Raw genomic sequence first — 72,089 nt, forward strand, 5'->3', positions numbered from 1 at the left:
GGTCTTTATTTCAGAGAAGAAACACCTTTTTTTACCTACATTATTATTATTATTATTAATACATTAGTATTATTATTTTTATTTCCTTTGCTACCTTGAAATGTTTGAACTGATCGTTGTTTAATGATTTAAATGTAGTTATGTGTATAATGTGTTCGATTTAGAAGGTGTAAGCTTGTGTTATGTTACATTTGCATAAATTTGCGTAATTGTAGCAGTGCCACTGTTCCACGTTAGGATTTATTTACCCTAAATTCTCGCTGAATAAATTAACTAAGGATTAGGACAATTGTTGGCGACAATGTACGATATGATCCGTATAAATATTTAATATCGTATAAAATAATTTAATAAGAGCGAGAAAAGGCTGCTCCACTCCTGACCTGGATCGAGGACAGATCGCAGGAAACCGGATGAATGAGATTGTAGAAATTCACGAATTCGCTAACAACAGATTTACCTTCTTGCCTCGCTTTCCTTTCTGCTCTCTTTCCATTATTTTACCTCGGACTCTAAATCCCTGACTCCACACTTATTGCTGCTTTATCAGTCAGTAATACATGTCAGTTATGAAGGAATGAGTTTTCCCGATGAATGTGAGCGGAATCCCTGAAGAGTGTGAAGACAGGAGGAGGCTGGTGTGAGGCGGGGCCGGAGGAGTGTGTACACACACAGCCTGTGTTCTCACTGAGGTAGTCTTCCTTCAGTGTGACTGTAGATGTGCTCGGAGCACCGGATTATCCAACACAACGCAGAACGCGCTCCCGACGCGTCACATCCTCACCAAAGCGCATGAAAGAAACCGATCAAAGAGTGAAGAAAACAGCGACATTCACCCGTTCCTGAGTCTTCCAGGTCGACAGGTGAGTGAGAGTTGTCCAGGCGGTGTGTGTGTGGGTCTGTGTGTCAACGTGCGTGATCCATAGTAGTAGCTGTTAATATGTCATTCATAGATTCATACTTGCATTAACATTTATTAATGTGCTCAGTCTGATGTATATTTGAAATATGTCGTTGCATCTATCTATCTATCTATCTATCTATCTATCTATCTATCTATCTATCTATCTATCTATCTATCTATCTATCTATTATCTTTCTTTATTTCTTGATTAATCACGCAATCATAACAAAACTGGTCCCACTTTATATTAAGTGTCTTTAACTACAATGAAATAACATGCAAGTTAATAATTTGCTACAATACACTTGTTGTGGACATACATGTATTTAAAATTGTACTTATTTTTACATCTGTAATTAATTTCTGTAATTGCATCTATTATGACGCTGTTAACCCCATAAACAAGTACACCTGTGCTAATATTACCTGTATCCTCCTCAATAACAGCACATGTGATATACAGTACAACATCAACACAATATGTATATTTAACTTAATTATTTTAAGTAGTTAAAGACACCTAATATAGTTTTAAAAAAAACAGCAACTAAATGTTTAACTAAATGAGAGTTTAAGTCATCATTAATTGTGCTCACGTACATTGAACTGTTATCAAATGTGCATTTTACTCAAGATATCTGCCTTCTCAACACTTACTCAAGATAGGCAGCCTTTGCAATTAATAGTGATAATAGTAAGAAGAAACAGAAATGTCAGGTTATCCAGTAGGATCTGGGGTCATTCAGTGTTGGTATTTAAATCCTGCTTTATTTATTTCTGACTAGGAGTGCTTGACTAATGTGTGATTTTAAGAGAAGTGTGAGAGAGCCTTCATGCAAATAATCCATTATGTTCATTCTGCTGGAGTTCAAAAGGCTCCAGAGTGGCAAAACATTCAGTACAAGTGCTCCATTCATTGTGTGTGTGTGTGTGTGGGTCTGTGTGTGTGTGTGTGTGTGTGTGTGTGTGTGTGTGTGTGTGTGTGTGTGTGTGTGTGTGTGTGTGCGCGTGCATGTGTGTGTGTGTGGATACATTATGTTTGCAAATGTGATTATGCAGTACCTCCAGTGATTAATGTTATTTTTATTCAAACCGATAAGCTACACAGACAGAATAAAACTATTTTTGAAAGTACCTTTATTTTAGTTTCATGTCTGCCGGTTGGGTCATACTTTGATTTGGCAACACAACGGTTTATGAAGTGGTGTGTGTCTGATTTCCTCCGCCACTCGTGTCACATCAGTGCTGGGGGTCAAAGGTTAGCGTGAAGGCAGGTGTGATGGCTTAAATGAGAGTGTGGGGGGGGGTGTTGGTGTGTCGAGTCAAAATCAATGTAAAGTGCATCCCAGGGAAATAGAGCATGCTGTAAACTGCAGCTGTAAAGATGCGTCAGGTACATCTGTTTTCAGCGGTATGGTATTGCGTATATTGGAGATTGAGTAACTGGGGAAGCTTTGTGTTTCTGGATAAGATCAGCATCTCACACGATTCCCGTTACTGAGCGCTTGTTGTCTCAAAGAGGAAGAAATGAGACTAATTAAAGTGAAAAGCAGGATGCCGAAAAATAGTGTATAAATGGTGTGAGAGAGAAATTTAAAACAGCTTAAGGGGTGTTAGAAGTGAAAAGATGAAGCAAAGAAAGGCTGAGCGACAAATAAATGTTTTTCGGCGTGAGTAATCCTCCTGGGAAAACGCCGGCGCTGCCAAAGTGCCATCCAACTCCTTTCTCCGTGCGCTCTTCATCACCCCTTTCTTCCCTCCTCCTCCCCATGTCCGCCTGTGTGGACTTCAAACACATGTGGTCATGAGAACGACTGAAGATGCTCTTTTAGTGGCGCTGGAGTGCAGGATCATTCCCACAGCGGATGAATGAGGCTCATACAGTACTTCACTTCTTTACTATCCTTCTCAATCCAATGTCTTTGATATTCACTGCACTCTTCCCAAGGGTCTTTTCCCAGCGATGCCTTAAGAACCGTGTCTGGTTCCCCATAAAACCTTTCAGTTTTCTTAGTGTGAAGAACATTTAAACTACCTAAAGAACCCATTTCTACTACTAAGAAGCTTTTGATTCCATGGGTTCACTGAACCATAAAGAACATTTATTTTTAAGAGTGTGTTTTCTGTAGTGATTTAGTGGTTTTTATTTTATTGTGCCCAAACCGCTTGTTCTGTGTAGGGTCGCAGGATGATCAAATATGGATTAATTATTAAACATGTCCCGTCCTGGATCATATGCATGTGACCATTATTTTGGCGTAAACAGTAATTTAAGATTTCCTTCATTGAGTTGGATACAGCTTTGAATAATTTGAATACTTTTTGAATAGTTTTTAAATTTGTGCTTCACATCATATGATAATTGTTATTGTGAATTGTTAGTGATCCAGCTATGAATCCCAGGCAGGCGTGATCGATGGGATTATTGTGTGGTTTATCAGTCTCTCGGAGGAATTGAAAATCCTTATGGAACTCACTCTCATGATCATCTCTCAGGTTTGGAGAATAAGGCAGTGTTGTGTTGTGTAAAGTCTGCCACACGTTCCCCAACACACACACACACACACACATGCCCAGAACAGTGTGAATCAGTGCGTGTGAGATTCTCTTTGTTCATTGTGCAGCGATTATCAAAAGAACATTAGCATTAGGATCCATAAATCACACATATTCCCTCTTCCGAGTGTGTTTGTTTCCCCATCCCAGCCTCAGATGCACGAACCCTCGGCCTCCACTCAAGGCTCTGGCTTTGTGAGTATCTTTGTGTGCACTGTCGGAGATCGCGGGCCATTAATTTCACTCTTGAGAATGTAAATAAGTAAATGTGTGGGAGCGCAGAGCCGTTACTCACTTGATCCGAGAGAGCTTTATCACCCTCTGCTTCTCTGCAGGGACACGCATGAGAATCCCAGCGCCGCACACAATGCCAGCTCCACAATGGCACCCTATGCCCATCTCCATCAGCTTCCGTCTCTGTCCTCCCGAGCTCCGGGAACACAGGCCGCTGTGTGTTTACCTCCGGCTGGGGCCAACAGAGCACAAAACAATCCCCTTCAGTGCCTGTTTGTCAGCCCTGGGGCTTTGAAAGCCGGCGAAAAAAAGAGAGATGGGAAAACAATTAAAAGCCCCTCCTGAACGCTGCACTAACATTTTCCCAGCTCGGGGAGCCTGTGAACAGGGACAGAGCCTCTAAACGCTCATTATTCCTGCGCTCTTGGCTGACGCGAGAGAAGCTTGTGTCTGAATGAAACTCTCACACAGAAAGAGCTTTTGTGGAGGAACTTGGCAGAACACTAGCACTGGTTAATTAAGAGCTATCTCTCTATCTATCATCCATCTCTCTATCCATTTATCATCTATCTATCATATATCTATCATCTATCTCTCTATCTATCCATCTATCTATCTATCTGCTAACATCTATCTTTCTATCATCTATCTCTCTATCTATCTATCCGTTTATCATCTATCTTTCTATCTATCCGTTTATCATCTATCTATCTATCTATCTATCTATCTATCTATCTATCTATCTATCTATCTATCTATCTGTTTATCATCTATCTATCCATCTGTTTATCATCTATCTATCCATCTGTTTATCATCTATCATCTATCCATCTTTTTATCATCTATCTATCTATCTATCTATCTATCTATCTATCTATCTATCTATCTATCTATCTATCTATCTATCTATCCATCTGTTTATCATCTATCTATCTTCTATCTCTATCCATCTATCTCTATCTATCTGTCTGTCTGTCTGTCGATCTGTCTATCCGTCCATCTATCTGTATCTATCTATCTCTATCATCTCTCCATCTATCCATCGCACTATCCATCTATCTATCTGTCAATCTGTCTATCTCTCCATCTATCCTGATATTTAGTTGCAGACGTAGATCAGCTGATGGCTGTATTCCACCTTTATGAGTGTAATAGTGTTAATCATAATGTTGCAAAGTCAATGTATAAATCTATAGGAAACAAACAAAGAAGGCTCTTTTGACTAGCATTGCGTTTCTGCGATTTAGACATCTTTTTTTGTCTCTAAGTTTGCATGTTGATAATCACAGTAAGTTTTTAAAGATACTGATCGTCTCTTCGTCTCATCTTAGTCTTATCTTTTTCGTCATAGTTTTCCTTAACAAAATGAACACTATAATCGAAAGCACAAGGACTGTCTTCATAAATAAAGAGAGACGTGATCAAGACTGCAATGTTTAGTCTGTAATCTTGTAACTCTTCATACTTTGTGCAAAAAGTTTGATAATTCCACATAAACGTTCACCTAAATAGTACAAAAATGTTTTTTAGTACAAAGTACAAAAATAGGAGCCATGTCCATGTAGAGAAGTGTAAACGTTACCATTTAATTACTTACTAATTATATTTTGGCATGGGAAGTTTAACTATTTCTCTAAGCTGAACATGTGGGAAGTCATTCTCCAAAGGTCTTTTTCTCAAAACAATCTTAACAATTAGTTTCTTGTTCACACCAAAAATTTTATTTCTTATTAATTTAAGCGAATTGCATGTGTTTTGGCAAAACAGTAAATATAATTGTCTATAATTTGCACAATAACTAAATTTGCATTGTTTGATGATGAATTGTTTCTCAGTGAAATTGTCAAACTCTTCTCAGTTTCTTTCATCGATTGAGTATCACATGCAAAATGATCCAGTCAGTTATCAACATCTGCAAGACATGCATGTATATTCCATAAATATCTGTTTTCATCTAACATGTACTGTATACATGCAGATTTCTTTTTCTATGTACTTTAGAGATTTAAGCTAAACAAACTGTCTAACCATGATTATAGTGCTTATGGACTACATCAGCCTGACACCGTCTCTGCACTTAAAGTGAATGGCACAAACAGTCCAACTAGATTATAAATTTCGATCAGTTCTTTCTCACTTCCTGCCTTCCAACAGACACAATGAGATCTCACTGTAGATACGGTGAGAGGGTTTTCAGTGCTTCATTTTGCAAACTAGCAAAAGTTAGGATAAAAATTTTCTATTGTACCAGTAAATATTAATAAGAATAAGTCAGTATCAGCTAATGGAGCATCATTTAATGAGGTGTGCTTTGAAACTTTTACAAATCTTTTGCTTCAAATCAGTGTTAAGAGTGTTTGTACAACTGGCCACATCATGTCATTTCAGCTAACCAGGCTTCAGTATGTAATACAGTTTCCAACCCTGGTTTATGAATCAAATGTTTCGGCCTATACAGCCAAAGACTGATCACTTCTTCATCTGGAAGCGTCTGACTGACATGTAAAGGGATCCGTCACAGTCACCGTTGCTTTCGTTACACATCATGTTTAGGGATCCAAGATCCAAGTCACAAAATCTAACAAATGTATGCGGTGAGGACCAACCTGCCGCATCACAGATGTCATGGAGGGAAACCCCCGATAATAAAGCCTTAGAGGCAGCCATACTCCTGGTTTAATGGGCCCGGACAGCCAAAGGTGAAGGCTAACCAGCCGCTTCATAAGCAAGTGAGATAGCCTCGACTACCCACTTGCTCATCCTCTGGTTGGAAGCAAGGTAACCTTTCCTAGATGACCCGAAACAGAGAAATAGTTGATCCGATATACGCCACAGGGCAGCACTGTGTACAGTACGTAAGCATCCAAAGCCCAAAGAGGGCAAAGTAGATTAAGTTTTTCCTGATCTGGTGTGATAAAAGGTGGCGGACAAAAGGCCTGCAGCATGATTGGGCCTGAAAAATTATTAGGGACCTTATGAATATAACCCGGCCTAGGGTGAAGAAAAGCCTTCACCATGCCAGGTGCAAATTCCAGGCACGAGGGAGCAACCGACAATTCTCTTGATAGAAGAAATAGCAATGAAAAATAAAGTTTTTAGAGTAAGGAACTTTTCTGAAACCTCTTCAATGGGCTCGAAGGGAGCCAAAGCCAGGCCTTCCAATAGAATGGCCAAATCCCAAGCCGGTGCTCTAGTGCGCAGTGCAGGCCTCAGCCTCAGTGTGCCATGAAGAAAACGAATAATGAGAGGATCTCTTCCTAATGATGCACCACCTAGAGGGGTGTGGTAAGCAGATATAGCCACCACATATACCAAGGTGGAAGGAGATAATCCAGCAGAGAAACCACCTCGGGGTGAAGTCTCCATTCCCCGGGTCTCAGCCCCTGCCTCGACAGGATATTCGCTCCCTGATTTAGATGCCCTGGAATATATACTGCCCTGAGGGACAGTAGTTTCCCATGGGCCCATAGGAGGATCTGATGAGTCAGTTTTCAAAGATGACGTGACTTCAGACCCCCCTGATGGTTGATTTAAGAGACCATCCATGTGTTGTCCGTGCGGACAAGCACAAGGTGACCTCTCAGGCCTGGCAGGAAGAGCTTGAGTGCTCGAAACAGTGCCATCATTTCTAGCCAATTTATGTGCCAAGAAAGTAGATGGTCCTGCCAAAGACCCTTCATCGAGCGACCACTCATGAACATCTCGATGCCGAACTGCCATCTGCTCGGACTGAGCTAAAATCAACCAATCGTCAATGTAATTCACCACGCAGATACCTTGGAGTCTCCAGGGAGCCAGAGCTGCATCCACGCATTTCGTGAAAGTGCGGGGTGATAACCTAGGCTGAACAAAAACCCGAAATTGGAATGCTTCGCCCCCGAAAGCAAACCTCAGGAACTTCCTGTGCTGAGGATGGATAGATAAATGAAAGTAAGAGTCCTTCAAGTCTATCGTGACAAACCAGTCCTCGGACTGAATCTGTGACACAATATTTTTGAGTGTAAGCATCTTGAACTTGAGTTTCTGAACCCTGTGGTTTAGTTGGCGCAGATCTAGAATAGGACGCAACCCCCCATCCTTCTTTGGAACGATGAAGTACCGGCTGTAAAACCCTGTCTCCTTGCAGGAGGAACCCTTTCTATAGTCCCCTTTCGTAGAAGAGTCTGTATTTCCTGCTCCATAACCAGAGCCTGCTAAGGGTCCACCACCGTAGGGAGGACCCCCAGAAATTTGGGCGGATGAGAACCGAACTGAATTCTGTAACCCTTTTCAGGACCCAATGAGATATATTTGGCAGTAGTTTCCACGCTGCCAGAAATTCTACTAAGAGAACCAGTAACTCGAGACTGGCCTCTGGATTTTGTCAAACAGCCACTTCGGTGCCCTGTAAAGGCGAACCGGCAGGGAACAACCGAACTGACTTTTTTATGACCCTCCTCGGAGGATCGTTGAGATGTGCAGACACCTGAGCGCAGACACCCTGAAGCAGCGAACCGGCAGGGAACAACCAAACTGACTGCTTTACGACCCTCCTCGGAGGATCGTTTGGGGATGCTGACGCCTCGGTGCCCTGAAACGGCGAACTGGCAGGGAACAACCGAACTGGTAGCGCTGCGATCCTCCTCAGAGAGTCGCCCCTCAGAGGGCGCCGAGGAAAAACGGTTTCTCGAAACCGTCCCTCCCCGGAGGGGACCACCCTGAGAAGCCTGATAGCCTTGCCGTCAGGACTTCTTATTCGCCGAAGCCTTTTTAGAGATGATGACAGCCCTCAGATCTTGCCTGCCTCTAACCGGCTTCGACTGCGACCGCAACCCAGGTGCCCCTGATTGTGGAGGAGCCCGAATGGGGACGGTTGGTTTCTGCTGCACTCTGTGCTGCGAGGAGATTCTAGATGACAGAGACTGCTCCCGCCCAGCAGTCTCAGGGACATTAGATCAGCGAGGAAGAAACTGCTGGAACACCGCTGATTGTTTTTTCGTCTCCTGAAATCTATCGACGACAGTGTTTATAGCGTCGCCGAATAAACTTGAGGGCGAAAGCTGAGCATCCAGAAGAACAGATCTGTCTCTATCTTTAATATCAGAAAGGTTCAGCCATAGATGTCGCTCCCATGGCCACCAGGGCTGATTTGGCTTTTTCCTTGGTGGCCCGGAGAGACAGATCTGTTCCGCGACGCAATTCTCGAATTGCGTCAGCGCTGACTTCCTCACAATCATCCATGTCCCTAAGCAGATCAGCCTGGTATGCTTGCAAGATGAACATAGTTTGCAGGCATGACGCATCCTGACCTTCTGCCGAATACGCTTTACCCACCAGTGCTGAAGTAGCTTTTAACAGCTTGGTGGGTAACGCCGGGGCTTTTAATGATGATGCTGACTCGGGAGAGAGATAGCTTGCACGCGTCCTTTCAGCCCAAGGCATTGTCATATAACCAAAATCCTTAATCCCCATGACGTTACATAGTTCAAAGTCTGGGGATTAAAAACTCGAAATGAAACCGGTTTATTCCACGATTTTGATACCTCAGTATGGAGATCAGGAAAAAATGGCAAAACCCGGCAAGGAGGCTGTGATCTAGATGGTAAATATCTCTCATTTAGTAAACTCTTTTTTGTATCACACTGTTCTTCGGCTGGCCAACCTACATAAGCTCCTCATCAACAAGGATATGAGACGGCGAACTCTCATAATCCTCTGCATCAATGCTGACAACATCCAATTCCTCGGAACTGGATAATAGCAGCATTGGTGTCTCATCCGCAGCGCGTGCTTCTCACTGAGAAAAGGCACTGGATCTGGCAGGTGAAGGCTGAAATAGGGCTGGGCCCATCTCAAACCCCGCTGTCAGATCCATTTGCGAAAGATGTGAGCCGCCGCTGAGCCACAGCAGCAGCGGGACCCGTACCCTGGGGAGCGCGCACCAAACCGTCCTCCTCAAAGAACGCCCGGCGGGAGCGGAGCGTCCTCGTGGACAGCTTTTCGCAAAGCTCACAGTCAGCTCCCTCGAGAACTGACTGGGCATGCTCCACTCCCAAACAAGCAACACAAAGCTGATGCGTGTCCCCAGCCGTGATAAAATGAGGGCAGGGAACAACCCAGCGCTTAAACTCCTGCTTGTTCGTCATTTTATATATATATATATATATATATATATATATATATATATATATATACAGGGGTTAAATTGGGATTTATTATGTGGGGGTGCTCTCCTCTCCCTAGGGGGCTCCGGGGGCATGAAAATATACCATTAAATAGCACTTTCTGGAGAGTTTTGTGCAAAGAAATGGAGAAATTGAGTATTACATGATATCTGAAAAACTGCAAGGTATATACTTTGCATTGTTGTAGTATCAACAAGTATTAGACATTTAGCATTTACATTACTGTTAATCAGTCATCACTTGATTACACATTTTATTACCTTGTTATGATATAGTGACCCATACAATGTGCCAAACATAATGTGCCACATGAAGAGACAGTGCAGCATATGACAGTAGCAACAGCTGAGAAGATTTGGGTCTGTGGTGACCAGGTCCACCTCACACACACTTCCTTCTCCCATTCTTTCTCTTTACTACTACTACACACACACACACACACACACACACACACACACACACACACATCCTACTCTGCATCATTTCTCATCAAGATATGCACACGTCACAAAAATAAAATCAATCTATCCTTGTGTAAAGGTTGCTTGGTAGCTAAATGTAGGTCTAGCAAGTCTTATATTTCTGTAATTCACACAGATCGAAAACAGCCACGGCGCCGTAGGAGTGACGGCGCAGCTACGCCGTGGAGTTGCCTTTATGTGCCGGGGCTGAGCCCCGGAGAGCCCCGGCCCAATTTAACCACTGTATATATATATATATATATATATATATATATATATTGTGAGATATTGTGCTTGTAATATGACAAACAACAATAAATAGACAGGGACAGTATACAGAGAGCGCTTGCTGAAGGCGCAGAAGCTAGCGCGGTCTGTTTTCAGGTGTGCTTTATAGTTTCCTGGTCGGTGACGTCACCCGCCTATGACGTCTCGTCTTTCCATTGGACTGATTATAAACGTGCTTCAAGACGCAATCACGCAGGGGCGTTCCCACCACGTCTCGACGCAGCTTGAGTTCCCTTGAAAGGGAACCCTGCAGACGTCAGCCAATCAGACTGACCAGTGTTGCCAGACGTACGATAACTATCATATTTGTACGATAATTTTCACCTCTGTATGATGCGTACATTTTTTTTTTTTAAACCCATAATGTACGATAATTTCAGAATTGTGTGACACTTCAAATGATGGTCGTTGTAATCATATGGCTTCTATACTCATTATCTAGCTGTGGATTCTACGTCTACCGTGAGAAGAACGTGAACGTGGTGTTACGCATGTCTTCAATTTCACGTTACGTCTTCTTGGCCAATCATTGTGGAGAATGACTCTCTGATTAGCACAAGTTAATGTTCTTTTTGTATATTTTATACAACGTTGTATATCATTAACATGTCATCTCTGTATCTTTTCCAAGAAGTAAAAAAAAAAAAAAAAGTTTATGTTCCTTCCGTGGCGCTTAGGTCAGTTTTTTTCCAAGCTGAGGTCGATATTTTGGCAATAAAGTCTTTTTCATGTCGTGTCAAAAAGTTGCTGTACGATAATTTTCTTCCCAATACGATAACTTTGAGCTTCTGGTATGATACTTGGACATTTCAAATCTGGCAACACTGCTTCTGACTTCAGGTTATGCATCAGACGTTTAGCACATGTAGTGTGGACGGGACTGAAACATGCTTCAGTTTACAAAAGCTCAATTTTGCACAAATTTGCAATGTAACAACACAATAATTACTGGATGTTAAAGGATAATATAATATAAATATAAAGGACATTTTTTTATATATTATCTTTATCTGGCAGTCGAGATGCAAGTAGAGAAATAAGAGAAGAAATTTCACCAGAAGAGCTGTATGAACTGTAACATTAATTTGTTAGTGAATGTCTGTGGGCGATATTTCACATAGTCTGACAGAATTTTTCAGATTCATAAAAGTGCTTATATCTTTTGAAATTCTAGGTAGTGGGTTGGTTGGTTTGTGTTGGCAGACTGATGGCACTATAATAATAAAAATAAATAGTTAACCAATTAGGTAAATGTGAAAATATCACCATAATTACCTATGATTGGAGTTCATTAACATACACGTGATTAACTATAAAATATATGAGCTTGTTTGTGAATCTGCCGTGAGTTTTAGGAAAGGTGCATGGAAGATTCATGAATGACACCCACTGTATGTTTTTTACCATTAGTCTATTTGTTTTAGGCATTTGTTCAGTAATTTTTACAACTTGTTTCCCGTTTTTTACCTTGTTGAATTAAAATGCTTTAAATGAAATGAGCTGAAGGTGTGAGAAGAAACGGATGTCCATGTGTTCTGGTGGAAAAAGCTAAAGCTAAAGCTGACGGCTGTCTCTCTTTCTCAGTTGCTCAGAGGTGTTCTCACATCACCGCTCAAATGATTACGACACTACAACTGAAAGGAAAGTCTACATGGCATGCAACAAAAATATTATTATAGCATATTATTTTCTCTACAATAACAGTGGCATTTTACCCGCATCATGTATGTTGTTGGCGATGTGGCCTTGAGGTCAAATAATAGTAACTACAGAAAGTATTCAGATTATGCTACTTTCATGTTGTGGAATTTGGATTTGGTTACTAATGATGTTTTTAGTCACAATAATATACTGAAATAGATTTACTCTTGGTGCATTAAACAGTCTTTTGTCATTCTTTGTCTTTCCTGAGAGACATTACAGAAACTGATCCTATGCTTATAACACAGTTGTAACAATAAATCCACTGAAGGCGAGCTTGAGAACCCAAAAGTAATCAACACAATGAACCAATGGAAAACCCCACTAAATACCACATGACAAGACCATAAACCAATGAGAACCAGACACATGAGCCAACGGAACCAACCAGAACATGAAGCAATTGAAGCACATGAAAAAAACTGGAAACATGGCTGACAAATTACAAAATAAAAGACAAGGAAACATGAACTGAGAGAGTATTAAATCATTATTGAAGTTATTATCAAATTATTTATGCAATCGTCTTGTTTTGTTGTGAATTTGCTGCTTTTTGTAATTTAATTGAAACTGTAAATCGCGAATTGAATTGAAGAAAATGAATATGAAGGGTTTTGGTGGTTTTAGTGCGTCTTGAGATTAACTGTTGTTGGAGAATGTGAAGTGCTTGGTAAAAGTATACTGAATATACTTTTTATATAAGTATATAAAATATAGTATATAGAAATTTGAGAAATCCTTGCAGGCAAAAAAAAAAAATAGGTAATCACACGATTAAATCAGAATCCTACAACAGAGTGTTTGAGTTTTAGGTTTATTTTAGGGTTGTTTTCTTAACACGACCACCATTCAACCCGAAAAGAGTCATATAACCATTCCAATAACTCCAAAGCTGTTCAGTTAAGCTAAAAGAACTGCATAGTGTCGCTTTAATGTTAGAAAATTATCCTATAGTGTTTATACTTAGGTATATAATAAAATGAAACACATACAACTGCACCCTCCAAAAAAGTATTTCTCATATTTCCTTGTAGGAATGTGACTCTGTACTTTAATTTTTCCACACAGAGGATGCTACTATGAATGCATGAATTATGGCAGTACAAACTTGCATGAGAAGATAATTTTCCTGTTACAGCTGTACTCATTATATAGCTGAGACTGACTCTGCAATTACAATGAATTGGAGAAACTGTAACATTTACATTTATGCATTTGGCAGACGCTTTTATCCAAAGCGACTTGCATTGCATTTCAAGGTACACATTTACATTCTTATCAGTTCTTGCTTTCCCTGGGAATCGAACCCATGACCTTGGCGTTGCAAGCGCAAATGCTCTACTGTTTGAGCTACAGGAAGGATAACACCTCACATGGGGAAGTAAGTACTGCCTGACAAACATGAAATATATATATTTGAGATGTTGGCATTCCCAATTCAATTAGATAGGAAGTGTAGTTGCATGACTGAAAGTAACTGCCCGAGTGTGTTCCCAAGTTGGCCAGCTAATCAACGGATTGCCTTGAAGGAAGGTGTTTTGATTGGGCTGGGAGAAATTAGGACTATCTATTTTATGTCCGGTTGTTTCATTCACAGTCTGTTTGTTTTGCTGAGCGTTTGATTCTCCTGGTTGTGGTTGTGGTTGTGATGGTCTGTTGTGTGTGTGGGTTCAGGAGTGAAGCGTCTCTCTGTCGGTGTGGAGGTGTGGCGTACGAGACGGGGGTTGGGCGCTGGATTTAATGAGCTCCTCTGGGGTTCGGACTGAGATGATCAAATGCTGCTCTTCACTACAGTCAGATAACAGAGCCTCTGTGTTTAATGATGGCTGAGTTCAACAGAGCTGCTCTTAGTCACTGGATACCTTTACATCTGCGCCAATAATGCTAATATTGCTAATGATCAATATTAAGACTTAAAGTCGGCATGAAAGGGGAGTTACGCTGGTCTTTTATGCTCCATTGTGCTGTATATCCGAGTGAAACGCTTCAGGAACAAATGGCTTGATTGTGTCTGTAGGGAATTGATTGGTTGGTTGAATGGTTGTGGTTTGCTATTGGTGGATCTCATGTGAGTGATTCAAGATTATTAAAACAATAATGATGTGCACTGATAAATCATTTATTTTGGAATAATTGATTCTGATTGGTCAACCAATGCATTCCACAATTTGCTAATATTGCCCGTTGTCTATGGAAACACTGTATACCAGACTGATAATCCAGGTAACTGAAACCGTCTCTCATATAAAGTCAAATCACATCACGTCGGGTTTATTTGTATTGCTCTTTTCAAAGCAGCTTAAGAGACTGAAATACTTTACATGCATCTTTATCATATCTCTGAATAGAGTTACTCTCTTTTGTTTCATATACACGTAATTGCCGCCATCCTGCAATCTCAGTTGTTTGTTGTTGTGAAAATTACCTACAAGGACTTAATTTTTAATATTATTGTAATATTATTGCTGTTCATCTTGTTCCTTGAATTCTTATGTACTTTGCAATGGAGTATGTTTTTTCTAAGTGGAAGCTTACAGTATAGCTAATATTGAAAAATAATTGAACCTTAAATCAAGATTTCATGGCCACATATTTACGTATTTGGTGCGAAGCTGTTCAATAAGTGGTGTAATGTGCACAATAAACTCATTCTGGGTGATACGAGACCCGATTACCCTGTCTTTACGTTACTGATCGGCTGATGGTACATCATCTTTACTAATGTTTGAAATGTTTTTGAACCATCATCCACATGTAGCACTAGTACACACACACTTTGATCAGAGTGGAAGAAATGTGAAACGTTAAAATCGCCGTACTCCACATATTTGACTCTGATTATGTTTTCTCTGATTATGAACATTATTTTATTAAAGTCCCCCTGAAGTCAATATTTTTATCCCTGAATACTCATCTTTGATCACCAAAATGACATATTTCAACGTTTTTTCCTTTAATTTTTTTTAAAGGAGTAGTTCACTTTGAAATTAAAATTAACCCATGATTTACTCACACTCAAGCCATCCTAGGTGTAGGCTATATGATATTCTTATTTCAGACGAATATAATCGGAGTTATATTCCTATGAATATGCAAATGAGCCCCGCCTCCACTCACTCACTCAGCTCATAGATCCACTCGTTGACGATCACACGTTGATCTGATTGGTTACAAGGTAGTTTGTGACGTCAGAAACACCAGCGATTTCAAACAGTGTTTTTGAGACTGTCTTTGGTTCACTGCAGTTTTAAGGAGAAAATACTCAGCAATGCTGTCGACTTATGAATTTACACATGGTTTGTCTTAAAGCATATTAAAAACATTAAAAGCTGGATTTTCACCACAGGGGGACTTTAACATAATCAGAAGGTTTACGTGAGCTACATTACTGCCATAAACACATTATAATCACATTATGAGGGTACATCTGTGACCATTGATTTGCCGTTTTATGAGAGGATGACATCACAGACGGATTATAGGAAACATCTTTACAGTGAACAGCCATACACCCAGCAGTGTGTGTTTGGGAAATGTCCCGCCCCTTACCATAACCACCAGTTTCAACACACTACTAACTCACTCAACCAGGCCCTGCCCCTTTATTCTGCATATTAATTATTTAAATGAGGAATATTGTGGTGTGTTCGTTCCCGGGAGAAAATCAAGACTAAAATGGAGGCGTTTCAGGAGTTCAGAAACACTGACACTGATATATAGAAGAACTCCCGCTGGAGGGACTTTGGAGCTTTGCAGAGCTTTTTCATGCGCAAACAGCAACATTACACACTAAAGAAAGATGAACATGATGAAAAGCAAAATACAGTAGGTCCACTTTAAAACACTTTGCATTCTTCAGTTAAAAATGTTGATTGATTGATTGATTGATCTGTGTAGTTGTGGGATGCACTTGTGGTTTTGTGTAATTCCTGTGGCTACATGTAAACAGTGTTTTATGGATAGCCGTGTCACATCTCTTTATGGTTTCTTTACACAGATAATGTGCCAAGCAAAAGTAGCCATGTTTACTTTTAAGCCGATTATGGCATGAGATCAGACATAACTGTACACAGAATTCTACCAAAGTAGTTTCATGTTAACATGTCTTACTGTTATACTGTAGTTGAAACATTCATAGTGCATGCTAGACTTCCATTAAAATATATTCAAGTCAAGTCACCAGTTTATATAGCGCTTTTAACAATATAGACTGTTTCAAAGCAGCTTTACAGTAATAGGAAATTAAAGTAACAGAGATTGTTTTGGTTTTACAGCAGCTCTAGAATAAAGTTATTGTCCAGCTAAAGTTAGTTTTGATTGATTCACTTCGTCGCAACGATCATTAGTTATTAACTTAGGGGCCGCTAACACGACACCGGTCTAACAGAAAACCTTTAATGCGCTCCGGCCGCTCATTTGCATGAAACAGTGCCTGGTGGCTCTGAGAATTTTTATCGCTTCCGCGTAGCCACGTGAATCGTTATTATCCTGACAACGTTTTATCAGTACAGAGGTAAAGTGAAGGAGGCCTTCACAGTGGAGAGACTAGTGACACTTCAGCGATGCTTTGTCGTCGTGTCCAGGCGCAGGTCCTTCATCAGATCTGGATACAGCCTGGATCCGGTGGATTGCGGTAAACCCCGGGATAAACAGAGAGGCAAATATTAGCATACACACCATCCTTCTTATGATGTACAAAGTACACCAGGATTTATGGGAAGTGTTCCCGGTTCCGGCTGATCTAAACTATAGCCAAAGAGATGTGTTTTTAGTCTAGATTTGAACTGACAGACTGTGTCTGCTTCCCGGACAATGTTAGGAAGTTTAATAGGTTTAATAGGGAGCCAGTGCAGTGTTGACAATGCAGTGTAAACTGACTATTCAGTTTATAAATATAAAGAAATGAGGGAATTATTTTCGGTCGCACTCCACAGTATGGCATAAACGATCTCTAGAAACATTGTCACACAAACCAGTCCACAGTAGTTACGTGAGAAGGAATCTAGACAAATAAAGTATAGAATGAAAGAAAATAAGTGAGAAAGAGAAAGACGAAGCATGTGAAAGAGAGAGATTGTGGTGGCCCTCGGCCCCTGAAGGGGCCCTCTGTGTGCTCACTATAGATGAATGAAGGCCTGCGAACCCTTCAACCAGAATGATTCTGAGCACATCATTACAGCTCGCGTCTGAAACCTGTGTGCATCCCAGAATCCCTAATCACTCGCTCATTACAGCCGGAACCAGTTTCTGCAAACAATACGAGTGCGCCCATGCACACTGATGGAGTGCACATATGGGTCAATCATGTGCATATACCTTTCCTCACAGCATCACGGAGGGGCAGGCCTCAATAACACCAGAACATGGTCTGTTGAGTTCTCTTGTGTACAGTATATGGAGGAAAGTATGCACTGGTAGTTGTGAAAATTGCTACTTTTCATAAGTTGACACTATACGTTATACTATATTTGACTACTTTTTACAATTAATATGCATGCAGTAATAATTATAATTTAAACACTTTTAAATATAAATTATTTGTGTATTATTGTGATTTTCTTTACATTAAATTTGCTCTAAAAATTCTATATTTTAATCAAATTGATAAATTTATACACAAGGCAAGTTTATCTATATAGCACATTTCATACACAATGAAACATACACTGTAAACTATAGGTTTGTTCATACACAAACCTATAGGGAGGACATCAAAGAAATGGACCAGTGAAGCTGTAGAGGATCTTCAGGCTTGTTTGGACTGCACTGACTGGGATGTTTTCAGGACTGCTACCAACAATCTGGAGGAGTTTACAGAGGCTATGACGTCCTACATCAGCTTCTGTGAAGACAGCTGTATACCAACACGCACCAGAGTGAGTTATAACAATGACAAACCCTGGTTTACAGCTAAACTCAGACAGCAAAGGTTGGAAAAGGAGGAGGCATTCAGGAGTGGTGACAGGGCCGGGTGCAGGGCGTTAAAGTACAGGTTTAGCAAGGAGGTGCGAGAAGCTAAACGGCTGTACTCAGAGAGACTAAAGAAATAGTTCTCAGCAAACGACGCCACTTCTGTCTGGAGGGGGTTCAGACAGATCACAAACTATAAACTCAAAGTCCCCCATTCCATAAATGACTCTCGCCTGGCAAATGAACTGAACCAGTTCTACTGTCGCTTTGAGAGTCAATCGCACACCATCCCCCTTGACTCCTCCGCTCAGCTTCAGCCTCAGTCCACCACTCCCCCCAAGAGTTGGCCAGCTCCACCCCCTCCCCCCCTCTCTCCATCTCAGAGGGGGAAGTCAACAGGCTCTTCAGGAGGCAGAACCCCCGCAAAGCAGCTGGGCCGGACTGTGTATCTCCATCCACCCTGAAGCACTGTGCTGATCAGCTGTCTCCGGTGTTCACAGACATTTTTAACACCTCACTGGAGACATGCCATGTGCCAGCCTGCTTGAAAGCCTCCACCATCATCCCTGTCCCGAAAAAACCAAGGTCCACAGGACTAAACGACTACAGACCCGTCGCCCTGACCTCTGTGGTTATGAAGTCCTTTGAACGTCTTGTGTTGTCCCACCTAAAATCCATCACAGACCAACTCCTGGACCCCCTGCAGTTCGCCTACAGAGCCAACAGGTCTGTAGACGATGAAGTAAACATGGCCCTTCACTACACCCTCCAGCACCTGGACTCCCCTGGAACCTATGCTAGGATCCTGTTTGTGGATTTCAGCTCTGCTTTCAACACCATCATCCCGGCCCTGCTGCAGGACAAGCTCTCTCAGCTGACCGTGCCTGATTCCACCTGTAGGTGGATCACTGACTTCCTGACGGACAGGAAGCAGAACGTGAAGCTTGGGAAACACGTCTCTGATTCCAGGACCATCAGCACCGGATCCCCTCAAGGCTGCGTTCTTTCCCCACTTCTCTTCTCCCTGTACACCAACAGCTGCACCTCCAGTCATCAGTCCGTCAAGCTCCTGAAGTTTGCGGACGACACCAACCTCATTGGGCTCATCTCTGGTGGAGATGAGTCCGCCTACAGATGGGAGATCGACCATCTGGTTACCTGGTGCAGCCAGAACAGTCTGGAGCTCAACGCTCTGAAGACAGTGGAGATGGTCGTGGATTTTAGAAAGAGCTCAGCCCCACCCTCCCCCATTATCCTGTGTGACTCCCAAGTCACTGCTGTGGACTCCTTCCGCTTCCTGGGCAGCATCATCTCCCGGGACCTCAAGTGGGAGCTGAACATAACCTCCATCACCAAAAAGGCCCAGCAGAGGATGTACTTCCTGCGGCAACTGAAGAAGTTCAGTCTGCCAAAGACAATGATGGTGCACTTCTACAATGCCATCATTGAGTCCATCCTCACCTCCTCCATCACCATCTGGTACGCTGTTGGGTACGCTGGTACCGCCAGGGACAAGGGTAGGCTGCAGCGTATCATTCGCTCTGCAGAGAAGGTGATTGGCTGCAATCTTCCATCACTTCAGGACCTGTATGCCTCCAGGACTCTGAGGCAAGCAGGAAAGATTGCAGCTGACCCCTCCCACCCCGGACACATAGTGTTTCAGTCTCTCCCCTCTGGCAGGAGGCTGCGGTCCATCAGGACCAAAACCTCTCGCCACAAAAACAGTTTCTTCCCATCGGCAGCTAGCCTCCTTAACAAGACCCGGGTCCCCCACTGACAATCCCCCCTTGCAAATTACTCAAATGTCTCTGCACATGTAAAAACTTTCTTCTCATTTCATGCACAACCTGGCACATTGCACAAACTTGTAGTTAATCTTTATTGTTGTATATTTTATTTTGTCAATTTATATTTCATTTCATATTTATATATATATTCCTACATTTATTTATGTCAACTGTATGTTTGTCTACATGTAGCACCTTACGACCAAAGCAAATTCCTTGTATGTGTAAAACTTTACTTGGCAATAAAGCACCTTCTGATTCTGATTCTGATTCAATGATAATTCAAAGTGTTTTACATTGAAGAAAATAAAATAATCAAAAGAAATAAGAATAATTAAAACAGTTTAGAATAAAAAAAATAAAGTAAAATACAGTACAAACAGTTGGACGAACAGTGGCACAGTGCTCATTCAGTAAATGCACACAGTGATGAAGAGTAACTGAGATAAACAATGCTACTGACTTCAGTACATTTTTCTGTAGCTCAGCTGCATTATTTAGTAGATGCGACATTGCAGACGTGTGAGACAACAATCCAGAAGATTCCTGTAGAGCAGGGCTGGTAACTCTGGCCCTCGAGGGTCCAACCCTGATCACACACACCTGAACACACTGATCCAGGTCTTCAGGGTCTCTAGAAACAGACAGGCTGGTGAGTGTGTTCAGGGTCACTAGAAACACACAGGTTGGTGAGTGTGTTCAGGGTCACTAGAAACACACAGGCTGGTGAGTGTGTTCAGGGTCACTAGAAACACACAGGCTGGTGAGTGTGTTCAGGGTCTCTAGAAACACACAGGCTGGTGAGTGTGTTCAGCGTCTCTAGAAACACACAGGCTGGTGAGTGGGTTCAGGGTCACTAGAAACACACAGGTTGGTGAGTGTGTTCAGGGTCACTAGAAACACACAGGCTGGTGAGTGTGTTCAGCGCTCTAGAAACACACAGGCTGGTGAGTGTGTTCAGGGTCACTAGAAACACACAGGCTGGTGAGTGTGTTCAGGGTCACTAGAAACACACAGGCTGGTGAGTGTGTTCAGGGTCACTAGAAACACACAGGCTGGTGAGTGTGTTCAGCGTCTCTAGAAACACACAGGCTGGTGAGTGTGTTCAGGGTCACTAGAAACACACAGGCTGGTGAGTGTGTTCAGGGTCACTAGAAACACACAGGCTGGTGAGTGTGTTCAGGGTCTCTTGAAACACACAGGCTGGTGAGTGTGTTCAGGGTCTCTAGAAACACACAGGCTGGTGAGTGTGTTCAGGGTCACTAGAAACACACAGGCTGGTGAGTGTGTTCAGGGTCACTAGAAACACACAGGCTGGTGAGTGTGTTCAGGGTCTCTAGAAACACACAGGCTGGTGAGTGTGTTCAGGGTCTCTAGAAACACACAGGCTGGAGAGTGTGTCCAGCGTCTCTAGAAACACACAGGCTGGTGAGTGTGTTCAGCGTCTCTAGAAACACACAGGCTGGTGAGTGTGTTCAGGGTCACTAGAAACACACAGGCTGGTGAGTGTGTTCAGCGTCTCTAGAAACACACAGGCTGGTGAGTGTGTTCAGGGTCTCTAGAAACACACAGGCTGGTGAGTGTGTTCAGCGTCTCTAGAAACACACAGGCTGGTGAGTGTGTTCAGCGTCTCTAGAAACACACAGGCTGGTGAGTGTGTTCAGCGTCTCTAGAAACACACAGGCTGGTGAGTGTGTTCAGGGTCACTAGAAACAGACAGGCTGGTGAGTGTGTTCAGCGTCTCTAGAAACACACAGGCTGGTGAGTGTGTTCAGGGTCACTAGAAACACACAGGCTGGTGAGTGTGTTCAGGGTCACTAGAAACACACAGGCTGGTGAGTGTGTTCAGGGTCACTAGAAACACACAGGCTGGTGAGTGTGTTCAGCGTCTCTAGAAACACACAGGCTGGTGAGTGTGTTCAGGGTCTCTAGAAACACACAGGCTGGTGAGTGTGTTCAGGGTCACTAGAAACACACAGGCTGGTGAGTGGGTTCAGGGTCACTAGAAACACACAGGCTGGTGAGTGTGTTCAGGGTCTCTAGAAACACACAGGCTGGTGTGTGTTTAGGGTCACTAGAAACACACAGGCTGGTGAGTGTGTTCAGGGTCTCTAGAAACACACAGGCTGGTGAGTGTGTTCAGGGTCTCTAGAAACACACAGGTTGGTGAGTGTGTTCAGGGTCTCTAGAAACGCACAGGCTGGTTAGTGTGTTCAGGGTCTCTAGAAACACACAGGCTGGAGAGTGTGTTCAGGGTCTCTAGAAACTCTGCAGGACAGTGGAACGAAATCAGATAGTTTGGTGTTACATTGCATTGTGCGAGTTGGTGTGATTCAGTTATTAAAACTCGAATGCTTTTTCCCCCTGCTCTTTGTTTTGACCTAATTGGATGCAAGTGTGTGTCCTTGTGTGTGTGTCCTCCAGCACAGATCTGACCTCTGTCCGGACACTCACTGTTGCCCTGAGTCTTGACCCCAGACTGTGTGTGTGTGCGTGTGTGTGTGTGTGTGTGTGCGTGCGTGCGTGCGTGCGTGCGTGCGTGCGTGCGTGCGTGCGTGTGTGTGTGTGTGTGTGTGATCGCAGTCGTGACTCTGACCCATACTGCCTGGATATGATTAAGATTCATGTGGTATTTTCTGTTGTATATCTCAACCACAGTTGCTATGAAAAGAAAACCTTGATTGTAATTGTGTATAATGATTTTATTCGCAAAATTTGTGATGTTTTGAATAAATGAAATGTTTAAATGTCAGATACATTTGATGAGTTACATTTCTCTTCATAATATTTTCAGCCTAATTGTTTAATAAAACGGTGTTGTAGGTCGGCTTATGTAAATTTTAAGCCATAAGACCTTTTGGTAATTGTGCATAAGCAATTACTTCTCAAAATATCTTGAATGTGTAAGTAACTTTCTTCATGAAATAACACATGCAAGAGAGATTTATCCTTCACAGCTAAATTCACATCATCACACAGATTCTGGAAGTGTCTATAATTCTGGAATATCATGTGAATGTCCCTGTAAATGTAGTGTGTGTCAGTCTCACTTGAGAAAACAAGACATTTCGGGCTAAAAATATTCACTGCACCTTTAAAAATAAGGGTTTTTCACAGGGATGCCGTTGATGAAAAATGTTTGGTTCACCAAAGAAGCTTTCAGTGATCAGTTCTTAAAATAACCATTTTTTCTTGTGAAGAAAAAAATAAAATTTAAAGAATCTTTTGTGCAAACGAAAGGTTCCAGGGATGGTAATGGTTCTTCATGGAACCATCAATGCCAGTAAATAACTTTTATTTTTAAGAGTGTTAGCAACAAGAACTACCAAGAGTCTGAAAGCAAAATGAGTGTGATACTTTATCAGCACTGATATTATCGATCGGTTCTGCATTGACAGGAGAGATTATAGTCTAATTGACTTGTGTATTGAACATGTCATTTGTTTACTGGTGTGATTGCAGTGATGTTTATTTTATCAACATCTTTATTTCAGATGTTTAGGTGCTTTTCATCTATCTTTTACTCCAGTTGTATCTGGAGTAGCTGTGTGTGTGTGTGTGTGTGTGTGTGTGTGTGTGTGTGTGTGTGTGTGTTAATTCAAGAAGGGCCAAAAGGTTGTAATAGCTGTCAGAGAGAGACACAGAAAGAAAGAGAGTCAGAGAGAGAATCTCTTCACTCTGGACAGTAGCATAAAATTGGGATAATCGCCATCAATTGTGCCTCACAGTGGGCTGCCATTCCTGAAAGAGTGATTCATCCCAATAGAAAGCGGTTTGAGCGAGAGGAGAATGGGTCCTGCCCCCCTCCGAGTCCATCCGCTGCTCTCCCACGGTGGGCATATGCATGACATCAGCGGGCTGAATGGGGCTGGCATCCTCCCGCATCCCTCACCATGCCAGATTAAACCCAAAGGGAGGAAGAAGGGGGCACTGACACTTTGGGGAAGGACAAAAGCCCTCAGATGGGTTGCCGGGAAACTTCACATGGTCCTGGCCAAGTTAGAGAGAAAAAAAGAGTGAATTCTCTGTTACCTTTCACTGGCCTCCTTTGGCATGGCATTGGGACACATCAAACACACATACCCACACACATGTTGTGTTTACATGTTTTATGGGAACTTTCTATAGACAAAATTATTTTTATACTGTACAAACTATATATTCTATCCCCCTATACTAACCCTACTGCTAAACCTACCCATCACAGAAACTTAGTTTGACTTATAAGCTGTTTTCTTCATGGGGACCAAAACATGTCCCCACACAAACAAGGATTTGTCCCCTAACCCCATAACTTAGGGTCTACCTGAGCCACACACACACACACACACACACTGACGGCTGGCCTCTTATTCTAGAGTGCTGTTCTGCTGAGGCCTCTACTCGTCTGAGCTCCAGCTAGGCAGTATATCAAGTGTGTCAACTCTTTTTGGAGTCGCTGTGATGAGCTGTCTTTAGGTTTGAGCTTTGTTGGCCTTCTCTCAGGCCTCTGCTCTCTGGAGCCCATCTTGACAATGACATCAAGACCGCTGTGACAAGATGTCTTTAAAGTGAGTGTATTTCAATCTCTTCTCATCATGATAGTTGTATTTTAGTCCTTCACTCTCCTGAGCTCCAGCTAGACGGTGATATCAAGTGTGTCGTCTCTCTGTGGGCTGATGTGTTAAGCTGTCTTTTATGTTAAACGCAGCCTGGCCTCACCTGAGCTGCAGCTAGACAGTAACAGCAAGTGTTTCGGCCCCCTGTGAGCCCCCCTGGTAAACTGTCTTTGAGGTTGAGTATGGTTGGCCTCCTCTTGCTTAAGGGAGTGGTTTTGCTGAGGCCTCCACTCTCCGGAGAACCTGTCTCAGGCCGTATTAGTAACATTTGACCCAGAGATGCTGACTTTGAGTCAGGGTTGAGCATTTCTTTAACATCTTCCCTGTGGTTTTTTAGGGGTTGAACCAGATCCTCCTAGTATAGTGACACTCGAAGGAACTTATGTTTCTTTTTGGCAGTATTACCTTAAAAGTAATACCTGTCAGGAAGGCAGGCATTACCAGACCTTTGAGCTGTGCACTGGATGCCCGACCCGGTAAGGAGGAATTAACGGCAGGTTCTTCCTTGCAAAGGGCTTGGAGCTTAGGTTGTGGCCTTAGGAAATAGAGTCACTGACAGTTCCATGTTTGACCGGAGTCAGGGATTGGTCTCTGGCATCTCTGTCCGTTGAGCCTTTCTTTGTGCTTGTCATAGTCATTTAGGCAGTTATTCCCTCAGCATGGCAGACTGGGTACTCGTTCCCCAAAGTGTCTTTGGACCCAGTGCGAGTTCCCATTTAAAAGCACACGCCACACCTCTCCTCATAAAACTGCACTGGTTGCTAGAAGCCGCAAGCATCAAATTCAAGGCACTGATGTTTGCCTACAGAACAACCACTGGCTCTGAACTCATCACTTCAGACCTACGTGCCATCCAGAAGCTTGCGATCTGCAAATGAACGGCACCCTGCTGGTGCCATCCCAGAGAGGCACAAAATCATTTTCACTGACGTTTACCCTGACTGTTCCCTGCTGGAGGAATGACCTGCCTAACTCAACCAAAGCTGCTGAGTCTGAGTCCATTTTCAAGAAACGTCCGAAGACGCATCTTCTCTGCAACACTTGACTCATTAATACTAACACTTACTATTCTATTTCTATTAAAAAAATATTACTAATAAAAAATACTGAAAAAATACTGATGACATGTACTTTAGATGGCCTTTTATACTCACGGTTGCACTAGAGCGATGTCCCGGCTGTCGCAGGCCAATGTCATTTTTGCATTTGATACATGTACTTCAGACATCGTAATGCTAGAGGCAAGTGTCTTTGAACGCAGTGTCTTGTTCCCCTTCTCAGGGAACCATGGTGCCATGTGTAACCTGAGACATTCTGTCATCCTTCCAGAATGAGTGGATTCCCAACAATGGTAGAAATGGTAGAAGGTCTTCATAATGCTAGCTAGGACAGTTGATCTGAAATTCCTGTATTTTTAGAGGCTGCAAAAATGGAAGATCCTGAAAATGTATCCTGAATCCGTTGGGTGGGAATGTAAATGTAAATGGGAAAGAATTTCATATAAATCCCAGTTCAGTCAGGCTTGTGTATTCTGTAAGTTAACCAATAGGCAATCCATTCTTAGTCAGCTCAGGTTTGTTTCTATAGTGTTTTTCACAGTGCACAACATTCCACAGCAGCTTTACAGATCATGTCTTAAAGGGATAGTTCACCCAAAAATGAAAATTAGCCCATGATTTACTCACCCTGAAGCCATCCTAGGTGTATATGACATTCTTCCTTCAGATGAATACAATCAGAGTTATATTAAAAAATATCCGGGCTCTTCCAAGCTTTATAATGGGAGTCAATAGGTATATTTTTTTGGAAGTCCATCAAAGCACATCCATCCATGATAAAAGTGCTCGAAACGGCTCTGAAGGTTAATAAAGGTCTTCTGAAGTGAAGCGTTGCGTTCATGTAAGTAAATTATCCTTATTTAAAACTATCAACTAAAAGAACTATCTTCCAACAGACGGCTGTACGCAAGACGACTTACGCCAAAAGAGTAACCCTTGAACTTCACGCACAGCGTAATGACGAACACGGTTGCCCAGCCCTGTTTGTTTGAACCGAGAGAAGCGTCAAAGCTTACGCTTCTCCTACACCCTACGTCATACATCGTCAAGTGTTACTCTTTTGGCGCAAGTCGACTTGCGAATGGCCGCCTGCCGTAATCAAGTTATTTATTTGAGCTATCGATAAATTTTTAAAAATTTATATTTTTCTTACACAAACGCATGGCTTTACTTCAGAAGACCTTTATTAACCTTCAGAGCCGTTTCGAACACTTTTATCATGAACTGATGCGCTTTGATGGACTTCCAAAAAAAAAATACCCATTGACTCCCATTATAAAGCTTGGAAGAGCCAGGACATTTTTCAATATAACTCTGATTGTGTTTGTCTGAAGGAAGAATGTAAAATACACCTAGGATAGCTTTAGGGTGAGTGGCTAATTTTCATTTTTGGGTGAACTATCCCTTTAATGCCTTGATGATGTTGATGATCAACATGATATATGATATATTTGATGATATATTTCAGTGGTTAAGACTGCATGAAGCTGCAAAGAAATCGAACATATTTAACGCTAGTTCATTTTTCTTTAGCTTCTCTACTTATTCATCCAGCATTACATTTCTTAATGAATTTTACTTTCATATATATTTTTGGACACTTGTTTGTTTGCAATATTATGTATATGAGGGTGACCCTAAAGGTGCATTCGCCAGAGTTTAGTTCAAGTTCACAGTGATTAGACATGACAGATCTGACCCTGCTGTTGTTTTTACCTTTTGTCCCGCAGCTGCATCACTGCGCATTGTTCAAATGTTATGGGGATTTGCCTGTTGTCTCACACTAATTTTGAATATTTTTTTTATTTTGTTATTGTTATTGTTATTGTTTATGGTAAAGACTTTGAAGGGAATAGGGTGATTATTTCTGAATGAGACACATCCTCTGTTTTTGTTTTTGTCTCTCACACTCGCATGTCCAGAACGCATCCGTTCTGTTCTAAATAACTGGGTAGAAACAGCCAAAACTGAAGAGCCATCAACGTCACGCATGGCCTTGTGCGCAGCTCCACTGTTATTTATAGTTGTTAAATTATCATATGTAGAAAATCTTAATCATAATGATTTTAATGATTTTTTAAAAAAGTTTTACATAATACACAACACCATTAATCTAAATGAGATGATAAGGGAATGTTGGTTTACAGAGATTTGTTTTGTCATTTTATTTTCAACAAGAGGTTTAATTCCAAGTAAAAGAACTCACACTAAAAGAATAAGCATTTGTGCAATAATGCAATTTGCAGAGTGGCAAAGGGGAAAACTGAATGTTTTAGTAACCTGATCATTTAAAATGATCATATGACCTTTGTTGAATCTCACTTTTATCATCTCTATTTTGTTATCCATCATACTTTGAATGATGGCTTAGATCTGAGTCCCTATACTTTCTGCTGTCTAGGGCAGATCTGCTATTGTTACATGGATTGATTTTACAATTCAAATCCATTCACAGAACACAATTTTATATTGGCAACTTTATTGCATCTGCATTTCTCAGCAACACGCTTTGCCATTGCATGCATGCTATCTCTGCGCCCTGACGTGTGCTTGTCAAAGTGTCTGAACAGCCGCTGTGAGTTCTGTCAACGTTTAACATCTATATATTTGTGGTGACCCATCAAGCGTATGCAAGCTCGATGCATCAGTTTTATTATATTTTTTAAATACTTTTATAATGCTCATATTAGTTGATGGGTAAATTATAATGCTCATATTATATGATGGGTAAATTATAATGCATTATAAATTATAATTTGTTTACATTGCCACTCAGTCAGGGAGTGAGAGCTTGTTACATTTACAACACATAGATTTCACTTCTGGCAGAAGAAGAATTACCATTGTCAATTTATACTTGAAAGGTTATTTTCTCAATTATTAGACATGTTAATGTCACGAGTAATCTGTTTTGGTTTCGTTTTCTCTGTTTTGTTCCTGTTTTGTCTTCTAGTTAGTTTCCATGGTTCTTAATTAGTTATCCTGTTCTGTTTTAGTCAAATATCCACAGTGTATTTAAGCTCTCAGTTTCATATATTCCTTTGTACGGTCTCATCTATGTTACATTATTCTCCTTTGTTTCAGTTAGTGGACTATAATAAAGACTGTTTTGTTTCTCTACTCTTTCGTTGTGCGCTCTCAATATAACCTACGCCTCACATGTTAGATATCAGTGTGTTTTTTTTTTTTTTACGAACTATAAACGTCCTTTGTTACTAGGTCTTTGTATTTTGAACATTGTTTGAAAACACTGAAAGTTTGTGATTATATAAATCCTATATGAGCGTGTCACTCTCTGGCCGAGTATGAAAGCTGATTTGTATTTAGCAGTCTTGTAAGTGTGACCGTATTGCAGCTTGCCTTGCCTTGGCCAGTTACAGCGTTTCAGAGGGCTGTAGTGTACAGACCCCTGGCCTAAATACTGTTTGGCAGAGAGCAAGAGGCAAACCCGTTTAGGTCTAGGACGACTGGAATCCTTGAGAATGGAAACTTGGAAATGTGTGTAGCTCACTTCCTTGGCTGGCTGGATCACCTTCTGCTGTGTTCTGCCATCGTGAACGAAGCGGCTCACAGATCTGGCACAGGACACTGCATTGGTAGAGCATTGGTAGAACTTGTCTGAATATGTCATATTACCACAGAGTTTCATTTGCCCAACACTATCCTATCCACTATCCTCTTTGTGTTAAACATGAGTGTGAGTCTTAAAGGATTAGTTCACCTCAAAATGAAAATTTCCTAATAATTTACTCACCCCAATGCCATCCAAGATATCCATGTCTTTCTTTCCTCAGTGGAAGAGAGCGCACCGGGAACTACGTCTTCACGTTGAAAGGTCACGCTCGAAAAAAAAAAAACGTTTAGGTTTTAAAAGATTTAAACACCCAGGATACGCACACGTAAGGACCATTTTAAACAATAATATGACACAAAGACATAAATATGTCATTCAGCATACAATACAATTTGAAATATCCTCCTTCGCACCTGACCTTTCAACGTGATGACGTAGTTCCTGACGCGTTGCAGATTAGCTCAATCCAAACAATTGTAGTTAAAAAGTATATATATATATTTTTTTTTTTTGAAAATGACCTATCGTTTCGCTAGATAAGCCCCTCCTCCTCAGCTGTGATCGTGCACAGTCCGCTGAAGCACTTCAAAGACCTTTGAAACTGCATTGATTTGGACTTCAAAACTCTGGTTACCATTGAAGTCCATTATTCGAAGAAAAATCCAGAAATGTTTTCCTCAAAAAACTTATTTTCTCTTCCACTGAGGAGAGAAAGACATGGATATCTTGGGTGGCATTGGGGTGAGTAAATTGTTAGGAAATTTTCATTTTGAGGTGAACTAATCTTTTAAGTCTTTTAATAATGACCAACACCTTTGACATGTTTGTGTGCAGCAAAGCACACATTAAATATGTGAGTCAAACAAACTCATGCAATGTGTATGTGTGTGTGGTTCAGGTAAACCCTACATATTGGGGACAAAATGACTGAAATGACTGGAATAACCAGAGCCATTTAACAGAACAGGAATTATATATCAGTTAACAAAACACCAAACTTGAAAAAGGTAGAACGTTTGGATGATAAATTTTCACTTAGACATCAAAAATAGCAAAACTTCCTGATCTCCATCTGTGTTCCTTGAAGCTGGCGAGGAGATTTATCCGTAGGGAAACCAGCATTGCCTCATTAAGACAGACACATGTGCCATGCTGCCAGTTCCTCTAAACACGCATCCGATTAAAAATGTGTAATTCCACAAGATCACGCATGATCAGCCAACATGAACATCAGTGTCACGTCTGTGAGAGGAAGCAGTGCTAATGCGTTTGCAAGGTGTACATGTGCATTGCTTATTTTCATACCATATTTTCTGACCTATTTATTTATTTTTTTCTCAGATTCAAAGTAAACCAAATGTAGGCCTAGATTAAACAGGATTTTAGGAGAGGTCATGTTAAACTGTGCTAATATCTGACATAAACTGTGGATGTACACTGACTGATTCGAGAACCCTATTAACCTTATGGCAACATTGTTTAGCTAGAGTAGTAATAACAGGGCTTTAAAGTGTATTATGAGAAAATGTAATTACTTTTAATTTTATTTTTTATAAAGCAGAACTGCAGTATCTAGGCCTGGTTATAATTTTATACTAATAACCTGTTACTAAACATGTGTCCTTTGATATTCATCATACATCACTTGATTTGCTGGACAAAAAATGTATAAATATAGTTCTTATTTGTAGGAACTTGAACACGGTGGTGATGCCAAAGCAAAACACCAGTGCTGTAGAATTGTGTCAATTCATTGGTTGATGGCACTAAAACAACGCTCATAAGGAGCTGGCATAGCCTCCTTATAATACACACATGTTGTCATTGTGTCTGATTTTTCTTTCTGCAGTGCACAGTTTGTCTCAGCCCGTTGTCCTATAACTCACGCTGAAGTTAAATAATTCCACTTTTGAGTGGCAGTTATATTGCTTCAGTCTTGCACACTATGACGGTCTTGAAAGCCTTTCAAGCTCATTTCAAGAGGCCCTTGGATGAAGGCACAGCAGTGGATGCCGAGGCTTGACACGGAGGGCTACCAAGCGTATGATGAATGATTGAAGATCCTGTTGGTTCCATACTGAACTTTGTTCAGAAGCATCTTCAGATGCAACTCCTTTGACACTTAAGGTGTATTTAGTTCCTGCTTTAAGATTTGGCTTTGCCTAATGGAGTCGGTGCATTTTCTGGTGCTTTGGTGGCACGTGTGTTGCCTTCACCCCTGGGCATTTGGGCTGAAAGTGAATGGAAGTTTGACTCCTGAATCACAAGTTCTTATCGTTTGACAGGTCTACATTTTATGTATAGCCTATTGGTGTGCTACTATGTTTGCCACATGGGCTGAGCTACTGTTGTCATGGCGTGACTGCATTCCCATTGTGTCATCATGCAATGTTGAGTTTCAACAAAATGGAAACTCTAGATCACTGTAACCCTGATTCCCTGAGTGGGAACAAGACATCGTGTAGCTTCTTGAGCTTGTGTCCTTTTCAGAAAAATCTAATGCAGTTGTGCCAAATATGGGCTAATAAGGCTCCTTTTGGGTGTCATCCATCAGCCAATGAACTGGCATGATTCTGTAGGACAACGTGACAGCTGATGTGTTCCCATTGCATCATTACGCAGCGTCTCATTCCCACAAAGGGAACGTCTTGGTTACGTATTTAACCCTTGTTCCCTTTTAGTCAGTCTCGTTTAACATTACGCCAGATCAACTGACGACTTGGGATCCCAATTCATCAGTCATTCTGACGTAACGTCAAACGTTATGGGAACGTTAAAGGGAACCAGGGTTACCTCATTAACCTAGATGTTTTGTTGTTGTTTGTATGATTTTTGTATGTAAATGCCAGCCGCCCCTTCACATGCTCATGCCATGATTCCACCTATTTACTCTTTTGTCTGTTTTTCTCTGCAGTTCTGGAAACATGCCGAAGCACGTGGAGGTCAGAATGCATGAAAGCCACCTGGAGCCCATTGAGGCGAGGCCGAGATCCAAATTTGTCACAATGTGCCAGAAGCTGCGCAAGAACCTGCTGCTCACACTGACTGTACTGGGTGAGTGTTCTTCAGCATATCACTGATGAACGGAAACAGTTTCACAGCACTCGTAGCATGATCACATAGAGCTACTGCTGCATATCTGGACAATAGAGGGTCAGAACTCCACAGGAAACAGTGACTGGAAATCCTAGTATTTGTTTTAAACCTCTGTCAAATAAAGTGAAATAAATTGTGGGGAATGAATATTTCAGAGAAAAGATGAAGCATTGTTGAACACAGAGTGAATACAGTTGAAGTCATTTTTACGCTGTAGATTTGAACAGGTGAATATGCGATTAGCTCTAGCGAGTGTGTATAGCAGTTAGTGTCTCTGTGAAGAAATCCGTGGGCGGGTGTGATTCATGTGCGATATGTGTGTGTTTCAGGACCTAACAAACAAACTTCTTTGCAGGATTATAAAGCCAGAATGTAATCTGCCTGCATTAGTGGTGTAAAGAGTGTTGGGTACATGTAGAGCTGAACGCCAAAAGACTGCACTATTCCCAGAGCCTTCACTTCACACAGATATGGATAATGACGCCTCATACAGCATAGTTCCACAACACAATATCTGAAAACATCCTGTATGTATGTCATGGGACATATGACTACCCAGACCTGAATTTCAAGACTCAATAAGATTTTTTTCTATTATTATTCTAATTCAGCTGACTACACATGATCAGTCTTGCATTATTGCAAATTTTTCACATTTTATTTAACATCTGCCTTTGGTTTCAGAGGATCTTAACTGGGTGGTGAGATTACTTGTTTGGAATCACATATGTTCAGGAATATTTTGTCCAAATGATCCAAAAGAAGAGCTTCTCTTTCCCCCATCCCAGGTGTGATTTTGGGAGCAGTTTTTGGTATGCTGCTGCGTGTCGCTTCTCCGATCGATGACAACATTGTCATGGTAATTGCCTTCCCTGGAGATATTCTAATGAGGATGCTGAAAATGCTCATCCTTCCCTTAATCATCTCCAGCTTAATCACAGGTAACACAAACCTCGTCTTTTAACAAGCTGTCGACTGTTAGATTAGAAATGGTGAATCCACATACTGTACAACAAATTCTACTGATAAATAATACCTGTGTGTGTTATATTACACTAACAAACAGAGAAAGAGAGAGATCAGTGGTCCTTAACCCTTATGCCTTTTGAAAATATGATCATATCTTTGATTTAATAAAGCCAAAATCTACTGATGCAGAGTAATTTGAGAAAAACTGTGCTCTCTCATTTTAAGTTGTACTGTTCTCATAAATGATGTTTGCGTTTGCTTAAGCTGCATTGTTTACTGCTCTTCAAAATCAAAGCATTCTCTAAGGTGTTATTTACACCTGGTCACTTCGTGCACATCAGTGATTTGATTATTTATTACTATCCAATTTGCACATTCCATTTTACACTTGGCAACATAAAAATGTCTTCTCAAAATGGGAATAAATCTGATCTTTAGCTCCTGTGTTTGCACTAAATGAGACTCAACTGAGCTCCCGTCACAAACGCCTCCTCCTGAAGTCTACATTGCAATCTGTCTCAAACGCTTGCTCTCTTCATGATTATATATATTCCTGTAGTTAAATAAGAAAAGCATGGCGCTAGCAACGCCAAGCTCATGGGTTTGATTCACAAATAACACAAAATCTTAACAAAAACTGTCCTTCAATAACTGTGTATTCATTCAATTTAAGTATACAAGAGATAAATTGTTGAAAGCGGAGGGCAGCTGTGAAGAAAGACTCTCCTGCAGAAAGAGGCAGGAGAAGAAATCCCCTTTTTTCAGACAGAGAAGGGTCTTTTTTCAGTCATTATGTTTTATGAACATAAGTGCCCTATATTGGACTGTTTAAATAAAATATATTTTTCATGCCCTCTTTTTTTACCACTAACAGCCAACAGTGTCCAACAGACATTCACAAAAGTACTTTAACATATTTGTAAATAATTTTTTAGATGATATAATAATATACCGGTAAGTTTTATATAAAACTTTTTATATAATTAAACTTCTCTAAACTTTAATTTTCCCTCATGCCAATTCACTGAGGTTTAACTCAAAAGTATAGAAAAGGGTGAAGATTCCAGGTAGTACAGCTTTTGCATGTCTTTGTGGATAGCAAGGGTCAGACTGTCATTATTGCTATTTAAACTGCTTTATGAAAAAAAAATATTTTTGATATTGCATATGTATTATATGTCATATAAATAAACATAGTTACCAGCCAGTAAATGTATAATTTTAGCTTTCTTTTTAGAGGTGGATTTACTCAGCAATCACATTCACAGGATCTGTTGCACTGCCAACAGAAATAAGATGTGTGCTGGTTGTTATAAAAGGGATGTTTAAAGATGTTTAATCTATGACTGCTTACATACCCAATGCATGGAAGTAGATTGAGCTAGACTAGAGTGATAAAAGCTATATATCGAGACATTTGAGCTGGTGAATATGAAACAATGACATGCCCATTTCCCCAACCAAGGTCTGGCTGGTCTGGATGCAAAGTCAAGTGGTCGTCTGGGTTCCAGAGCCATGATCTATTACATGAGCACTACTATCATTGCTGCTGTGCTGGGCGTGATCCTGGTGCTCCTCATCCACCCTGGAAATCCAAAACTCAAGGAGAATCTCGGAGAAGGAGCTAAGAACGACGAGGTTTCCAGTCTGGATGCCTTTTTTGACCTTATCCGAAACCTCTTCCCTGAGAACTTGGTTCAGGCTTGCTTCCAGCAGGTACGACGCCACGGCTGTGTGCCAAGATTCAAAGTTGATAATGCATACGTATTATGTATATATGGCTGGGGAAAATAATGCATTAGTTTCTGCAAATGTTAATATTTGCTGTTTAAGGCATTACAAATAATTGATGCAGCATCCGCAAAGTTTCCACATTCATTTGAATATTTAGTGCAAAAATATAATTAATTAGTTCCTTACGCAAATACCTGCATGTAATTACACTGTTGACTGCCTGAACACTTAAACACCGACATCAACAGCTATATGTACTGTGTCAGCACACTAAGCAGACTGTATTAAATGCATAATGGTTTAAGTGGGATAGGAACTTGCAACATTTGGTGAATTAATTGAGGTGATGTTTAAATGCACAGATCCAGACCGTTGTGAAGAAGGTAGAAGTTCAACCTGACCTCGGTGACACCAACAGCACGTTGTCTGACTATCTCTCTAATGCCACCAAGCCACCGCCCATTTTCATAGAAAAGAAATCTCTAGAGTTCAAGAGTGGAATGAATGTGCTGGGTAGGGCAATCATTCTCTCAAATATCTTTAGATAAATCTTTACCTTTTCATTTATTCATCTTTTTTCATCTTTGTCTTTCAATATTTTCCAGGTCTAATTGGATTCTTCATTGCCTTTGGAATTTGCATGGGCAAGATGGGAGATAGAGCTAGGCTTATGATTGAGTTCTTCAACATTCTCAATGAGATTGTGATGAAGATTGTCATCATGATTATGTGGTCAGTTGGACTTTTCATGTCCTCTAGCTGAATAAGAAGTCTAGGGATTATGTTTTATACCGATGGACTCACATTATGAACTGACTTTATAGGTACTCACCCTTTGGTATCGCCTGCTTGATCTGTGGAAAGATCATCTCTATTAAAGACCTGGAGGTGGTTGCCAGGCAGCTGGGGATGTACATGGTGACGGTTATTGTTGGTCTGATCATCCATGGTGCCATATTCCTCCCATGCATCTACTTTGCAATTGTGAGGAAAAACCCCTTCTCATTCTTCATGGGAATCTTTCAGGCCTGGATCACGGCTCTGGGCACAGCTTCTAGGTATGAGGTTACACTACATGATCTACATTCTATGTAGCCATACATTTGTAAAAAAAAAAAAAAGATTAATAATTTTAGCCATACATTATACATTTACATTTTGCATACATATTACAACATAATCACAAGTATCATTCATTAACCAAGTAAGAATGATAACTTTTGTCTTTTCTTCTTCTAGTGCTGGCACTCTGCCTGTAACTTTCCGTTGTCTTGAAGAAAACCTTGGTATTGACAAGAGAGTTACACGTTTTGTGCTTCCAGTTGGAGCAACAATTAACATGGATGGAACAGCCCTCTATGAGGCTGTAGCTGCCATTTTTATTGCCCAGATGAACGGAATTTATTTAGATCCTGGTCAGATCATCACTGTCAGGTAATAATAGGTTGGTTCGTAATTAAATTATGAACCAACATCCACCTAATAATTCATGCACTGTGTACCAACTAAATGTTACCAATTATTCAACAATTCATTATTTATAGGTGAATGTTCAACAATAGGCATTTGTTCCTCCCAAGTTTTTTCTCCCCAAAAACACCAAATTTAACATTTCCCTTACCTGAAACTGAATTATGCAAATCAAATAAAAAGTGATTTCTCATTAGCTGTCAATTATTCTTGTCCTCTGCTGAGGAATACAGTAGCACCAAATCTTGAATAAAGTAGAAATAAGTTAAAAACACCTAGCCTAGTGCAGTGCAGTCAGATCAGTAATATTAGCAAAGCAAGGCAACCCAAGGCAATTCATTTATAAAGCATAATTCAAAACAACAATTAAACACCAATGTGCTGTACAATTCTTAACAATGCAAAAAGCAAACATACAGTACACAACAATATTACACAACACAGCAACAGTAGTAGTAGTAGAGGTGAAGGAGGAATGGACGGGGCTTTGGAGGTAGCCGAGGCGATGACACAGGGAAGACAGGAGATGAAAAGGGGATGGTGCAATATGGACGACGAGATCCCGGCGGCGATGATGAAGGGCGTCTGACGGCACAGACCCAGAGTTAACAGCCCATGGTGGAGACGGAGGAGAGAGAGCCAAGGTGGCGTGGAGGCAGACGTCAACTGGGTGACGACCAACGGAAACAGAACCGATGGATCCCAAGGCCCAGACGGAGAGCCGATGTAGATGAGCAACATCGCTGGCACAGAAAGGCCTGGGCGATGCCGCGGCAACGATCATCTGAGGTGGAGCCAGACTGCCCGAGAACTGAGGCGATGGCGGTGTGATGGAGGACATAATCAAAGGGAAGGAGGAGGCCGCTGCAGCCGTAGGGTTGGAAGGTCTGCAAATCCGTGGCCAAGGTGGAATGATGACTGACCAAGGGGGAGCCGGTGGGACAAGGGAACCCGGTGGAGCCGTAAGGCCAAGGGTGTCTGGAGGCGCCAAGGTGGAGCCGACAGGTCGACGGGCCGAAACGGAGCAGGACGATCTGAGGCCGGAGGCTGAGCCACTGGATCTATCCGCTAAGGGTCTGATGGTGGTTGGAGGAGCTGAGATTTGTCCGACTGTGTTCTGTACCGAGGGTAAACACTCTCTAGACACCGGATGATATCGTCCCTCCAGTTTAGCCCCGAGGTGTCTGGGAGATCTACGGGATGATGGTAATTCGCACGATCCAGAACAGTGACATCAGGGTCTCATCGTCAAAGGGGCTGGTGACAGCAAGAAGGAAGAATTTCTCCTTGCAAATAAAATATTTGTGGCTCTTCTGAGCCACAGCAGCGAATTTTGCAGCGTATTCCATTTTTGGGTCCGGTATTCTGTAACGCTAAATCCAAGGAATGAAGCGAATATAATGCAAGGTTTATTTCTTCTTCAGGAAGATGGATTATCTGCCCATGCTTTATTTGCTTTGAATCATTGGATTCATTGTGTTTCAGCAACCCACATCGCGTGGAATGATTGTTGGAACACAATGGCTTTTTGGAAGTATTTATCTCTGTGTCCTCACGAGTAAGAGCATGCACGGTAAGTGTGTGTAATGTTTGGTCGTTTGGCATGTGCCAATTGTGCTTGAATGGACTTGTTGAACTGGTTGCACTTTTTAAATGAAACTTTTCCTCCCAAGGTTCATTTCGAGGAAAGAATGGCAATCTGATATCACCCATCGCTCTAATTCTGGGGTTCACAAGGTGCTTCCTATCGCTGTAAACGATTTAGCATTTTTGGCTACCAAACATTCTTCTCACACGATTGGTGACTCCATGACTGATTTGCATGGTCAGGTTACATTGTGTTACACATTTGAGATGACAACAGTTCAACTTTGAGTTTTGGATACAATAATTTCTCATTCATGCTCCACGCAATAATGCCATTGGCAACAATGTCATGATTTCAACAGTGTGTGTCCCTATGGGGATGTTCAAATTAAGTTGGCTTTACATTCTCCCGTTTTGGGATGGGCTAATCAGAGAACCCTGTCAGACTTTTTAGACGTATCTGTCTTTCTCCTCGCTGTCCTTGGGACTCTGCTTTGTCAGTTCTGTTTTCAGAGGATTCAGTAGTACAGTGCCTGACATGTCTGGATGTCTGATATTTCTGTCACTGGATGAATATTTCACATCATGATCTGGCCTTTTAGTTAAAAAACACAAACAGATTTGTTGACATTAAGATGTAAACATGATTTGATAAGCCATTGTGAAACCTGCTTCAGGGTATCAGTCAATTTTTGTGCCGCCTGTTGTCGACTTTTTGCCAGTATTTTTGTTATTGTCGACTTTTTGACAATAACATCTAGAGGAAAGACATTTGGTAAAGTATTTGCATACACACTAAGAACATCACCTGCTTTTACCTCTGATGCTGTGAGGATCAACGGTATTTCCGTCTCTGTTGTTGTCACATGTTGATGTTAATGTGGAACAGAAGGTAATGTCCCAGATGAAACTGGTAATTAAAAAGGGAGTGTACTAGCTGGAGGTATTGAAATTAATCCAATGCAGTTAGTGTACTTGTCTTCATTTAGGTGACACCCTATGACCTAACATTGTGGGATTGGCACATTGTCTAAGGGCAAAGTACAATGTCAGGTGACTGTAGGGGAAGAATGACTTGAAGATGAAGGCGGATGGGGAAAGTTTACTGGAGGTGATCAGGATGGAGGTGTAGCAGTCACTTTGATCATCATCTTCGTCCACTTCTTCCCTTAGGAATTATGCTATGTGTTCCACCTGTCATTTGTCATACTGTTTAAGTTTGCTGTGAAGCTGGTCCATGTCGGCAGCTTCATCTTTCTCATTGTCAGATATAGACTTGAAGAGTTTCCTCAGTGAGCCAAGACTCAAAAAGTCTGTGGAGCTTGAAGTCTGTGATGTCTGTGGCTGAATGCTTACCCTGTCTGGAGGCAGGCTCTGCTTGACTAGTTATAGCCCGAAGCTGCTGCTTCTTTCTGCTCCCCTGACTCTCTTCCGATAATATGTGAGGAAAGGGCAGATTATAGTCAGGAATGTACTCCTCCAGATGCTTGGCATGCAACAATGCATTAAAGGTCTATCAATAGTCTTAATATGAGGGAGAGCAGTGGATTTATCTTCTGATGACAATAGTTGACCTGCCCCATGAGAATCTAGGCTTATTCTACAAACTAGAATGGTGCTGGGCTGAGAAGAGCATCTATCATTTAACTTTTGTGATTCTATATGGACTAGTCATTCCTGGGGATTCCCCTTAACATGAGCTACTACTGAAGTGTCTCGTTCTCTTAGTAATATCCATGACCCGGAAATTTTACTTTAAACTGTACTAGTTTCGATGTTGAAAGTGACATAATGACCTATGCTGTTTATCATTAATATATAAAAAAGTAAATCTAAGTACAGTCCCTCCAATTTTGCGTTTACTTCAAACAAGAACAGCCATTTTCCCCTGTTGCCATGGTAACGTTATGTAGTGACGTAATTTTGCGACGTGAACATCATCGAAAAGCTCCACACCCCGCGATTAAGCCCATAAATCAGTCTCATTTGCCAACAAAAATAAGCGCAAAAGACAGAAGATTTTAACAGAAGATGTCTGTTTTGTATAGCTACTTCTGTAAAACAGGAAGCACACATTTTATTTTTGTATATTTTATTTATTCATTTTTACAAAAGTTGTAGCATATTCCTGTTGTAAAGCTACAGAACTTATTTGACTCATCAATGTTTTGTAAGTTTGAGCCATGTGTTTATTAAGGTCTGAAATAAAACAAGATGAGAACTTAAATATTCCCAGCACTTTCTGTGATGCGTTATGCTTGCTTATCATAGTAAGTCATAAGAAATGAGTCTTTACATTAAGGTAGAAGCCTAGTGAGAAAAGGGTGTTGGGGAATCACTTTTTTTTCTCTTTTTCATCAAACCGCAGTTTTTGCAAGTTCCCGTAATTTCATTGCATAAAATTGCATAAAAATCCTGAATATTCCATCGCATTTTTTAAGAAAACGTGCCGCATAATCAAGGATTTTTGCCCGCAACAATCACAAAAAAACTCTTTTTTTTTCCGGAAGGACTGTAAGTAATACATTTCCATAATGACATAATATATATTCAATTTAAATAATGCCTAATACAGTTTCTTTGCCTATTTTAGCTTCATTTTTTTCATTTGTTCTTCCCAAAGTTGATGTACCACATCTTTTATTCTACAAAGAAAAGGCTCTTATGCATATTGGAGAAATGTGCACCGGAGAAATGTCTGGCTGCTTGCCCAGCCTCAATTCCCTGTTGAATTTCCCTGTTGAATTCCCTGTTGAAGCAAAATTCAGAACACCTTTGTCTTGTGGACCGTATAGTTGGTACATAACCAGTCATGTCTTTTGCTGTGTTTCACTTGCTCTGGACAAGAATGTCTACTAAATGCTTTGTATGTAAACATGAATAAAACATAAGTGCTTGCATTCCCATAATTTAGTCTTACAGCAACACTTGCCAGTGTTGGAGCGGCGAGTATCCCCAGTGCTGGACTGGTCACCATGTTACTCATCCTGACAGCCGTCGGGCTTCCTACTCAAGACATCAGTCTGCTGGTGGCTGTTGACTGGCTTCTGTGAGTATTCCTAATCTAGGTTTATTTGATCATGATTAGGACTTTTTAATGTTAACTGAAGGCATTTCCTGAAGCTTTCAGTAGCTGCGTTTCCTTTCTCCTTCAAATAGAAAATTGAAAATCCACCCATAGAAACACTCAATTTTGCAAAAAGTCCCATATATCGAAAAAAAAAAGGTTTACAGGTCAGCTGATGGCGCGGTATGATTGGAAAGAAGATGAGACAGAGTTCTTTATTAAACTCATTAAACATTTTTTGTGGTTCAGAATCCAGTATTCCCGTAATTTTTTTGTCTTTTATGAGTTCTTTATTAAACTCATAAAAGACAAAAAAATTACGGGAAAACTGGATTCTGAACCACAAAAAAATGTAACAATCAAGACCTTGAAGCAGATCTGAGGAAGAAACACCCATAAACACCTCATACGTTGCCGGTCCCAAGTATAAGGGGCTTTATTTGCCATTAATGATTGGATAACACGCCTACATCTCATTTGATTAAAGGGCTGATGAACTGAGAAATCAAAATTTCCTTGAGGTTTTGACATATAAGAGGTCATCATTTTATAATAATATCCTGAAAGTTTCAGAACTGAAACCTTCTTTGTTATTCCAAAATCAACTTTTATTGTTACCGGGCCCAGCGAACGCCTCGTCCTGGACTGTGTCTCTTTATGATGTAATAAGGTAGTAAAAGACCACCTCTGCAGAAGAAGATCAGCTTAGGCCCACTGGCGTTAGCAAGATGAGGAAGAGAGTAGAGCACAGGGACACTCACTGGACTAAAAATAGCATTACCTTCAGGAGGATCTTAATGCTAGGAATGTGGATATTTATTTTCAACAATGTGAATGTCTCAGTTGAACATCATTTATTCGGTACGTTTCACTGGATTCTTTGGTAAATCAGTCCGCAAACTCGGCGCAGGCTTTTACAATATGGACTCGACAGTATTGCCACAACATGTAAGTAGCCCTGTTCATTCTAATGCCTGATCTGCGTCCAGTGATTTCTGATGTAATGATTCATGTAGCTTCAGTCAGATGTTATTTGTCCTGTCAGTAAATCAAATCAGTGTCTAAACGGTCTAGCCTACTTCACATTGTTTCTCTCAGTAGGGTGTAAATAATCTGTTATCTAAACTTAAATTATATATAGAAAGCAATCAATAAAATAGCTGTAGCTGTCAATCAAACAGCATACACTGGACCTGTCAATCAAACTGTGCGTGTTTATCAGTGACTGAGTTCTGTCGCAGCAGTGGGCGTTTACACTGAAGTCTCACAAAGACACGCCCCTTCAAACAGAGCGTTCAAATCAGAGAGCTAAAATCAGGCTAGGAAAAATGCCTTTTATTTCTAAATTATGACAATTTGTTTGGTAAAAATCATACTAACATTATAAGTGCACCCCAGGAAAAATGAATAATGGCTAGTGCGGTGTCTGAGATACATGTAAACCTACTGACATCCGTTCCCATGATTTTTGGAATGACTTATCACGATAGGAAAAAATTACGTTTCATTTGCATTACATCGGATAATGGAAACGCCGTCAATTTGTAATAGTTTTTTAGCGACATTTAGAAAATATTGCAAAAGTTTTGCGCAAAGCTGTAATGGAAACATGGCTAGTGTCATTTTTAAGCTTATCCTACTCTTGTTAAGGAAATTCTTTGTGATTGCTGAGCGGAGTTTTTCATCTGGTGTTTTCTTTATTTTTCTCAGGGATCGTTTCCGTACCTCAGTTAATGTGGTTGGAGACTCATATGGTGCTGGCATCGTCTACCACTTGTCCAAAGCAGAGCTGGACGCTCTGGACGCCCAGCATGGGAAGACTGATGACATAGAGTTGATGACCAAGACCCCATCCTACTATGATGACCTCAAAAACCATCATGAAAACAACTCCAACCAGTGCGTCTATGCTGCTCAAAATTCAGTCTTATTAGATGATTGCAAGGTACAAGTCACGCTTATGGACGTAGAGACATCTATTTAACACATGCCTGCATGCTCTGCACATCTCTTTACTGATATCTTTTGCATGTTAGCATATATGTATATCCACACACATATGTGTGTGTCTGTGCATATATGGTATGTATAGTATAAATGTGTTTGTGCTAATATTTATTTGCTTTTTTTGCTTTGAACAAAGTACATCAGAATCTATATTTAAAAAAATTAAATTATTATTTTCTACCTACATCAAAAACAGTTATATCATGACAATTACAGTAATGGCGCATACATCTTTGCCGTCTTGAACTGATACTTCAGATAGATATTCCATGCTTCAATGAATTGTAAATATTTCAAAGTTATCTTTAAAAGTTTTTTTAGTTGAGATACATGTGTATAATAATAACCTACAAACTGAAATAATCAAGGTGCTTTTCCACCAGCAGGCTGAGAATGGCGATGAATAATTCCAGTCATATTTCCAATTAAACATGGTACGATTACAAACTGTTAGCAAACCATGCTGTGTTAATGGGTTTCTAGTATAGGACAGTATTATTCTACAAGCCTTTTTCGTCAGCTAGCTATTCCGACAGCTCATTAAATCTCTCAGTTGTCCCTAGTAGTTAATCTAGGAACCTTTCCCTTTCTACATGATGTGAGTATCCTATATAGCACACACGCTCCAATGTTTACATACAGTATCATGCAACCACCAACCTTTTGTGACCGAGGTTACATACATCATACGCTTTAAAAGAAACCATAACCATGGCAACTGGCCCAGATTAGCATGAAACAGCATGGTTTGGCAACAAGAACCGTTTGGCCTGATGGTGGAAAAAAGGCTTTATTCAGCTCTGATGAATGCTCTATTGAGTGATTCAATTTTAGTGATTATTCAGTTAAGCCTGTAATTGAAATACAATTTTAAAAAGTAATAATATAATTATAAAAAAGTTTGAGAACATCAGCAATGAAGCATTGCCTGAGACTAACCAAACTTTTAGGGGAATTCAGAATGAAAGGTTAGCACCATCCTCCTGAGTAGACACATCTTCATTTTCTAGTTTAGATTATGCTGCTTTCACGGCATGTCGTTATTCCCTTTATTACGAGATGACAACCTGTGACGTTCTCCTCTGAGCTACGTTTCTATGGAAACACTAACAATGCCAAATTGAATCTGCAGAGGCCATGTGGTACAAGTCAGAGCTCTTAGAAAAGTTGTAGAGTTTAAAAGTTGTAATTATGAGTTTTACGAGGATGTGAGTGCTTTTTACAAGTCAGAATCTCGTAATTATGGTAATTCCGACATGGTGTGAACATTATTAAAGGGACATTAAGTAAAAATTACTCCCATCTAGCGGTGAAATTGTATTTTGCATTCAAACGAATTGTGCTCTCCAGCGCCTTGCGTTTTCAAACCCGTGTTGCATCTACGGTAGCCGTTATGTACCAAAAAGCTATGACAGGATGTCTTCTAATAGCACTTCGTCGAGTTTTCCTTTGGGTGAACAGGTTTGTTATTTCAAACAAACTTCAAATTGACACAACGAACAAACGAATGTTACAGTATTAAGTAATGAGTGTCAAAAACATTGTAATTAGTAGTTATGCCTTGTTTACTCGTTATATTTTTTGAAGTATGTGCATTGTTAGATATCATCATCAGATGATTCAACAGTAGGGAGAGGAAGAGGTAGAGGAAGAGGACAGAGAGGCAGTGGATCAGTGGGATCTAGCCGAGGAGGTGGACGACGAGGAAGAGGAGGAGAGTGAGAGTCAATACAACGACGACAAAGATGCCCGCGGCAGCTACAAGAGCTACATACAGAATTTATGCGTCTGTATTATTCAATGTGGTCACAGTATAAATGATAAATAACAGAAAATATCAGATAACATAAAAATTGAAGTAGACTTAGCTATGCAAACAATGCAAGATCAATCATATGCTCTATTAAAATATATTTGTATCGAATTTCTAGCTTACAAAAGTAAATTTACAAACGTTTTTTAGCGCCTTCTCTACTTTACTCAATAGCTGCTATTCATCAAAGAGCCTGTTTAACTTTTAACTGTAAATGTTCTTCTGTCTATATAATAAAGTAAACAACCAAGCAATTAAAAAAAACTTGTAATTAAGACTGTAACATTGACTTACCTGTCGAGGAGAAAGCAGGACTTCAGCGTCTCTTGAATTCTTTCTCCTGCATTAGCTCTTTCCACCGGGAAAAAGCAATCCTGACATTCACTCGTGTTTTTGTATCCTCCGGTCACGTTTCCTTTTACGATCATTTTTGGTCTGTTTTGGCGAAGAGAATTTCTTATCCAGTGGCTCGGCCGTTAAAAATGGACAGGTATGGTCCGCCATTAAAAATAAAAGTGACAAGCGCCTCTCGCTGCTCTGCTCCTCCCTTTCTGCTGCTTTCAGTCACGTCACGCTGGCTCTGAACGAAAACGCCTTGTGGAAACGCGTTGGCCTAGTACTTTTTGTCCCTCTCTGCTATTATAGTTTTTCAAGATGGCGGAACTACATGGAAGCCTACGTGGACTTACTCGTCCCATGTATATAAAGATAATAAATTCTTCGTTTACGAGGAAAAATCAGATAATTGGCAGAGGTATTTGTACACCATTGGGGACATATTTATAAATAAAAATATTGATTTTAGATTATAAATTACCTAAAAAGGTACTTATAGTCCCTTTAAGCTTTATTTGATGTTAATTCAGAGATTTAAACACATTTGGTTCATGGATTCTGTTATTAACTGTTGCCTAATAGGCAGAAAATCTGCTCCTTATATTCTGCTTTCTGTTGTGCGTTCATGCTCTGGATACAAATCTATAAAATAACAAAAACTAACCCAGTTTATTGAAAAATGCAAACCATTGTAGAAGCCTTGCAAAATAACCACTCATAAATGCATGTATGAATGTTGTACCTTGTTTGTTTGTTTGTTTATTTATGAATTTTAATGAAAGACTGTGTTTTGTTGAATATTATAGTAGTCTGTGTATTTGTAATTGAATATTCTCACACAGGTTAAAGCAGTCAAATGGTTTAAGTGTCAGTTTGTATTGTTAAATGCAGAGACTTTAATCTTGGAGCACAGAATTCTGAACACTGGATTTATATTTCCTGAGTGAAACTGAAAAGTTATATCTAAAATGAGGTAAAAAGAAGAAGGAAGTCAAAGGAATGGAGCACAGAGAGGAGACTACGAATGATAACCATATTGATAACTTTGAATATAAAGTTGCATCAGGCGTCATGGTGTTGACGCTGTGGGAACGCTTCTGCTTGAGCCAGTGCCTGAAGCATGTGTCTAAACACGGCAATCTGATTGGCTCCACATATGAAAGTCATGACGTAGCGTAGCGCATCACCACGTCCATAAATAGACACTAGAAAATTGCGCCGACGGCTTCTTTGTCTTCAGAAGCCTTGTGTTTGATGAAAAATTGTATTGTGTGTTTGGAAAAATCTTTAGACCAGGAGTTGGTCTGTTAAATGTCAAGTCTAAAGTATAGAAAGTGTGTGATGCCGTGTCCCCGCATTTTACAGCTTACGACTCACATGATATCTGTTGTTTGTATACACGTGAGGTTATGCTTCAATATCTAAGCCTGTCTGGCTCTCTTCTAGACTATAAGTGGTGAGAGTCACAGATCTTCATCCTGTGGTTCGGGACCCATGTTTGCAGAGGTGGCGCAGCGGCTTTGATCATGGGATTGCAGTTTGAGTTGGTTGAGTGGAGCATGAGATGGGTTTTATATATGTATATATATATATATATATATATATATATATATATATATATATATATATATATATATATATATATATGTATATATATATATATATATATATATATATATATATCAGGGGGCGTCTCCACTTATCCCGCCACTTCTGGTGATTCGGGAAGTGAGGCGTCCGGCGGCCCATCTTCGCTCACAAGCAAATCCCCTTTCAGTTGGGATGTACTCATACTAGGTATGGTTGTCTTGTATCGTGCCCTGGAGTGATTGTCCCCACTCCCGCACTAGCCTGCACTCACATCACACTTAACATTCCTGAGCACGCTTACGTCATTAAAATGAAACTTTTTGTTTTGAAGAAAACAGGACGAAAAGCACTTTTGCTTAATAGACTGCCTAATAGATTTATCATTTATGCAGTGCAGCGATTTTCACTTGATTACTGCACGAGTGCACTCATCAGAAGATTGGTACGGAGGCAGTTGTCATTGATGGAGGAATTTGCAGCTTTACTTGCAAACTACAATTCCTGTTCATCAATAAGGTGAGAACCAGACCCGTTTGTAACGAGGTTTAAGTTTCAGGGAAGAAGGAGACGGGAACCGGCGAACATTTAAAGACTTTAATTTTTAAAATAAAACAAAATACAAAAACAAAAGTATCCGCCAGCAGCCCCTCGCGGATGACTGCTGGCTACCCAAAACAGAAATAAAACACAACATAAAATTAGGCCTGTTCCTCTCTCAATCTTCACAGTCGTCGCTCCTCCTTTATGCTTCCGCTCCTCCAGGAGAGATGCGAGACCGGTGCGTCTCACAGGTGTCATTCATTAACAATCACGCCAGCGGCTTCGCGCCGTTCTCTAATGTCCCTCGGCCTCGTCCTGCTCGCCACACCGTTATAAATGAACGAACCAGACTTCACCCTTGAGTTCACCCTTAGATTGAGCGGTCCCTTCCAGTTCATTGCTTCAGGGACTGAAACAGACTGCTACTATTACTGGCAGCCCTCAAGTCATAAGGGTTACGCGCAGATGCTTCATTGCATTTCTCTGTGGAAGACCCTGGAGTTTCCTGGAGTCCCACTTGTTGGCCTTTTTGCTATCGCAAGACTCTCACAACAGATGGCTCCTTCACAGGCTGGGCTGCGGTCTTGAATGTTTGCCCAGTTTACGGTCCCTGGGAAGGCCCCCATCTCATATGACATAAAATCACCTGGAGATGAAGGCTGTATTTCTAGCATGGAAATATTTCTACATCTGAGGGGCTAACGTGTGTTGGTCTGGACAGCTAGCACACTAGTAGTCTCCTATATGTTCATATATACTGGTTTGCACTCTCAAGTTCAAGGACGATATTTCATCCCCGGCCTGAGATCTGGAAGCCTTGGGTCTGGTACCAGCTCATAGATTCTGGTGTTTTGGCTGAGGTCTCTGAGACAATCCTCAATCCTAGCATTGATCCTAAGAAGCCTTAACAGAAGCCCTATTTGAGTCCTTGGAGTCGTTCTCAAAAGTGGCTCTGTTATTAACATTAACATCACTCAAGGGAGAAGGAGACCTCCAGGCTCTTTCAGTAGGCCTATTTAGACTTTGTCAGAATTATTTTGCATCACAGACAGGACTACATTTCAAAAGTAGCTTCTGCGGCTCCTCAGTCGGTCACTTTGCAGGCTTTCTTTTTCCTCCACCCCATGAGACGCTGCAGAAAGAAAGCCTCCACCTGCTATGTCCGGTCCGTGCTCTGAGAATCTATGTCCACTGCTCAAGCCAGGGGCGTAGATCCTCTCAGCTTCTGGTATGCTTTGTTGGTCTAAGAAAATATAGAAATAATCCGGTCACCAAGAAGCATATGTTGCATTGGATTACAGATGCTATCAACCTTTCCTATGAGGTGCATGGAATGGCTTCGACTCTAGGGCTCAGGGCCCGCTCCACTAGGAGTGTGGTATCTTCCAAAGCTTCTGTGAGGGGTGCACCTTTATATGATGTCTGTGCTGTGGCTGGCTGGCCTCAGAAAAGACTTTCATCAGGTTCTACAGTTTGGATATGGATTCAACCCCAGGATCCCCAGTCCTTCAGGGTTGACCCAAGTCCAGTCTATGCCTATAAACAGTCTTGTGGGCAGGCTCTGTTTCTTTAGGCATGGCGACATTGGAATGGAAGTTCCCAAACCGTCAATCGCTTGACATAGCGTCTCAGGTTACTATTGTAACCTAGTTCCCTGAGAGGTAATCTAGAATCTGCGTCATGTTGCCACACCACGGTTATGCCATTGTGTCTTCAAACAAATTGAATCTGTCAACGCGCATTTCTGGCATCTATTTATGGATTCGGTGACTCGCTACGTTACATCATGACGTCCAAACATTCATTGGCATGTTTAAGCACGTGCTTCAGACACAGTCTCATGCAGAAGCATTACCAAAGCATCAACGCCATGATGCCATGTCTCGTTACCCCCTCGGGGAACTAGGTTACATTCGTAACCTGACATGTTATCAAAAAGAAGTCACTCAAAAGAATCCGGTTGTTATGCCTGAAGACACCCCACAAGCAAACAACTCACGGTGTGCTGTAATACTACTGAAAAACTTTATCTCCATACCAAAATCTCACTTGGTCAGACAGTGATTCATCTTTTCTGAATCGTCAAAATATTGTTGTCCGGGACTTAAAGTGTGCTATCAATGAATAGTGCTGATGAACGGCAGTTGAGATAGTATTCTCACTTAAAACGGAGTAGAAGCTTGGACCCAGAATTAGCATTATCTGAAGGTTGATGCATCACGACAACAACAGCAGCGTCAACACCATAACAATAATGTAACGACACAAAGGAGCAATGTTGCTACACTATTGGGATCTTTTTCAGATAACTGAATTATGAAAACAATGACAGCAAGTCAAAATCCATCCAACTCAAAGATTTACATTTTTTTACTTGCACTTTGCAGACACTATATTAATTGAAAAGGAAAGAAAAAAAGGGAATCTTGTCAAAAACGTGTTAGAACTTGTGAAAGAATGTTAACAATTTTGCTAAAAGACCCAGAATTCTTTGCTCCAAAGCTTCAAAGATAATTTACATTTATTGTTGAACATACACATGGATGTCCACTCAAATGTGTTGATAACTGTTTCAGGTAACCTTGGCAGCCACAAATGGCTCAACTGCGGAGTGCTCGCTTGTTGAGGAAGAACCTTGGAAAAACAATTAATGCAAGCACACAGACCCCGGCACCCAAAATGAGAGAAAAACCGACCTATATTCATGCACATAGAACAAATGGGTTTTGTAGTTTATTCCTTTGGTTTCTATTCTTTTCTAACATGTTTAACAATGCATATGTTCTCATGTAACACAAGAATGTGAGGCCAAAAGCTCACACATGCAGCTGAGGCAGTTAGGGCAATTATTTGTGATGCTAATAAATATATACATAAACTTCCAAACCTATGAATTTTGAGGAGAAGGGGTGAAAAATGAGGGTTTTTAGAGGGATATCAAAGATTATTGCAGAGCCATCGTCACCCACTGCTGTTTCTATGAGTAAATGACAGAAACCTGCTTTTTTGCTTCAACTGAACCACTTTGCACAACACTGTAACACCTCTTTGTCCGAACAGATCTTAAAGCACTTCTAAAAGGGTAATATGGTGTTGCTAGGATACGGAAGTAGGGACGGAGGCGACAGCACACAGATGGAACGTAAAGCACAAGCTGCGTTTATTTAGCGCCCCTCCTCCTCTCATCGCTCACAGGGGAGGGAGTTTCTCTGTTCTGTCAAGGAAAAGCATGAGAGGGTGTTGCTCGTATGTATGTTGGTGAGTCTGTGGCACAATAGCACAAAAACCTTTCAGGCACATTGCCATTATATTTACCATTCAGGTCGTACGAGAGCCCTTTGCATCATGAAATACACTGAAATATGCAATGCACGCCTTTTGTTTAGTTCATTTTAAAGCACAAATTGTCTATTTATGTTGTACAACCAAAACAAGGCCTGAACATGTGTCAGTCATACAATGAACATACAGATGATGTCACCTGTGTGAAAAATCATGAATTCCAGAAGTGCATCTTTTAAAATGACATGGCTATTTTTCTATGCTTTGGTGTGGTGGTTGCTAAACCCGGTTGGCATTATTAACAAATGTTTTTTTTTAGATTAATATGTCAAGCACAACCCATCTAAAATATCTACAAGCCTTTGCCCAGATACTCTATATATCCCATTTTATTCTATATTTCGGCTGCTTTTCCTTCCACTGATGAGATGTAGAGATATACTCAGGCATATAAAATATAAATATAATAATTTTGTCCAGGAAAAATTTTGTCAGGGAAAAAAAACATTCCTAATGCAGACAGAGATGATTTGTATGAAGGCCCTGTTAGCATGCTGGAGAGAATTTTTTACCTGTTTTTATAATCCAAGTAGGTTTACACATTTTTAAAAACCTAATGCCTTCGTCTTTCACTCCTGACGTTTCACTTTTTATTATAGTTATCTTTTTTTATGCCCCTTTTAAATGAGCTGAAGTTCTTACCTCAAAGAGACATTGCCAAGGCTATTGTAACTATTTGTAAGCAATTTTGTTTTTGAGCTTTGAAAAAACAAACAAAAAAAAAACAACTGAAATAACTACAAAAGCAAGTAGTATTACAACAGAAGGGTTTAATTGTAATAAAAAGGAGGATTTTATAACTAAGCTGTTATAAACACTACCTCTGGATGTACCATCCTCTGATCCATCTCTGACAGTGTCCTTCCCTCATTTAGCAAATGACTGTTTCTAAGCCCCGCCATGCTGCAAAACCCCGATCCACACAACTTTACATCACTTCCTGTCAGACTGACCAATCAACACGTCCACATACCTCACTACGCCAGTCAGAGATTCCTACAAAACAACAGTGTTAAATCCAGACACACTTTCAGTCTTCCCTGTGTGTGATATTTATCAGATGATGCTAAAAAAAAAAAAAATGTAATACGCGTCTTTTACAAAGCTAAACACAGATATCGATAGAACTCTACCCCTAATATATTTCTAATTAGTTTAAGACATCTCGCTAAGATGCTTTGCAAACTAAACGGCTCTTTGACGATCCAGTGTTATAACCTTTGCCAAGAGAATAAATGCCATATGAACACAAGTTCATTTGCCACATTATATAGTGTGTGGAATCATAATGTGAATTTTAGATGTTGTGAGTGTTGCCTATTAAAAAGGCAGACATCTTGACACTTTAGATTTGGTTTGGTCATTGAGTGTTGAGCCACTGTTGTGTTTAGATGCATGGACATTTAGTGTTTTTGCACCAGTTTGTTAAAAAGCATGACTTGTAAAGTGCCTCCCTGCACTTTGTATGTATATTGAAGGCAGGGGCGTCGCTGGGACTGAGTTCAGCGGGCCCTGATCGATCGGGGCCCTCAGCGTTCCCCCTCCAGGGCCCCACCAATTACACCATGGGGAAACGGAGAAACCCCAATCCTACTGAGGGATATTGATCCAATGAAATGTACTATACTGGGGGCCGAGAAAACCTAGCGACGCCACTGATTGTTGGTGACATTGGCATTTTATTTTTCAGTTATAGAAATATTGAGATAGTGTTTAATTGATGTGACAGTTTTAATTGAAGTGTTTTGTAATACTGTAGAAACATATACCCTCGGTGTGCTGCATAAGATAAAATACTATAGTGAACTGAATAGAAATGTAGGACATTGCTTGAGTTTATTTCAGACTAGCTCTCTCAGCAAATTCATATCCATTATTATATCTGATCTATGTTTGGAATGTTTTTCCCTACTTAAATTTATGTGTCCCTGCATTTTTATGTAAGAGATTACATTTTAAATCTAACATCAGACTCAAAAAAGGATATTTGTATATTATATATAGCATCTCAAAATATTCAAGCTATATTTTTGAAGATGGTATACAATAATCATATTGCCTGTATGTGATAGTCTTATATATGATTATGTTATCAAAAATATGTAACATCTTAAAAAGATATGACAAGATATGCTGAGATGTGATCTTGATGATATAAAGCACACTGTATGAAGTCATCCACAGTATCTGTAAAACTTCATTTCTCAGTTTCATGCTGTCTGTTCTGTCTTGCACTTGACTTTCCAATGTTTCTTTTCTGATATATTTCGTACACGCACACAGATACACAAAGACATTTACTGGCACAATTTTCATTTGAAACATTATTTCTAGAATAACCCAGATTTATTATTTTTACTTAATTGAGTACATGTGAAACCATCATTAGTAGATGGTTTACCTTTCTTACATTGATCTTATATATGTAAAACCCATCAGTTCTGCTCCTCTTTTCTCTCATCCTTTTAGTGATGTGATTTTTTTTGTTGTTTTTTTTATGTAAAGGGAGGGGAAACTATAGTCAAAAAGGAAAGTGGTAAAATAAATGATTTCCTGTGTCATAGCTGTGAAATAAAATTGTGTTCATGCATATCAATATGTGTTGTACCATTTGTGTACATACAGTTATTATAACTAATAAATGTTTATTCATAACTAATTAACGTTTTTTTTATTGACTGACAGTTTTTGAATACAGACAAATAAATTGAGGAGGTGATTCAGCTGTGTTAAATATCAGAATCAGAAAGAGCAATATTGTCATGTAGCTATGTTTGCACACACAAGGAATTTGTTTTGGTAATGAAAGAATCTTCCAGTATATAGAGACAACAACTGTGCACATATAGTAGAATAAAAAATAAAGATATGTGGATATGATACACACACATATGCAGAGTAGAGGGAATAAAAAGAGGTCAGTTATTGTCAAATAAATATAAGTGTAATTGCACATGTGAGGTATTGAGATGGCCAGAGGAAAGACACTGGCTGTGGTGCGCTGGCCAGACGGCAACCGTTCAGAGAGGACGTGGCCTGGATGTGAGGGTCGAGAAGGGTTTTCCTGGATGTGTGAGTCGAGAAGGGTTTTCCTGGATGTGAGGGTCGAGAAGGGTTTTCCTGGATGTGTGAGTCGAGAAGGGTTTTCTGAGCCCTTTTCATCACTCTTTAATATTCACCAGTGGTGGGCCATCAAGGCCTTCTCTGCTGGCCTAAACACTATCAGAATCACTGACTTGAACTTTAATATATTTTTTCCATGAATGAGTATTAAATTATTCCCAATAGTCCATTCTCTTAATCTCACAGCTTTTCTCTTGGTTGCGCTGCTTCCAGTAGTGTATGTTTATGTTAGAGCTTTTATCCAATTATATTTCTGCCATCATGTGTTGCCAAATAAATCTGCCTTGAGGCCTTAATCAATAGTGCGGTGCCTATAGCTGAAAATAAATGGCAATGAAACTGTTGCTTTAACCAATCAGATTTCGATTAGACTGCTCCGTGGCCATCTAGCAGGCGTACAATAACGTCGGCTTTTTCTCATCCTGTGATTGGATGGTCAGAGCGAGTAGTCAGAGCTAGCAAACGTCTCAGGTTACGTATGTAACCCTGGTTCCCTGAGAGGGAACGAGACGCTGCGTTGAGACGCGGTGGGAACGCTCTGCGTGATTGCGTCGTGAAGCACGTGTATAATCAGTCCAATGGAAGAGCGAGACGTCATAGGCGGTGACGTCATAGACCAGGAAGCTATAAAGCACACCAGAAAACAGACCGCGACAGCTTCTGAAAAAGCCTGAAGCAAGTCGATCAGGGCATGCAGGAAGTATGGCGGGAGAACGCAGCGTCTCGTTCCCTCTCAGGGAACCAGGGTTACATACGTAACCTGAGACGTTCCCTTTCAAGGGAACTCGAGCTGCGTTGAGACGCGGTGGGAACCCCATACCCACTACGCCATAAGACTAATGCCCGTTCTGTGTGAAGTCCTTGCGCACACTAGAAGCAAGCAACCTAGCCCCGGGAGTGGAGAGGTGTAGGTCATAAAATCTGACAAATGTATGAGGTGAGGACCAGCCTGCCGCATTACAAATATCCTGAAGGGAAACACCCGAAATTAAAGCCTAGAGGCAGCCATACTCCTAGTAGAATGGGCCTGAACAGCCACAGGTGAACGCTGTCCGGCCGCTTCATAAGCAAGTGAGATAGCCTCAACTACCCACTTGCTCATTATCTGTTTAGATGCAGGGCAACCTATCTTAGGTTACCCGAAGCAGACAAATAATTGTTCTGATAAACGCCACTGAGCAGCTCTGTGGACCTAAGCATCCAAAGCCCGGACAGGGCATAACAGATTTAAGATTTTCCTGATCTGGGGTATTAAAGGTGGAGGACAGAAGGCCTGGAGCACAAATGACCGCACATTTAGTAGGGACCTAGAAATACAACCCGATCTGGGGTGAAGAAATACTACCACCAACCAGGTGCAAATCCAAGTACGTGCAGGCCTCAGCCTCATGTACCACGGAGAAGACGAAATTAGGGATCTCTCCTCAGAGATAGCCCAGAAAGAAACATTCATTACAGAAATCAAGTACTGTACCAAAAAGGGCAGAAACGAGATTCAGAAGGCGTTCTCTGCACCAGGCAGAGAACAGCATATTAGTCTTCTCGTGGAGGGAGCTCTAGACTGGAGTATGGTCTCCACGACCTCGGTCGAGAAACCTGAATCTATGAGCTGGGCCCCCTCAGAGGCCGAGCCCACAGTATCCACAACTCCAGAGCTCCCAGGAGCAAAGATATCGGGAAAAGCGTATAGGTGTAGTGGCAACCACACCTATTACATTACATCCAGTCCAAGCGGAGCTGGATGCGTGAGAGAGAAACACAAGGGCAATGCATTGTACAAGCGATGCGAAAGGTCGACTTGTAGTTTGACCGAAGTTCTCCCTATGAAGCTCCACCACCTCGGGGTGAAGTCTCCATTCCCCGGGCCACAGCCCCTGCCTCAACAGGATATCTGCTCTGATATACGAGACCATCAGTGTGTTGTCCGGACCCTTCGCCGACCAACCACTCATGATTGCCCCCGACTTGTGAGGGAAACATCCGTCGATAGCATTATGCGTCGACAAGAAGCCCCCAACACTGGGCCTGGGCGAGGAACCAAGGTTCTTCCACATGACCGAGGCACGAAGGCATAGCCGCGTGACCTTGATCATGCGAAAACGGATTTCCCCTCGGAGAAAACCCCTTGGTCCCGAGCCACCACTGCAGGGGTCTCATGTACAGAAGGCCAAAAGTAACTACGTTGGACGTAACTGCCATGAGCCCCAGCCAAAGACCGTTCACCGAGCGGCCACTCATGACCGCCCCCCATCCTGTGAGGGAAGCATCCGTCGATAGCGTGACGCGTCGACAAGAAGCACCCAGCACTGGGCCCTGGGCGAGGAACCAAGGTTTCTTCCACATGACCGAGGCACGAAGGCATAGCCGCGTGACCTTGATCATGCGAAAAACGGATTTCCCCTCGGAGAAAACCCCTTGGTCCCGAGCCACCACTGCAGGGGTCTCATGTACAGAAGGCCAAAAGTAACTACGTTAGACGCAACTACCATGAGCCCCAACAGTCTCAGAGACTGTTTGCAGTGAGTGACAGACCTAGTTTTACATTCTTTACGGCTGTGAGAATCGCAGAAATACGTGCAGGAGACAGACGTGCTTGCATTGTTGTCGAATCCCATAATACACCTAGAAAGTGGTCCTCAAGCTGGGAGGAGTACACTCTTTTTGGTGTTGAGCCGCAACCCCAACCTCCTTATGTGGGACAGAACGACATCTCGATGTTGAACTGCCAAAAGCTCGGACTGAGCTAAAAATCAACCAATCGTCGATATAATTTAATACCCGAATGCCCTGGAATCTCAGAGGAGCCAGAGCTGCATCCACGCATATTGTAAAAGGTGTGGGGTGATAACCTAGGCCGAATGGAAGAACCCGATACTGGTATGCTTCGCCCCTGAAAGCAAACCTCAGGAACCTCCTGTGATGAGGATGGATAGATAAGTAAGCGTCCTTTAACTCTATTGTGACAAACCAGTCCTCGGACTGAATCTGTGACACAATCATATTTAGCGTAAGCATAATATGCTGTTTAATTGACGCAGGTCTAGAGTAGGACGTAACCCCTCATCCTCTTTCGGAACAATGAAGTAATGGCAGTAAAACCCTGACTGTCTGCCGGGAGGAGGAACCCCTTCTACAGCTCCTTTTGCAGAAGTGTCAGTACTTCCTGCTCCATAACCAAAGCCTGCTCGGGGTCCACCACAGTGGACTCTCAAGACTGGCCTCTGGATTTGGTTGAACAGTCAGTACGGTGCCCTGAAGCGGCGAACCGGCAGGGAACAACCGAACTGACCGTTCTACGACCCTCCTCGGAGGATCGTATGGGGACGCTGACACCTCGCTGTCCTGAACGGCGAACCGGCAGGGAACAACCGAACTGGCAGCGCTGCGACCCTCCTCAGAGAGTCGCACCCCAGAGGGCGCCGAGGAGAAACGATTTCTCAAAACCGTCCCTGCCCCGGAGGAGCCCTCAGAAGCTTTATTAGAGATGACAGTCCTCAGATCTTGCCTCCCTTTAAATAACTTAGTTCCAATGACCCTCCTCGGAGGATCATTGGAAAAAGCAGGCACCTCGGCACCCTGAAACGGCGAACCGGCAGGGAAACCGAACTGACTGCTCTACGACCCCCCTCGGAGGATCGTTTGGGGACACTGACACCTTGGTGTCCGGAACGGCGAACCGGCAGGAAAACCGAACTGGCAGCGCTGCGACCCTCCTCAGAGAGTCGCACCCCAGAGGGCGCCGAGGAGAAACGATTTTCTCAAAAACCATCCCTACCCCGGAGGGGACCACCCTTTAGAAGCCTGATAGCCTCGGCATCAGGGCTTCCTATTGTCCAAGCTTTTTTAGAGATAAAATAGTCCTCAGATCTTGCATATCTCTAACTGGCTAGACTGCTACCGCCACCCAAGTCCCCTTTGATTGTGGAGGAGCCCAAATGGCGATGCTCGCTGTGCTGCGAGGAGCTTAGTAGACTGAGACTGCTCCGCCCAGCAGTCTCAGGAACATAGATTGGTGAGGAAGAAACCTCTGGAACGCCGCTGAACGGTTTATTCTTAGTTTCTTGAAAGCGGAGCATCCAGAAGAACAGACATAATTTTATCTTATTTTTCTTTACTTTTAAATCAGAAAAACGTATATATATATATATATATATATATATATATATATATATATATATATATATATATATATATATATATCAGTCCGTGGCCACCAGCAGGAAAACAACTGAACTGGCCGTGTGCGACCCTCCTCAGAGAGTCGCCACCCAGAGGACGCAGAGGAGAAACGATTTCTCGAAACCGTCCCTCCCCAGTATAGTTTATCTGTTTTTGCACGACGCAATTCTCGAATAGCGTCAGTGCTGACAACCTCACATTCATCCATGTCTTTATAATTTACCTACCAGCGTTGCCTAAAAAATTTTTTATTTAGATGGCTGGTGGGTAACGTCGGGGTTAAAAATTATGACGCCGACTCGGGAGAGAGAAAGCTAGCAAGCGTCTCTTTAACCCGAGGCACTGTCATACCATGATACTTAATACCCATAGCATTACTATAGTTAGACGTAGGGCATTAAACACATAAAATAGAAACCGACTTATTCCACGATCTTGACATTGGTGTGGAGATAGGGAAAAACGGCAGTCCCCGACGAGGAGGCTGAGATACAGAGTTTTTCGGTTTTTAGATTTATTTCATCTAATAAACTCCTTATTTCCACTCTCATAAAGTTCAGCTGGCCAGAAAATATTTAACTAGCAACAACACTAGATAAACCTCCTTTTAAAGCTCCTCTTTATTCAACAGAGTTATGAGCTGACTTATTTATTCATTTATTGAAAACTCAAACATCTGCCTTTTCTTAATATCTTTATTTGTTTTGTCCTCTTTTTCTAAACAAAACACTAACGATACCAATTCCTCGGAACTGGAAATCGCCAGCACTGGATCTGGCAGGTGAAAGCTGAGATAGGGCAGAGCCCGTCCCAACCCCCGCTGTCAGATCCGTTTGTGAACCCCAAAATGCGAGTCGCCGCCGTGCATCGGCAACAGCGGGACCCGCGCGGGGAGCGCGAACCGAACCGTCCTCCTCGAAGAACGCCCGGCGGGAGCGGAGCGTCCTCACGGACAGCTTCTCGCAATGCTCACAGTCAGCCCCCTCGAGAACTGACTGTGGCATGCTCCACTCCCAAATAGTAACAAAAAGCTGATGTGTGTGTCCCCACCCGTGATATAACGTGGGCAGGGAACAACACAAAAGCTGCTTGCTCTCTTTTGCCATAATATATATATATATTGCAACTTGACAGACAACAATAAATATGACAAGGACAGAATACACAGATCGCTTGCTGAAGGCAACAGAAGCTGTCGCGGTCTGTTTTCTGGTGTGCTTTATAGCTTCCTGGTCTATGACGTCACCGCCTATGACGTCTCGCTCTTCCATTGGACTGATTATACACGTGCTTCACGACGCAATCACGCAGAGCGTTCCCACCGCGTCTCAACGCAGCTCGAGTTCCCTTGAAAGGGAACCGCATCTGTTGCGAACCGCATAAGCGATCTGTCCGGGGAAAAACAGAATTAACTGACTCTATGCCAGAACTGATTTTGAAGGCAAAAGTCCAGCTGATCTCATTGATTTCCTTCAATAATCTGTGTGAGAGCATCTGTACAGATCGTCATGTGTTGCGGTGACTGTGTCCACATCTTCTGTCGAGCGGACACTCTCAGCCCTGAAGCGAAGTAAAATTTATGCCAGAAATATGACGGGACTCGACTTTCAGCATTAGCCTCGATAGAAAAGACTTATTGTTGGAACTGAAGTGCACAGATAACCTATAAAACAGAGTAATTGAAGTCTTTTTGAGGAAATAAATTTGGATGGATTTTGTGTAAAACATAATCAGTAGCCTAGTTTTGGCGAGTATAATGTATTTTTTTTGCCCCCGTTTTTTCCGTTGTGAGTATGATTTTCTTCTTAATTTCCCTTGTAAATTTATGATCGAATGTTTTCTTCAAACATTCATACTATTGTAACGTCTGACAACGGACTATTGTAATCCTTGAACACAGGGGCATAGCCATCATTTCAAAAGTGAGGGGGACAGAATGTCAAGTGTAATACCATTTTTTTTCAGACTTTTGTTGACAGGTCAATTGGCTTAATATGCTATTTATTTTTAAAGCAAAAAAACAGAAAGAAAGAAATGGAGATGTTCAGTACTTTATATTTTCCTGGCTTAAAACGAGGCGGAGGTGGTAAAATCCTGATCATGTATTTTAATTAGATAATAACATTTTAATTTTTCGTAGACCATCATTTAGCCTACTGTGTTTCCCAAAGTATTTGTGTAGGTGGATCTCGGTACTTCTAGGGGGGTCCGGGGGCATGCCCCCCCCCATCATTTCAATTTCTCCTTTTACTCTGTCTCCCCCTTTTGGACACGCACATACACATACACACTGGCTGATTGCCACATCTCTCTCTTTCATTACGCAGACACATCTCTCTCATCACCCCCAGCTGTTTCCACTCTCTACTCAATTAAATTAAATTCAATTCAATTCAAATGTATTTGTATATCGCTTTTCACATTGCATATTGTTTCAAAGCAGCTTTACAGAAAGTGCATTTCAGAAATGTACATAGAAAAAATGCAGTTAGTTAATCATGTAGTAATTTAGGGCATAACATATCGCCAGCGTTGAGTCGTCTCTTCACAGGCGCCGAGTCGTCTCTTCACATGCGTTTAGTCGTCTCATCGCAGGTGTTGGGGGATCTGAAGTCTCCGTGAGAGGCTGGATACAAACTGGAGCTGACGAACGCTATTTACCTCAGGACTAGCGTCCCGAGATAACAGCAGAAAAGCAGATGGGAGATAATTAGCATAGCTGCTGTTCATAATATTAATGCATTCGATCTGATTCAACAGTAGTATAAAAGGTAAGCATTATGTGAATGCTTGGCTAAAGAGATGCGTCTTTAATCTAGTTTTAAACTGGGACAGCGAGTCTGAGCCTTGAACAATGTCAGGAAGGCTATTCCAGAGTTTAGGAGCTAAATGCGAGAACGCCCTCCCTCCTTTAGTGGACTTAGATATCCTAGGAATGACCAGAAGCCTCGAATTTAGTGATCTTAAAGAACGCGATGGATTGTAGGGCGATAAAAGGTCCATTAAATACACAGGGGCTAAACCATTCAGGGCTTTATAGGTCAGTAGTAATATTTTGTAATTGATACGGAACTTAATAGGTAACCAGTGTAGAGATGATAAAATTGGTGTTATATGATCATATTTTCTTGACCTAGTAAGAACTCTAGCAGCTGCATTTTGCACTAACTGTAGCTTGTTTAATGACGATGCAGGACAGCCAGCTAATAAACCATTACAGTAATCTAGTCTCGAGGTCATGAATGCATGAACTAACTTTTCTGCATCAGAAACAGACAGCATGTTACGTAGCTTAGCAATGTTTCTAAGGTGGAAAAAGGCATTTCTTGTAACATATGAAATATGATTTTCGAAAGACAAGTTGCGGTCTAGTATAACACCCCGGTCTTTTACTGTAGTGGATAAAGTAACAGGACATCCTTCTAAATTAAAGTTGTATTGTACAAGGTTGTGTGGGTAGTTTTTTGGACCAATAAGTAATACCTCCGTTTTATCTGAATTTAATAGCAGGAAATTACACGTCATCCAGCATTTTATATCTTTGAGACACTCTGTCAATTTAGATGAGTTAGTGTTTTCAATCTGGTCGGGATGAAATATATAATTGAGTGTCATCAGCATAACAGTGGAAATTAATTCCATGTTTTCTTATAATATTACCAAGTGGCAGCATATATATTGAGAATAGCAGAGGGCCTAACACCGATCCTTGCGGCACTCCATAGTCCACTGACGTTATCTTCGATTTTTCCCCATTTAAACAGACAAAATGATAACGGTCTGATAAGTACGATCTAAACCAGCTTAATGCCTGTACCTGAACACCAGTGTAGTTTTGTAGTCGATCCAAGAGTATTTTATGATCTATAGTGTCGAACGCAGCGCTAAGATCGAGTAGAACTAGTATTGAGATACAGCCTTGGTCAGAAGCTAAAAGTAAATCATTTGTAATTTTAACTAGCGCAGTTTCTGTGCTATGATGCGGTCTGAATCCTGACTGAAATTTTTCATAGATATCATTTTCTTGCAAGAAAGAGCACAATTGAGCGGACACAACTTTTTCTAGTATTTTAGACATAAATGGAAGATTTGAAATGGGTCTGTAATTTGCTAGGTTATTTGGATCTAATTGCGGTTTCTTAATGAGAGGTTTTATTACTGGCCGTTTGAATATTTTTGGAAAATGACCTAAAGAAAAAGACGAGTTAATAATATTGAGAAGAGGCTCTTCCCCTAAAGGTAACACTTCTTTCAGTAGTTTAGTGGGTATTGGATCTAATAAACATGTTGTTGGTTTAGATGCAATGACAAGTTTATTTAGCTCTTCCTGTCCTATAGTTGTAAAGCGGTGTAGTTCTTCTTGAGGGGCGATAATTGAGGCTGAATCATAAGACACCATAAAAGATTGTACATTTACAATTCTGTTTCTGATGCTTTCTATTTTCTCATTGAAGAAATTCATAAAATCATTACTACTATACTGAACGAATTAGCAGCTACTCTCAGAGGGGGGCTGGGACACGTTGGAAAGAGGCAGGGAACAGGCAAACCACGGTCAGATGGTTGGAGAGTTGAATCGGGTTGGAAGGAGGAGGACACAGACAGAGTTCAGCCAAATTCACCTCAAAGGGTGTATTTATTAAATTATCTTTTATCTTGTCTTCTTGGCTGGTATATGGGCGTATGGGTATGTGGGTGTGTGCTGTAACAAGAACAAAGAAACAATCAGCACACAACCAGCAATAACAGTTTAAATCAAACTCACCAAATCCAACTTTGGTAATTTGGCCCTAAAAGCCATCCACAATTACTGCTCATATTGCCATCAACAGAATATCAATATAAATAATCATAATATGTCATATAATAATATATAATATAATTATATAACATAACTGTGTTATAGTAACACATTAAAGATAAAGAACAAACATGTACAAACATGACAAGGCATGGAGAATAATTAATTAGCTACCATAGCAGTGGGTTTACAACATCAGTCAATGTAAGGAATCAGAATAAACATTTACGTCTTCAATTACTTTCTACTTCCGGTTTAGGCTACTTCCGGTGGCATAGTACACGCGATACCGCTGTTTAGTAAACAAACACTCGCAGCCAACTCAATTGCACGCTAACAGCCCACAATGGATAGCAAAGGCAGCTGAGAGCATTAGGGGTTGGTGTGGCAAAAGTAATACCACCGCAACCACCACCAAGTCAAACATTTGCAAGTGGAGAAAGGGAAGTAAACTCACGTTTGGAAGACGCACACAGGATTAATCACGGGCTAGCAGGAGATCAGGAGATGCGAGTTCGGTCAGGTCACACCTGGATGCAAACAGGAGCACTGCTTGACCAGGTAAGTTATATCCCCTGCCTAATAATTAGTGACAGGTGTGTCTTCTGTGCAACACGTGAGGGAGTCGCAGCTGCAGGCAATTCGGGCCAATCATGGGGGATAGAGCGGGCGAGTGAGGCTTTTGTACAGCCGCCCCGGAATTTGTCACAAATTCCATACCGTAGAAAGAATCACGAGCTTCTGCCTCCCTCCTCCTCATCCTCATCTTTCAACTCGGGTAAGGGGATGAGCCTCGCAACAGGTCTGATGTACCTCTTCTCACCGACCCTCACCTCCACTGTCCGGACTCTCCCGTCCACTCCGGAGATGACTTGGGTGATCCGTCCCACTGGCCAGAGAGCCCGAGGGAATTGAGGATCGACTATCAGGACGGGCTGTCCAACGGTCATGTTGCTGGTATCCCTCCTCCATTTCCCTCGCGGCTGCAAGGTGGGTAAGTAATCTCGGATGAATCTCGACCAGAAGTGGTCAGCAAGAAGTTGACTGTGACGCCACCGGTGTGTCCCGACAAAGCTGGTTGATGCAAAGGTCGCTTGCGGAAGTGAGGAGTCACGACGGCCCATGAGGAGCAGATTGGGGGTGATCGGATCAGGATCTGAAGGGTCGGCTGAGATGTATCCTAGAGGCTTCGCATTCAAGATACCCTCCACCTCTATAAGTGCGGTACGGAGAACGGTTTCCAGAATGGGCTGACTGCCAAGGACCACTTGGAGGGAAGTTTTGACCGATTTGATCTCCCTCTCCCATACACCACCAAAATGAGGTGCATGGGGAGGATTGAAGCGGAAGGTGATCTGCTGCTCAGCCAGTTGTTGCCTCAGATTGGGCTCCATAGCTTCAAACGATTTGCGGAGTAACACATCACCTCCCCTGAAGTTGGTTCCTCGGTTAGCCAAGATTTCGAATGGCTTCCCTCTTCGAGATATAAAACGTCGGAGGGCCATAAGGAATGCATCTGTATCCATACTCTCAAGTATATCCAAATGTATACATCGGGTAGTAAGGCACTTGAAGAGTATTCCCCAGCGTTTTCCACACCGGCGGCCCACTTTGACCTGGAATGGTCCAAAGCAGTCGACCCCCGTTGACCAGAAGGGAGGCTTGAACAGGCGAAGACGGGCAGTTGGTAAGTCCGCCATTCTTGGAATGTCTGGCTTGGCTTTCCACTTGCGGCACTCCGGACAGATGTTCTGGTGTCGCTTAATGGCTCTCCGGCCCCTCAACACCCAATACTTCCGCCGTATCTCACCATGAACTCGCTCTGGTCCAGGGTGCAGAAGCTGCTCATCATAGCTCTTTATAATGAGTCTGGAAAGGGGATGATCACCGTCAAGGACAATCGGATGTAGGACATCAGGTTCCAACTCCGCCCGGCGCAGTCTTCCGCCTACCCGGATCACGTTCAATGCAGGGTCTAGCTCAGGGGAGAGGGAGATGAGTCGGCTATTCCTCGGTAAATCTCTATCCTTGAGTAGAGCTTGAAGCTCTTCTGGGAAACTCTCCGCCTGAGCTCTCTGGATTAGCAGTGTTTCCGCTGCAAGGTGAGAAGCAGCAGTAGCCGCCCCATCAGAGGCCATCTTGGATACTGCTGCGATCAGCTCTCCTAACCTGCTGTATTGTGAAACATCAGGCAGCGGAAAGGCAGATGTCTTGTGAGTCAGGTAACAGGCAACAGACTTCCTGAGCTCATCCGTCTCACTCTCGGGCAGTGGAATGGATAACGGAGGGAAGACCGGCCACTGACTTTCAGGTTTCCACAAGAACGATGGTCCCTCATTCCATCTTTGACGTTGTGCTAACTCTTGCAGTGTCTTTCCTCTGGTAATGTCGTCCGCAGGATTGCTCTGGCTATCCACATACCTCCAGCTGTTTACATCAGTGAGGTCTTGTATCTCAGCAATAAGTGTCCCTACAAAGACCTTATACCTGCAGGACTCTGACCTCAGCCAGGAGAGCACGGTAGTAGAGTCACTCCAGTAAACCACCTTGCGGATGGGCAAGGTAAGTTCAGTTTGCACGGTGGATGAGAGCTGGGCTCCGAGGAGGGCAGCACAGAGCTCAAGGCGGGGCACCGAGATCTGTCTCCTTGGTGCCACTCTCGACTTGGCCAAGACAAAGCAAACCTGAACCTCACCATCTGCAGGCTGTGCTCTGAGGTAAGCTACTGCCCCATAGACCCTCTCAGATGCATCACAACAGACGTGGAGATCCCATTCTGTTGCAGGGGAATCAACTGATGCAGGCACATAACACCGGGGCATCTGCACTCGATGAAGATCCACCAATTCACGCTCCCACTCAAGCCATCGATCCATCAGCTCAGCTGGGCGAATAGGATCATCCCAATCCTGCTTGGTCTTCCATAGGTCCTGAACAATCACCTTGGCCCTCGTCGTGTAAGGCAATATGTAACCTAACGGGTCATACTGACTGGCTAAGGTGCGGTAGACCACCCTCAAGGTGGGCGAAGCCGAGGTCAGTCCTGCCCTGTGTTTGTATCCGAGGGTGTCTGGGATACAAGCCCAACGGAGACCCAGGGCTGGCTCTTGAGGGCCCAAACCCATCTCGGAAAGCCACAGCTCGGTGCTGGTTGACCTTGCTTCTGGAGGGAGATGTTTTACCAACTCTACAGTGTTGCTCGCCCACTGCCTGATCTCAAATCCGCCTTTAGCAAGTTGGATACGCAGTTTCTCGAGCAAGGTCTTGGCTGCTACGGAAGAAGGCAGGCTCTGGAGGCAGTTATCGACGTAGAACGAGTTCTCCACCGAATCCACTACCTCTTGGTCACTATCATCACAACACCTGGTGTGAACGTGAATGAACAATTGAAGACTAACCTGTGCTTTCCACTAGCCTGCTTGATAACATGATGAGGTAAGTACCACGACTCAATAGGTTGACTCTCGCCCACATCCTCCACAATGGTCACATAACCAGCATCAAAAAGCTTCTGGATCTCATTGTGGTGTACGTTGGCGAGTTCAGGATCCCTGTCCAGTCGTCTTTCCGTTCCCCGCAACAAGGGCATGACAGAATACTTTGAGATCGAAAGCAAAGGGCAATTCGGGGCACGCAGCAAGGGTGTGGCATATCGTTGAATGCCATCAACGGTCACAGGGACACTCTTGGTCCGTAACAGCTCCAATGCATACTCATCATGCTTCGAGCGAGTCACATCCTTGATGCTTCGGTGGGGATAAGCGTCCAGCTTCCACAACAACTCAACATTCCTAAGGAGCTCCGCAGTGGCACAAGGCAACGGATTGGCGGTAGAGGTCATAAAGAGGCAGGACTCGAGCTGCACATTTGGGCGAGAGGTCACACTAACAGGTCCCTGCATGGCCCAGCCTAATGCTGTATGAACTGCCACTGGTCCACCCTTCGGACCCATCCGGACAGGCTCAGTCGGAACGATCAGTTCAGGGTAATCTGAGCCGATAAGCACAAGAGGTGCTATCCGGGAGAAGGACTGAAGTGGCAACTCTCTCAGGTGAGGATACTGCTTCTTAAGGGCCTCTCCAGGGCAGGTGTGTTCAGCCAGGCTGAGGCACAGAGAGGTGAAGGCATTCTGGATGGGATATTTTATCTCCGGTTGCCCTGCCGGGGATATAGAAAAGGACACAGTCATGCCCTCCACCGGGACTACCTGCTGCCGTATAGTCTGCAGATGAAGCACCTCTGGCTCCCCCTGGAGGTGAAGATGTTGACCAGCAGTGGGCAAGATGATTGTTCGACTAGAGGCATCGTCGAGAAGAGCAAATGTCTCCAGGCTATGGCCCCCAGCATGCAAGGTCACTTTTAAGACCTTAAGCAAGACCCTCGGTGAACGACTGGGCAGGTCAAGGTAGACCGCTTCCTCATGGGGAGATTGAACCATCAAGATTTGGGTCGTATTCTGACTGCTGATGTCATGGAGAATGGTCAAATGCAGCTGGTTACACAGGTTACAAGGTTTCCTCAGTGTGCATTTGTCTGGCGAATGACAGCGGGCACATTTGTGGCACCTTTTATTCTCCACAATCCAATCCCTTAGCTGAGCTGGAGTGAACTTCATCACCTCTGGGCATGATCCAAAGTAGTGATCATGGTTGTTGTGATAAGGGCAGTAAGGCTGGAACTTATGCTTATTTTTGAAGGGAGACGTCTTACCTCTTTGCCAACAGGTTCTTTCCTTTCCCACTGGACAGAGGTCAGCTGCTGCACCACACTCTTGACCCTTGCCTTCCCTCGTAGCCAGGCCGACAGATGTTGAAGAGTGTATGTTCTCGTGGTCCCATCCTTCAAGTAACCTTGAGCATAGCAGTGCTCAACAAACCCATCACGATATGAAGGGGGCAATTTACCCATAAGCTTGTCTACATGTGAGCCACACTTTAGTTCACTGCCATTCTTCCCCTCTACTGACTCTAACAGCCCAATAAGAGAACTAACAGCGAGAGCAAATTCTTGAAAGGCAGCGTTATCACCCATCTTGATAGGTGGGGTGTTCAAAATGCTGCTGATCTCATTTTGGACTAGCTGGTGAGGTTGTCCATATCTAGTTCTCAGAGCAGCCAGGGGGGAGGTATAGGGGTCTCTGGCATACATATGTGACTTAGCCAGTCTATAGGCGCTCGGGAGCTTCAAATGGTCAAGAAGGATTTGGAACTTAAAATGCTCTGAAAGATGGGTATGGATGCCCACCAGATTGCCCAAAGCCATATCCAGCAGAACAAAGTCGCTTTCTCTGCCACTGTCAAAGTAAGGCAACTTTGGTTTGGGAATTCCATATGCCGATGCAACTATACAGCTCCATCAAGTCAGTTCCTTTCTCAGGTAATGGTGATGGCCCGACATTGTTTGGAGCCGCTGGGCATGCGGGAGGTGCTGGAGATGGCTGCCGGGGCCCTGGAGGTGGATCATCCCCTGGGATTTTGCCTGAAGAAGTGGGCTCTAGTTTATTCACTAACAGACCCCTGAAAAGGTTGAACTTACTCCAATTTGTAAAAGGTCGTCTTTCCAGCAGGCATGAATCAACATCCCATGCCCAAATGGCTCCAAGCAGCTCTGTTTTAGCTTCCTTGCCTCTACCCTTAAATGAACAGTATGCAGGCAGTTTGATACCACAGGGCGATAATTGAGGCTGAATCATAAGACACCATAAAAGATTGTACATTTACAATTCTGTTTCTGATGCTTTCTATTTTCTCATTGAAGAAATTCATAAAATCATTACTACTATACTGTAACGGAATTTCCCTTTCGAACTGTCACTTCGTATTGCGTAGGGGAAACTCCTTTTCCTCGATTTACTGAAGCCTTTATGTAAAGCGCATTTGCAGCTGCACAGCTAGAACATGAACATGTCTGGCTCGCTCATAGGCTGCACTGCGGCAACTGCACATCCAATGGCGCGGGCGCCTCCGACTTGCGACCAATGAGATCACCCTGCGTCATAAACGTCAGAGCCCGCCGAGGGGGCGTGACCTCAGTCTATAATAGTCCCCGAATTCGCCATTATAGCAGATTTTTACTCCTTCAGCGATAAGCTTCACGTCTCTGACCATTTATTGAGCCTTCGCCGTCGAACAAGCCTTCAGCCTGAGCGAGCTACAGTTCAGCAGACGACACATTCAACCGTGTTTCTCCTGACGCCGTCTCTCCTGTGGCTATCCGGCGATATCCTTTTCATTATTCTTTGCATATCTGTGTGTTTTATAAGTACGAGGTTTCAAATGCCTCGTGTCAAGACCTGCGCCACGTGCGGATGCAAGCTGCACGAGGCGGACGAACACGCAGACTGCATTCCTTGCCTGGGACTTCACCACGCGGAGAATGCACTGTCGGCCGGCGGATGTGCGGCCTGCGAGAGCATGCCCATCTCCGTGCTGCGAACTCGGCTAGCCCTCTCCCGTGATGGCGACGCCGCCTCATCCACGCTTCCCTCTCCGGCCCTCCTTCAGCCGAAGTAGAAGAAGAAGCGCCGCAGCCAACGGCTACCGGAAAGCATGGATGTTAGTGAACGCATGCCGGCCACATCCCTGCGTGCCTCACTCTCTCCAGCTCCTTCATCTCCGGTCCTGAACGAGGGAGATCAGCCCCCCCCCCCCCCCCCCCCCCCCCCCACGTGGCGGGCCTTGTCTCCTTCGGCGGGCCCAGTAAGCACGACGACAGCCTGTCTATCGCCGCGTCTGAGGAAGAATGGCCGTGCTCTTTCGACGCCGTCATGGCTTCCCAGCCAACGCCCAGCGCCTCTGCTACCAGGGCTAATTCCGAACCGGAAATGCTTCGGATCCTGATGCAGGCCGTAGCGGACCTCAAGCTCGAGTGGGCCGCGCCCGATGAACCCCCTTGAAGTCGGCTGGATGGCTGGTTTCTGCCGGGTCACCAACAGGCCCCTCGTCACAAGCCAGCACCATTTTTTCCAGAGGTACACGAGGAGCTCACCAAAGCCTGGCGCACTCCTTACTCTACACGAGGCCCCACAGTTTCCGCGACGCTCTCCTCCGTGGCCGGAGCAGCGGAAAAAGGCTATGAGTCGTTGCCGCCCCTCGAAGAGGCGTTGGCCGCTCATCTCTGCCCAAACACAGCTGCTAGCTGGTGAACTAGAGCTGTTCATCCTAACAGGCTGTGCCGTAGCACTTCAGCCCTTGCTGGACGCGCGTATTCCGCCTCCGGTCAGGCTGCATCGGCCCTGCACACGATGTCCGTGCTGCAGGTTTACCAGGCCAAACTCCTCCGGTCTATGGATGAGGCTGGCCCGGACCCTGAGGCCTTTCGGGACCTTCGAAGCGCCACGGACTTGGCCTTGAGAGCTACCAAGGCCACTGCGCAGGCTATCGGAAGGAATATGGCGAGTTTGGTCGTGCTCGAGCGCCACCTCTGGCTTACCCTCACTGACATTAAGGACGCGGAGAGAACGAGGTTCCTCGACGCCCCAGTATCCAGCACCGGCCTCTTCAGCCCGGCAGTGAAGGGGTTCTCGGAGAGATACACCGAGGCACAGAAAGCGTCCCAGGCCATGCGTCACTTCTTGCCTAAGCGCTCTAGCTCGGCGTTGAGTGCTCACAAGCGAGCTCCGTCAACGCCTCGGCCGACAAGGCCCGCGAAACAGGCCTCTCAGCCCCGCCCTGCGGCTGATGTCCAGCGCCAGCCCAGAGCAAACAAGCGCTTCCCGTTTCCCCAACGCCAAGGCCCGAGACCAAGCGCCGCGCCCCACTCAGCGCCGCCAAAGTCGTCCTAGCATGCAGGGGAAAGAGAGAGGGCACGGGCCTGCACTCACCGGACCACCCTCGAAGAAGCCAAGAAATCTTCCCACACCCCCCTGTTCAGTTCAGGCGCCTGGGGATTTTATTACTGCAAACAGGCCCGCAACAGTAAGAGCGTTCTTGCAAACAAACGCCGTTTTCACGGCGACCCAAATAAAGCACAAAAAGAGCATGTTTCACAACACATGACTTCCCAACACGCAAATGCTTGTACAGTCAGTCCAATACTCAATATGTGCACAAATCACAATATAAGGGTATCAGGTCACCCTTCACTAGGTGGCTCCTCCCTTGTTGTAACACTGACTCCCCCACATGCAAATGCTGGTATAGTCAATCCAATACTCAATCTGTGCAAAAATCACAATATAAGGGTATCAGGTCCCCCTGCGTTAGGCGATCAGCCCCAATCTGTGTGTCAAGCCCTAGCCACACGGGTTCTAGCCTGGCAAGCTATCCCCGGTGTGTCGAGTTGGGTCATAAAAACTATAAAACGAGGTTACTCGCTCCAATTCGCTCGCAGACCCCCAAAATTTTAGGCGGTTCTCGAGACCTCGGTGAGAAGCAACGTGGGTCACGTGCTTCGCACCGAAGTACAAAATCTTTTAGCAAAAGGGGCGATAGAGTTAGTCCCCCCCGAGCTAAAACATATTGGTTTTTAAAGCCGCTATTTTCTGATACCGAAAAAAAGACGGCGGTCTCAGACCCATTCTAGATCTGAGACATTTGAACAAAGCTCTCATGAGGCGGCCGTTGAAAATGTTAACTATCAAACATATCCTCGCGCAAGTGCACCCGGGGATTGGTTTGTCACAATGGATCTGAAAGATGCTTACTTTCACATTCAAATAAATCCTCGTCACAGGCCATTCTTGAGATTCGCCTTCGAGGGCCAGGCTTATCAATACACCGTTCTGCCATTCGGTCTATCTTTGGCACCCCGCACATTCACGAAGTGTGTGGATGCAGCGCTTTCTCCTCTGAGACATCAGGGAGTGCGCGTGTTAAATTATCTCGACGACTGGCTGGTGCTGGCACAGTCGAGAATCGAGCTATTAGCTCACAGGGATTTGATTCTCGGCCATCTAAAATGCCTGGGTTGCACAATCAATGTTTCAAAAAGCAAACTAACCCCCAGCCATAGCGTGATCTTTCTGGGCACAGTTTTAGACTCGAGAGCTATGACAGCGCAACTCACACCAGAGCGCGCGCTCTCAGTGCGAGCGCTTGCGGGCACTTTCAGAGCGCGCGAGCACGCGCCACTGAGGAAATTTCAGAAACTGCTTGGTCTCATGGCAGCAGCATCGCCAGTACTCTGCTTGGGATTACTGCGCATGCGCCCGCTGCAGCATTGGCTGAAACGCTGTGTGCCAACTCACGCATGTCAGTCAG

At 42.7% G+C, this 72,089-nt stretch overlaps 1 protein-coding gene across 2 annotated transcripts; it reads left to right on the top strand.

Annotated features, from left to right (window-relative positions):
- Window positions 1-282: 282 nt before the first annotated feature.
- slc1a2b (solute carrier family 1 member 2b) lies at window positions 283-53,445 on the top strand. 2 transcript variants are annotated; one of them, XM_077245534.1, is made up of 11 exons: window positions 283-863; window positions 32,150-32,289; window positions 33,120-33,272; window positions 34,766-35,016; window positions 35,397-35,547; window positions 35,640-35,766; window positions 35,859-36,092; window positions 36,274-36,468; window positions 41,006-41,140; window positions 42,869-43,057; window positions 50,021-53,445. In XM_077245534.1, the coding sequence occupies exons 2-11, from the start codon at window positions 32,160-32,162 to the stop codon at window positions 50,022-50,024; spliced, it is 1,569 nt and encodes a 522-aa protein (XP_077101649.1). In that variant the 5' UTR covers window positions 283-863; window positions 32,150-32,159; the 3' UTR covers window positions 50,025-53,445. The 2 variants fall into 2 exon arrangements, with proteins under 2 accessions (XP_077101649.1, XP_077101648.1); XM_077245533.1 differs by having other exon boundaries at window positions 654-863; window positions 42,869-43,103.
- The last annotated feature ends 18,644 nt before the right edge of the window (window positions 53,446-72,089 follow it).

The sequence above is a fragment of the Siphateles boraxobius genome, unplaced genomic scaffold (assembly GCF_051911475.1).
Source record: "Siphateles boraxobius isolate OS27281-9 unplaced genomic scaffold, OSU_SipBor_1 102, whole genome shotgun sequence".
NCBI classification, from domain to species: domain Eukaryota; kingdom Metazoa; phylum Chordata; class Actinopteri; order Cypriniformes; family Leuciscidae; genus Siphateles; species Siphateles boraxobius.

Excerpts from the sequence above, each read along its gene's own strand:
- slc1a2b (XM_077245533.1), top strand. The coding sequence starts at position 32,160 with ATGCCGAAGCACGTGGAGGTCAGAATGCATGAAAGCCACCTGGAGCCC. Across the intron at positions 33,273-34,765 it reads CATCTCCAGCTTAATCACAG|GTCTGGCTGGTCTGGATGCA; the intron begins GTAACACAAACC and ends TCCCCAACCAAG. Across the intron at positions 35,767-35,858 it reads ATTGTCATCATGATTATGTG|GTACTCACCCTTTGGTATCG; the intron begins GTCAGTTGGACT and ends CTGACTTTATAG.